This window comes from Neopsephotus bourkii, unplaced genomic scaffold (assembly GCF_033783945.1).
Source record: "Neopsephotus bourkii isolate Nb327-2 ecotype Australia unplaced genomic scaffold, CSIRO-AGI_Nbou_v1 NB_780, whole genome shotgun sequence".
NCBI classification, from domain to species: domain Eukaryota; kingdom Metazoa; phylum Chordata; class Aves; order Psittaciformes; family Psittacidae; genus Neopsephotus; species Neopsephotus bourkii.
The window spans coordinates 2,673,888-2,734,835 of NW_026901276.1; the positions used below are offsets into that span (position 1 = coordinate 2,673,888).

Sequence of the window (60,948 nt, forward strand, 5' to 3'; positions counted from 1 at the left end):
AATCAGAATAAAACATTTCAATTTTATCAAAGTAAGAGAAATTTTCTTTCAAAGCAGCCTCAATTTGACAATTTGTGAAAAATACCCAATTTGGAGACATTTATTCCCTTCTGGAATAAAAAGAAACTGAAATCTCTATTATTAGGTTTTCTGAAGTACAAATTTCTTCTCCCACACACCACTGCTACTAGAGAATGGGTTCTTGGAAGATAATGGGATTAGCTGCGGAGTTATCACAGTGCTCAGCATCACTGTGAGTGGGAACACTGCACTGGGTTAAATTGAGAGAGCTCATCCTCTCGACTCTTATGCAAAATCCTTCAATATAAGACTGGAATAAATTACTGGTGATGTACAGCCCCAAAGTGATGGCACTGTTTAAAAGATCCAGCTTGCCACTGACTTTCAGGAAGCAGGGAGGCCCTTGCTGTAAGCGTGGCCTTGCCAAGTGGGCCGAATTCCAGCAGCCGTTTTCCAGCTGGGAAATCTTAAAGGGCAACTCACCTAGTGATGCGCACCCGAGGGAGGCAAAGGCAGCAGCAGCAGCAGGGACCGGTGCTGATCCTGAAGTGACCATTTTCAAACCGCTTGAGGAGCACCTTTTGACCTCCACAATCTTTAATCATCATCATCAGGAACTTGTGGATAACTATGGCAAAAAATCTAGGACAGGAAGAAAATACCAGCTTCAGTTTGCCTGTGTCTCTCTCATATGTCTGTGCAGGCCAGCACTGCCTTCTGTCCATGCTTTTTACAGCCTGTGCTTTGCAATCAACAGAAGTTCCACTGCTATCTTTGAAAAGCCTTCCACTTTCCATCACCTCAGAGTTAGGAGCTGACCTAACCTAACGAAAATCGAAAGATGAATAAATGGAGGTAGGGAGCAGGTATGGAATTACCCAAAGCCACACTGGTGGCTGATGCAGTCAGTACTAAAGTAGAGGGTTTTCTGGCCCAAGCCACTATGGCCATGTTTTTCTATCAGTTATCTAGTCCTTGCTCATCCAAACCTTTTAGAAGAAGTCCTCAAAAAAAAAAAACACAACCAAAACCACCACCCAACAACAAACACGTACCTATATATACATATATATATACATATATATATATAAAATTGAATATGCTGTCCCAGTCAGGGTGTGGTTCCTCTCCAGCCAAAGCTGATCCAAGCACTGACTGCCACAGCCCTACCTCTCCCGCCTTCACCAGCTACATACACATTCTCAACCCTTCCCAGGAACTACAGACTGTGCAACCGCCCTTTCCTCCCTGTCTCAGGCTGGTTTAGGGATTTGATCCACTGAAATCCAAATTCCCCAAACAAAAGAGGTCCTCTTCAGCTGCACTGCCTCCCTAAAGGAGCTTCCTGTGCAGCTGAAGTCTATGGGGTAGTGGATGTGAGGGGACAGTAACCTGCAGCTTGGGCAGGGGAAGAGGAGAGTGGATTCAAACAAACTTGGGGTGCCATAGGATTGGATCCTTGGAAGTTCCTGGCAGTCTGCGCTACCTGCACAAATTGCTGCAGGGTAACAGTGTTCCCTGATGCTATTTTCCCTTCTTTTTTACTCTACTCTTAGTAAATGCAGTGTGACATGGAGTGTGAGGTGAGATTATTTGTGACAGTCTGAGACACTGTCCTGTAGTAGGTTCCAACATCATCCCAAAATAAACTGTGGAGTGTCCAAGGCCACAGCATCCTCCCCACCCTGCTCCGCCTGCAAGGACCCCACTTCTCCCTTCTCCTTTGTGTGTGTCAGAGCTGTCATGCTTGTACATAGAGTGCTTTTATCAGGACAACCGTGGAACATTTTTACATCGATATACTCATCAGAGGTTCACTTGCCACCACTAATAATAGACCTCCATGGCTCCTCATCATTAGTGAAAGTGCAGAGAAGTCATCACAGGTCAGAATCTCATTCCACATGACACACAGAGAAAGAAAGAAAGAGTACTGCTTCGAAGCTCCTGTCACTCTGAGGGATCAATTACATGTGAGTCACAGATCTTTCATACTGAGGTTCCCACACTAGGGGACTGTAGCAACTGGGAACTGCTTCAGCATTTTCCACCTCCCAGAAAGAGCTGCCAAGAGATGTCAACTTGAACCAAAAATTACTAAATTGTTAAATACACAAAATGACTGTGTTTACCAAGAGCAGAGGATGCTTAAAGGGAAGAAATTCAGGGTTTGGACAACATCTAGAAACAAGGAGAATACTCACACTCCTGCTGTGAAATCTGTAAACATTGTTGAGCGAGGAATCCACATGCCAGTGCATGAAGTAGTAGCGATCACCTACAAGGAAAGGGAGGAGGGTTGTACGAAGGGCAGAGATAAAGCAGGTTCATGTGGATTTTCAGGAAAACCCCATTTTCAACATTCGATTTTATCTCTATTCCATGATAACTCACTGGAGCTGCAGCATTAACCCAAATGATGATTGATCTTTTGGAGGAGGGGATTTTCCTGTAGATGTAGACCGCTTCCTCTATAAACACCACATTGGCAATTAGCGTCATCAGAGTCAAGATTGCAAAGAGAAATCTCCCTGGTAGGTCAAGGCCTGCAGAGAGATTAAATAAACTAGTTCTGATTTATTTCATAAGCATTCCAAACATTTAATATAAAGATAACATCTCTGAGGGGCTTGTTAGCCCCATTCCTGCAAGGAGATGCACTCACTGTTAGATAGATAGATAGATAGATAGATAGACAGACAGACAGACAGACAGACAGACCATTGGCTTCACAGGACGATTAAAATACTTAAATTCATGACTACATCTTCCCAGGATCCACAGACAATATATGGGAAGAGTATGCCTCCATGGCCCCAAAGCATTACACAAAAGTCCCATGCAGGAAAACGAAGCTCCAGGACAAATGTCTTTAGATTAATGTAAACATATACCAGAATATAAATAAGCAGATAATGCATAAATAAATAGAGTAAATACATATTCTGGGAACTTTTCCAATCAGACAACAAATACATTTTTTTACAACAAAAAATATATTTACTCAATATTAGTTCTTTGTTTCCATTGCATGTTCATAGGCATTTTTGGGCATAGCTTCATTTGGCATGCAAACTCTTTTAGAGGCTCAATGGAAGTTTGTGGGGAGCAAACAATGGAAGGATAAGCCTCTGATGTATCTAGCCTGAGATAAAACTTGATGCCTTCACCAAATTCTTTTTCACTTCTCCCTTAAAGCTGTGTATGGGTATCAACATTTACTTGGGGCTGATGGCTGAGGTGTATTTTCTTGCAGGAAATGTGCTTCTGGAGGCAGAAGAAAGCACTGCAGCGGAGTCGTGTTTAATTCAGAAGGTGATGCTCATCCCTAGTACCAACTCCCACTGTGGCTGTAGCCTATCTAAAGACACACCGAGAGTGCTTGCACAGGTGATCCTCTGCCCTAGCCTCTTTAACCTCACCTGCTGCAAAAAGCACTTCTGGACCTGTCCGCAGGTGGAGCAATTCACACCTCACATCACACCCCTCGGGGGAGCCTGAGATCAGGCACCGGTGTTTTGGCTGGGGCAGCGCTCGGTTCGGCAGGTACCGGGATCCCCGCCGCCCGCCACCCTGCTCGCACACCCGCACCAGCGGGCTGGGGGCCGTGTTGGCCTCTTTCCCGCACCCAGCTGCAGCTCTGCCCGCTGCCAGGCAGCAGCGGCCGCCGGCCTCCGCCCGGGGATTTCCTCGCCGGGGAAGAACGGCGGCGGCGGGGCAGGGGCAGGGGCAGGACCGGGGCCGGGGCCGGGCATCCACCCGCCGCGGGTTGCTCGGCTTGTTAGCGGCTGTCCGGGCAGCGGGCACCCCCCCGTTTCCCTTACGCTGCCCCTGCCCGGCGGCCCACTTACTCTGGAGAAGCTCCTGCGAGTAGGGCGGCTCGCTGGCGCCGCAGGACGGGTGCAGGGTCCCGTTCGCCTCACCCTCCATGGCGGCGCCGGTGGGACGAGGTTCGGTGCCCGCCTTCTGGTCCACGGCGACGGCGGGAGCGGCGATGCGCTGCCCGGCTGCTCGTGGCCGCCGAGGGGCGGTTAATGATTACCCCGGGGCACGGCGGGCTGGGCCCGGTCTCCGCTCTGCCGCCTGGCGCCCAGCGGCCCCGTGCACTGACGGGTGGGAGCCGCAGAGCGATGGGGACCGAGCAGAGGAGCGGGCTGGGTTACCCTGTGCACCCAGTCCGCCTGCACCCAGCCCGGCCAGGGCAGCCACTGCGGTCTCTGCCTGCGGAGGCAGATGGTTGCTTGGTCCATGCTCCAGACGTTCAAAGGGATTCCCATGGGGCCTTCATCAAAGACTTGCCGATAATCTTGCCTTCGGTGGAGTGAAAAACTGCACCACCTTCTGCTGAAGGAGAGCACCTTGAGGGTAGGAACAAACTGCGAGATTCTCCACTCCCTACGTGTTTCACGTGCTGGAAGGACCCCTGCTGCCTGAGCCTTTTCGGGCTGTAACAAAGTAATGGAGTTTGGTGACCTGTTGAATCGTTCTGGATGGTCAGACTGAAAGCTGCCCGCAAGAAGCAGCGGACAGATGGTTACAGCACGGGGTTGCAAAGCAGCAGGTAACACACTGTATCGGTAAATACAGTGGGGAGGACAGCCCTAACTACCCATGCAATGATGAGCTGTTGGCACTCAGGGAAAACATCTTGGAGCCACAGTGGATTGTTTTCAGAAATGACAGCTGAAGAATCCCGACGACTAGGAAAAGGGAAATATAACCCCCATTTTCAAGAAGGGGAAAATGGATGACCCAGGGAACTACAGACCAGTCAGTCTCACCTCTGTGCCTAGTGAAATCTTGGAGCAGATTCTCCTGGAGGGCATGCTAAGGCACATGAAAAACAACAAGGTGCTTGGTGACAGCCAGCATGGCTTCACTAAGGGGAAATCCTGCCTCACCAATTTGGTGGCCTTCTATGATGGGGCTACAGAACTGATGGACAGGGGTAGAGCAGTTGCTGTCATCTATCTGGACTTGTATAAAGTGTTCGACACTGTCCCACACGACATCCTTGTCTCTAAATTGGAGAGGCATCAATTTGATGGATGGACCACTCGGTGGATAAAGAACTGGCTGGATGGCCGCACACAAAGAGTTGTGGTCAATGGCTCAATGTCCAGCTGGAGACCAGTAACGAGTGGTGTCCCTCAGGGATCGGTGTTGGGACCGGTCTTGTTCAACATCTTCGTCGCTGACATGGACAGTGGGATTGAGTGCGCCCTCAGCAAGTTTGCCGATGACACCAAGCTGTGTGGTTCGGTTGATACGCTGGAGGGAAGGAATGCCATCCAGAGGGACCTTGACACGCTTGTGAGGTGGGCTGATGCCAACCTCATGAAGTTTAACCATGCCAAGTGCAAGGTCCTACACCTGGGTCAGAGCAATCCCAAGCACAGCTACAGGTTGGGCAGAGAAGAGATTCAGAGCAGCCCTGTGGAGAAGGACTTGGGGGTGCTGGTCGATGAGAAAATGGACATGAGCTGGCTTCAGTGTGTGCTCACAGCCCAGAAAGCCAACTGTATCCTGGGCTGCATCAGAAGGAGTGTGACCAGCAGGTGGAAGGAGGTGATCCTGCCCCTCTACTCTGCTCTCGTGAGACCTCACTTGGAGTATTGTGTGCAGTTCTGGTGTCCTCAACATAAAAAGGACATGGAACTGTTGGAACAAGTCCAGAGGAGGGCCACGAGGATGATCAGGGGACTGGAGCACCTCCCTTATGAAGATCGGCTGAGAAAGTTGGGGCTGTTCAGCCTGGAGAAGAGAAGGCTGCGTGGAGACCTCCTAGCAGCCTTCCAGTATCTGAAGGGGGCATATAGGGATGCTGGAGAGGAACTCTTCACTAGGGACTGTAGTGATAGGACAAGGGGTAACAGGTTAAAACATAAACAGAGGAAGTTTAGATTGGATATAAGGAGGAAATTCTTTCCTGTTAGGGTGGTGAGGCACTGGAATGGGCTGCCCAGGGAAGTTGTGAGTGCTCCATCCCTGACAGTGCTCAAGGCCAGGTTGGACAGAGCCTTGGGTGGCATGGTTTAGTGTGAGGTGTCCCCGCCCATGGCAGGGGGGGTTGGAACTGGGTGATCTTAAGGTCCTTTCCAACTCTAACTATTCTATGAGTCAGCATGAAAGAAAATGGAAAGGAAGGCCATGAATTAGTGGATAAAGAAGGGAAGACATAAACCAGCTAAAATACATGTGGAGGCCTCTGTTCATCAAGGTGCTGTTCCAAGAACTTGAACAAATTTAGGGAAGATGGAGAATTTAGGGACCGTGGGACATTTGGGGGCACCATGGCCCCTTGTGGTAGAAGCTGCCATCTTGCAGTTTTCACAGGATTCCCAGAGGTTTTGTGGGAAGGACAGGCTGGACACTGCAATGCTGCCAGCAAGAACACAGGGGTGCAGAGGAGAACCGAACTGGTCAGTGGCTAACATCAGCAGGTACTCAATTAAGAAAAGGCAGATCCCTTCCAGTGCGACAGGATTTGGGAGCAGCACAAATGAAGCTACTGGCAGCTGTTTTGTTACTGGCAGAAGAGCTCAGTCGCAGACCAAAGCCATTTATCTTGAGTCTTCTTTGGCATTGTTGTCCTTGCTTTTACTGCACTGAAAGACAAAGAGGAGAGCTTTACAGTTTCACTGGGAGTGATGTGGCAGTAACTGGCTGTTAGAATATGGTATCTGCCCAGTCTTCACAGGCTGCTGGGAGCATCCTGCATCCAGCACATCTTCTGCTGCCCAGCTGCAGAAAGATGCAGGCAAAATTCCTGAAATACTGTTCTAGTTTCTTTCCTATTTGGAAGTGTGTTTACTCACCCTGAAGAAACAGTTGCCACATTTTCTACCAGTTTGCTTGATTTTTTTATCCAGGTTTTTGAGGGCGATCACATATTCCAAAATGTGACCAAAAGCTCAAATTAGGGTTTGATAAAACGGAAAGATGGCCCAAGGCCCTTGAACATTCTTCCTGAACAGAGGTGACAGGATTCACATCTGCTGCTATTTTGGTCTCCAGGTCCTTGTATTCCCTGAAAGCTAAAAATAAAAATCCCCTTCCTGTGAATCCTTTTTTCGAATGAGGCACATTTGGCAATGCTTTTGTTAAAGAAATTCACACATCAAGTATAGGAGTGATAAAACTCATGGCTATTTTACCATATTTCAAAGAAAACCAGAGTCTGCTTTGACTAAAGAATCCCTTGAAGAATCTATGCTGTAACAATTTTGGACCTGACAGTTGTACTTTAGTCATTCAACAGTGCCAGTTTGGAGCAAATACTGCCGCATAGACTGGACGTGGTGTTGGAAAACTTCCTGTCTCAAACCTATGGAAAATACACAGCTTGAAGTTTAGAAGTTAAGGATTAATTCTCAGGTGCTGTTGTAGAGATTCGTCCTATTCTGTTTCCTACTGGAGTCTCTTGCACAGAATAAAGTCTAAAAACAAATCCACAAACTTACTGTGATTCCTGTTTGTTAGAAACACCATTTGCCATTTTTGGTTCAAACATTAGATCCATTTCCTTAAATGCTGCTGTACATCCAGTGGGAGCATGCATCACCTCTTCCTCACATTCTGGCTATTTCTTGGCAGCAGTATTTGCCCAGCAGTCCTTAAATTTAATGAATAAAATTGAAGAACATGCCACGACCCCTGTGCTACCACAGTTGGAGATCTGCTGCTCTCTGCATACTTTCTTAACACAGGCTCTTCATCAGTGCCCTCTTCACACTGGCCTCTAACACCAACAACAAACCATTTGAATCCACAAGAGCCTGAGTACATTTTCCTCCCAGCTTCACTATTCCAGTTTTTTGTTTAACTTTTTAGTTTAAAACATAATATTTGCCTCAAAACTCCCACCTTCAGCAGCAGAAGCTATTTATAAATGGATCACCTTTCTGTTTAGATGCATCAAGAGATTTTCACAGTTCCTCAGAATAAAACCCACCTGTGAATGCAGTTCCCTACCTCTCTTTGCCAGAGGCTTTTGAGTGCTGTGTGTTCAGCTCCCTTCCAGACAGTGCACTGCTCAGATTTGTTCCTTCACAAGGAACATAACTCTTTGGTTCTACTCTTTTTTTAAAGAGCACTCCAGATGTTTCATCTTCCTTCCACTTTTCGGATGATTTCCGTTTTCCCATGCCTTTCAGCTCTGTTGAGCAGGATGCCTGTTGTGATCATTGCCCCCACAGCATGCAGTCTGGAGGCACTGATGCCATCTGTGGTTCCCCCCTGAAGGAGGTATGCTGGCCTTCAGAAGGTGACACAGCCGCTCTGCTCTACCCCATGCTGGTGTGCCAAGCCTATGGACAGAAATCCTGATGTCAGCCCTGGCTCAGCAGCTGAACAGCAGGAGATCCTGCAGGCTATCACACAGGACAAGGTCCATCGCAGAGGATATATAGGAGAGGCTATCCATATTTTGGTTGTAGGGAAGTCCAGCAGACATTCTCATCATCAGTGCAGATGGAAATACAGATGGGAAATACAGTTCCCTTTCTTGGGGGGTGGGGGAAAATTATGTTCAGCTGAATTCAAACTAACAAGAAAATATTGTATTAGAAAAACAAATAACATAGAACTGTACCTCAGATTTCTCACAAGGTTGGATACCCAACCCTAAAATTAGCCAGCTTCCAAAGGCATGTACAGGTTTAATAATGAAATTAAATCCCGTTTCCCAGCTTTAGGATATTATACCGTGAACTTAAATGCAACTTGGCCGTTTCCACTATAAAGCCACTGACTTTTCACCTATTGCCAGTAATAAGCTACCTGTTTCCGAAAAGATGGCTCACTAATGTGAGAGGAATATCTGCTTCACTGTTAAAAGAAATTAGCAATGGGATTTGCTTGTTACCTGGATCCTGGCAGCAACTGTAAAAATAAAGAAACACAGTGACTACAATGAAATAAGCTAAGATAAAAAAGCTAAGTTGTAATTTTTATGCCTTTTCAGATGGACAAATTTCTACAAGAAAAAGAATATCAGGTGTGCCAGAACCTTTATATCTGTGCTTTTAAGAGGAAAATTTAGACAAAGACTATTATCTTTGCAATAAGAGATAAAAGAAAGAGGCTTTCATTAAGTCTGAAGCTAACAAGTTTGATTTTTATCTCACTTCCAAAGTGGCAAATCAGTTTCTGGCAGTCAATATAGGGGAGAAATATAAAGAAGCAGAATCAAACTATTATTTCTGTAATATATTGTTACACTTTCATCCAGATGTGCGTGATGATTTGTCTTGCCTTACCTTTTAAAGTAATTTATGAGCAACTGGATTTGGCAGTCGAACAACAGAAAGGAAGCTCACAGTACTTCATAGTAGAACAAAGAGCTGAAAGAGCCTTATAAAATTAGAACCCTCAAATTTGTGGTAAGGGGGGTAGCCAATAATCAACATCCTGATGGAGAATAGAGTTAGGTAGTGCATTTTCTCTACCATTGCTGCGATAAAGTAAACCTATTTGATTGCAGAGCTTTTCAGCAATGGAAGAAGTATTTTCCCCAAAGGAGAGTTGATGAGCAGTAAGACAAATATATCTTAAGGACCAACTAAATGCCACTTTGTGAGCATCTCATAGGTGTCCAAGGACACTGATGGGCAAAGACAAACCTTACAGATCTTCAGCTTTGAAAAGAATAGATTAGGATTAAGGAGTTCTTTCACTAGGGTGAATTTTGGTAGATTTTGTCCTTCCCAGTCTTGACTCATAAACTGCAACTTCTAGAGGAGGGCTGTCAAGAACTTTGAGCAGTTTTTGTGTGAAAAATGCCAAGTTCATCTGTACCAAAGCTTTTGATAAGAGGGATGATTTTATAAATATTTATTGACAGGATGCTATTTTTTAACTTTGGTTTATGTGGAAACATTTCAATTTGACATTTTGTACATGAACTGTTCTGCGTCTGCTGCTCAAAGCAAATGTTGAAACCTGAAACATTTTGAAACACGTTAAAATAAAAAAATGAAAGGGATGGGAATTAAAGTCAATGTTTCAAAACGAGGAAATTGTACGCAAATTGATTCATTTATTTTTTGTTTAAAGAATTTGCTGCTTTTCAGCTGAATTCAGGATACAAGACCTTAAGAAAAGCTAAGGACCTATTCATGGGATAGGATTAAAAAAAAAGCTAAGGACCTCTTTATGGAGTAGGGTATGGAGAGTCAAGACTACTGTGTCTGGGATCATGTTTTACAGCTGTTTCCTGGAGGGGAAAGTGGGAGTCTCTTTAGGAGCTACTGGTGTTGTTCTGACTGGAAGATGGCATCCCAGGCACACCGCCATTGATGACTAAGTCTGCTTTTTCCCCAGCAGTCAGGTGCTGGGCGAGACAGACCTTGCATTTCTTCCCACAGGTCACAGCATGTCAGAAACAGTTTTTGCTCCTTCTACGTTGTTGGAAAGGAAAAGAAAACCCAACACAAAACACCAACTAAAGCCAGAACATACCCACACGACAGTAAAACTGTAACATAATAATATAGTAGAAAGAAACCAAACCAGAGCAGCTTTCAAAACTAGAGGTGTGTTGTTTTGTGTAGCAAGCAGCCCACCCGCTAGCAAGCAAGAAGAAAAAAGCACATATGTATGAATGCAAAATGTTGTCAGCTTGGGTTTTAGTCACCATAGCAGTGAGACTGCCTGTGCCAGTAGCCCGGGTACGGGCGAAATCCTGGACTGTCTGCCTACAAAATCAGGGCTATGGCCTGAAACTGAACTTCTCACCTTTATATGAACACAGCTTGTGAAATTCTGAAGCTTAGCTTGCAAGTAATGCTACAAGTAAAGGTTGGGGAGCTTAGATTGTGTGTTCATACTACCTGTTTATCCTTCCTCCAAAATGAACCTTATTTCTATCTGGATGTGCACTCCTAAGGTTTTATTGCTGTAAGTAATGAACAGAAATTAGATTAAGAAAGTTACAGTCAGGGGGTGTGGGAGGGTGGGAAAGTTGTTTTTAGTTTGCTGTTATTTGAAAGCTGCCTCAATACTGTAACTTTTCCTACATGTATGGGAAATTCATGGGTTTAAAAACACATTGAAAAGCCATAGGCAATGTCTGAGTTTGCACTGAGTTGTGAAGGTGAAAGAAGAGCACCACCATCATGCAAAAGGCATTGAATTATGATTTTTTGGTCCTGCAGTTCATACACAACCAACAAGAGCAGTGAAGAGGTTTTGGTAGCGAAGAAAGACCACCAGTGTGGCTGGAAAGGAAAAGCAACCACCTTCAAATAAACATCGGGCATGTGTTTGTAATAGCTGAAAGACACACTGTCTGCAAATGAAAACTGGAAGTTAGGCTTCAGACAAATACCACAACTGGGCAGGAGCAGCTGGATAGTCCGACCGGTTATGAAATAATATACAGATCACAGTAAAGCACAAAAAACCCCTCTAAGACAAGAGTGAGAGTCTGCACGGCTGTCTCTAGCACATCCCCCTTTCTTTGTGCAAGTGGTGTCCATACCTCTGATCTGTACATGTTGGACAGATGTACTCCAAGCAAAGAACTGCTAAACCCAGGCAGCTCTTCTCCTGAGTCTGGGGGTGTCCATCCCCTCCAGGTCTTACCAACCTGGTTAAAATGTTTGTGCTGCTGCAAAACAGAAAAAGTATCTGAAGCACAAACTTGCACAAGACCCTGCAGCTTTCTTCTGTGCACCCCTGGGCATGTGTTTTTACATCTGACAGCTTCCTGCAACCCACAAGGGTTTTCCCCTTAGCGAGGAGGTGTGCTTGCTCTGCTGGCACAGTCACCCCCAGGGGGTTCCACTGGCTTCCCCCAGTTCACAGAGAAGGGCAGTGGAAGCTCAGTCTGCCAGAGGGAAGGGGAGCGTTGGGAGAAAGCCACAAGGTCCTTCTCAAGGGGGTGTCCATTTCCTGTGTCTTCCTATATCTAATGCCTAAATATTCACACCATGTTAGTATTGCCTTGACAACGAATAACCTGTACTGTTCTTGCAGTTTATGATATTGTTCTCTTGAAATTCAAAATGCTTTGTTTCCTTTGTATCTGCATTTGGACGGAAATAGGGGTCTTGTGAGTACAGTGAAGTGGATTCACAATAATCATGGTATCTTTTTGGTATTAGCAAGGATTTGTTTCATGCCATTGTAGGAGTCGAGCAACCTGTCCGAGTCTCAGCTCTTCTGTCTGTGCAGTGGCAAAACTGTGGTAGCCTGCAGAGCAGAAGGGTGGAAGGGTCCCTCTGGTGATGGTTGCAGAAGTACAAGAAACAGGGGAGTGGTTTTTGATCACCATACAAGGAGACAAGTGATTTTTTTCTGATACTTTTCATATTTGGAAATGTAATTTCCATGATTCCTTAAAAAGTAGTCACCAAATTCAGATGTTCAGCTTTGCTGGGCAGAACTGTTATGAATTATTCCAAAGTACAGGGTTAAAGACATCATTTGCAGACAGAGGGAGACACTGCATAATTATACTAGCTGGTATTTGTATTAGCCAAAAGACGGGCTTGGATCAGCTTGCTTCTTGAGCATAATAAGCCACAAATGACTATAAATATTCACATCCTATCAGCAGCTGTCACATCATCTTAGCCGCTGTCAGGGGGTACCGCAAGAAATCTGTGACTGTCCGAAGAGCAGAATGGAGTCTGAGGTCATATAAAACCTCATCACCATATAATTGAGAGAATAGGTTCATACCAGCCTTAAAAGGTAAACAAACAGCACCACTGTAGTGAGTGTATATTTCTATTTAGAAGTTTCATTTTCTGTGTGCTTCAGCCCTTGCAAACCTCTGAATGGAATCTGACAGCCATGATTTCGTTTCTGATGCTTTAAACAAATATGCTACAAAAATGCCACTTCCTCCTAAAGCAACTCTGCCTAAGCAGCGCTGACACACTCCTGACAGCGTTAACTCTCGTGATCCATTGATACGGAAGATTACACATTAAAAACATTGCCAGAAAATTTGCAGACCTGCCAGAAATGACAAGCAATTTGAACTGGAATAGGAGTAATGAGTATTGTCACCTACTACCTGTGCATCTGGATTTTACCTGAATGCAGTTTTATTCCACTCTTTACACATTCAGCTTACTTAGCCCAAAGTGTTGCCATCCTCTTCCATCTGGAGTAAATGCACACATAAGACATAGTCATCTGAACTGAGACACAAGCTCCTGAGTGGTTGTGAGCTGGGGCTCTGATATGCAGAGCCAAAAGGCTACAAAGCAGGACTTTCAGGACATACCTGGCTTAACTCAGGAGGGATTTCTTTGGCCAAGGCTCAATACCTGTTTCTTTAGGTGGAACTCAGAGCCTGTCTTGCCATAAGGAAGCAAAAGCAGTATCTGCCACTAGAAAAGTAGACAGCTTCGAAGTTTCTGATTGTCTTTTAAGCTAAGATGGAAATTCCTGCTCCAAAATGTCAAGAGTTTTGGTACTCCTGCATTTCCAGAATGTCCAAATCTGACCTGTTGGGAGACTGGGGAAAAAACTCATTCATGCAAGCAACTCATTTTTGGGTAGAGTACCCTTTGCACATTCCACTTAGGCAGGATGCATAAGGGTAGGATCATCCACCCTGGGCACGACCTGGCAGGCAATCCTGGTCCAATTGCTGGTGCCACAGGTAGCACACATGGCAGCCAAGTGGTATCAGCTGGCCACAGGAAGGCTTGTACTTTAAGAGGAGGATGTCACCCCCACACAACACAAAACCTAGTGCTTGTAATTGTATGAACAGTTATTCTGGCCCCTTCACAGCAAAGTGAAGAGGGACAGGAAGGCTGAGGCTGAAGAGTAGGAGAGATGCATGTGATGATTCTGGTGAGGGCTGGGACCTCGAGGGTGCAGGACTTGCCTTGGGCTCTCACCCAACAGCCAGCAGCTGAGATTTAGTAGGAGACCAGCCATGTCTCTCCAAAGTTTCTCCACTGTCAGGGTACTCTGAAGTTAGCAAGATGATTCCTGCATGACTGAGGATAGCTGCAGCAGCATATCCCCAGTGTCCACCTCAGGTTAGTATCAACCAAGCCTCTTTTAATCTCTGTGCCAGGACGTTATTCTACAAACCTGTCAATGTAAGTGCACACACTTCCTAAAGGAGAATTTCATCAGGATTTGTTTTAGGAAGAAAGGAGCTGCTCTAGAGCAACCAGAAGTGGTACCACTGGCCACTTGCTTTTATTTCTTGAGCCATGTTTAAAACAGTTGTTACATCAAATTCCTCTTACATTTCATCATCTCATCTCACAACATGCAATAAATATATTCCATAGATCCTGAAGGGACAAAGAACACTGTGAAGAGATTGTTAAAAAAAGAGAAAAACATAGGAAAGAGAAGAAAAACCAGATGTTTTCCATGCTAGTGAAGCAAATGTGTAGGAAGAGAATTTTATTAGCCTGGCTAGACTAAGCTGGGAAAAAACAGGAAAGATTTCAGATGTGAGGAACTATCAAAACCAGCAGTGTGGCAGTGACGTTTTAACAGATATATTTGCTTCCCCAAAACAATGTGTGGCTCAAATACAGTAATGTTAGGTCACTTTTTAACTGCAACTAGGCTCAAAAGGCAGCAGCAGTTTTAGCATACTATGAACTAGCCCCTGGAGAGACCTTTTCTGCACATCTTTCTCTGGGTTTGATGAGTTCACTGAATGTTTTCAGATAGTGCTTACATTCCTGATGGCCTCTTTCCCTCTTCCCCTCATATTTTTATTGTTTCATTAGAATAACTTTTTGGTTTACAGGATGAATTGTTCATGTTAACACGTAAGTTGAAGGGCATGTGGTCTATCTGAGACCCAAGCAAGCTTTCCTACTGTTGCTTGGCAGTTCCCATGGCAGCATCTGTTAGCGCTCACTTATCCTAACATCTTTCTGATTTACCTCCACTTGCCTCTTCTATTATCACCTCTCGCCACCAATTTCCTCTTTCCTAGCATCTGACAAGTTGACTAGCACCTTCATACAGCAACAATCACAGCTCCCCCCAGCATCTTTCAGGCCTTGCTGACAGCTGAATAATACAGTATCTGTCCTGTTTCAGAACTGTCATCGCCACATAATAATTTTCAGAGAATAATTTTCCTGGTGCCCTTTGTTTCTCTTTGCTCTGTCTCCCAGTTCTACGCAGTCAGTTTACAGTTTCTCCAATATTTACTCCCCAGCAATTCATTCTGACTTTGTAAGCGGAGCAAGAAGCTGAGTAAGTTCCACCCAGATGCTGAGCTGTGTATTTGGGGAGGTAGGTACGCAAGTCTCACGATAGAAAACCATTATCTTGTCTGACTGTCAGGTAATACTTAGGGTCCAATTTCTGCAGTGCAAACATTTGCATGGCTTGAAAGTAATTTACCCAAACATTTGACAACAACTGCTTAGAATTTACTGCGGCTGAAAACGCTCACATCAGTAAAAATAATCGGGTGAAATACTTGCAAAAAGCAGCACTCTTATCTCTCTAGGAAGACTGGGAGCTTCATAATACTTCGTATTTTTCTTGAAATCTCCTTTTTTCTGCAAGAATCTCAGGTTTTGCTCAAAGTAAAAATCCATTTTTTCGATTTGGATATTTTTGGATATTTTTATCATAAAAATACTGAAAATACCTTAAAGATTAAAAAAAAAACCAAAACAACAACAAACCCCCCCAAATACAATAAAATGTATATATCTCTTTAAAACTCATCATTCTGGCTTGTAACAGCTTAGCCTAATAAGCTAGAATTACTGAAGAAAATGTATTCAACCCAAAAGCAGGCTTTTAATGATTCCCAGGCTATTTTTGCAACTCTTGATGAACCTGTTCCCTTTTTAGGAACAGCATTGTTATATACTCAGTATGGTTCCCAAATGCATTCATGTGCTTCTGGTTCTTGCAATTCTGGAAGAAGGCTTGTTCCCTTGCCTTTACTTGCTCTCTGCCTGCGGTTCCCACTGCCTTTAGTGGCCTTTGTGGAACCTGTTTCTATCTCACTGGAAAGTTGTTGACCTGTATAAAACTGTGTGGAGCTGAGGGTGTCCCTGGGAAGCCGTGAGGTAGCAAAATCAGTACCCATTTCAGGAGGGTAAAGATATGCCTGTGCCCAAGCAAATCACTGCTTTCATGTGACAGCAGAGAGCATCTGTCTCAGCTGTGTTTCAGCACCAGTTCTCCATCCACCCTTATCACCCAAGTGCAGGACACCTAGGAAACAGCAAGTGATGCTGTCTTAGAGAAACACCATGCTGTCATGCTGGATTATGCAGAGCTGCAGACCAGCTGAGGAGTGATGGCGACCTCAGATATCACCTATTCTGACCCTCTGCTCAGGGGAGGGACAGTGAGAAAAGGCTGCGTCCAGCTGGGGTTTTAATATCTCCATGCATACAGACTCCACAGCCCCTCTGGGCAACCTGTGCCAGGGATTGATCAGCCTCACAGTAAAGAAGTGTTTTATTATGTTCAGTGGAACCTCCTGTGTTTTGTTTTGCACCCATTGCCTCTTGTCCCATGCCTCTGAGAAGAGTCTGGCTCCACAATCTTTACTCCTTCTTTACTCCTCTATAGGTATCATCAGGTATTTATACATATACATTTTTATATATATACACATTACCACCACCATATAGAAACACCAGCAGGTATTTTTAGACACAAAGATTCCACTGACTGTTCTCCAGGCTGAGCAGTCCCAGGTCTCTCAGGCTCTCCTTGTATGTGTGCTATAGCGTGCACTCATCAACCACTTCATGTGCTCAGCTGCATCCCTGGAATATTCTGGTTTCTGGATGCTTGTTTATAGAACATGGGTACTTCTCTGACTGATGGATGTACCTGTGTATGTTCTGTATGCCCAAATAATTTAAAAATGCCATTCTGTTCTTACCTCTGCACCTGCAGCAGATACTTACAACAAGTAAACCACACCGGCAGGGTCTTACCCTATACCCAAAAACGTAACGAAAAACTACTCACATCGTATATTTGATGCAACCTCAGTGGCAAAGATTTGAAGCAAAAGTGAACCCCAACCCCTCCCCATTCCCTGTAAGGATTTCAGAGGGGAAGAGAAGCCTGAAAAAGGAGGGAAACCCTATTGATATCTCATGGGAAAGAGGGGGGGAAAGCAGGCCTGAAACTTGTGAGTGTGGTGATGCTGCTTCATTAGATCTGAGAAGGGCTTCTATTAAGAATCATCCCTTAAGTGAAGCAAAGCTTTTGATGGCAACAGAGCCCAGGAGCCAGGGCCAGCTGGCCTGCTGGAATGTCTGGCGATAAATGGACAGGGAGAAGAGCCCCAGCACTGAGCACAGGAGGACAGCCTCCCCCAAGGAAGGGGTTGATGAGGAAGCCTGGGCTGTCCCTGCCACCTGCAGGAAAGCACCTGCTTGAGCTGCTGCTTCTGTTCTGAGAAATGAGAGTAGAGACAAAGGCTTTCCTGTCTGTTGGAGTGAGCAGGAGCAAAGTGTGACTGATGGCACAAGAGCCAAGAGAAGGTCCCTTCACACAGCTGGGGTGCCAGCCTAAGCCACAGCACCTAATGGTCCCAAACACCCAGGGGAGGGGTGCTCTGGAGGGGAGACAGTTGCCCCACCAGACGACATAAGAGGGTAAAAAAGCATTCCATAAACTGAGATAACTTATGTTGTCCTTTATCGAACTTGCAAATGTTTTCTTCTTTATCCTCAGCTAAAATAATGTGAATGCAATTGATTTATATCCTAGAATGAGTTGGGAGAATTTGCTCCCTGAGCACAAGGATAGTTAGGTGTAATTTTCTAACGGAGGATGAGAAATGGAGGAATGGACTCAAACGATCCCATCTAGATATAGCCCTTTATTCTCCCAGCCAAGCCCTGGCAAAAGGGCTAAGTGGGAAAAACAAGCTCCTTTCAGTTGCCTGTCTGCAGCTATTGACTTGGTGTAATTTTGGCAGGTTCCTTGGGTATTACAGGACAGAACCACTCCCTGCAGTCAGGGCTGTTCCAGCAAAATCATTGTAAAACCTTCGATTGTACAATCCTGTCCAGCTGCTTCTCCTGAGCGCTATTTCACTGCGGTAAGAGCCCGGGAACAAATACTTCCTATTGGTTGTGTAACCTAGGCAGAGCCCCAAAATGAAAGGTGCTTTGTAAAGGGTGGAGAGGCTCAAACCCAGAGAGAGATCCTTTCCAGCCACATGTGAACGTCTGCCTGCTCCAGTGGGATTAAACCTAGGTGAAGGGGAATTCCTTCCCCATGAGGCTGGCTGAGCCAGGATGGAGCTAAGCACATACATATGACTGTGGCCAGGCTATAGGGCTCTGCCATAACCTCACCACTGAAGGTAACATTACACAAGAATGTGCCATAGGTACATTTCTGCCATAGCAAAGGCAGCACAGTGACACCTCCATGCCCTTACAACATGGTGGCCACCACATCCACGCAGGCAAGGCTGGACAGCCTCCCACAAAAGGCATCCGTTGTATCATCACCTTCATCACAGTGATGATCATGTGTCATGGAGATCCATCATAGAATCATAGAATAGTTAGGGGTGGAAAGGACCTTAAGATCATCAAGTTCCAACCCCCCTGCCATGGGCAGGGGCACCTCACACTAAACCATGCCACCCAAGGCTCTGTCCAACCTGGCCTTGAACACTGCCAGGGATGGAGCATCATCATCGTGGTGATTATCATCCACTGGCAGCAGGAGTGGGGTGGGGAGGGATGGAGCCAGGGAATTTGGCACCCTGTTATTCCTGGCTAGTTCCACATGTGTGTACATACACAGACTGCCAGGAAGCCCCTTCTCCTCCTCTCCTTTCTCTCAGCCTCTAACATCCAGCTCTGAGGGCCCAGCACCATGGGCCTCACTCGTCACTAACAGAAAGACCCTGGGGGCTCTTCTGGGGAGTAGAAATGTGGAGAGAAGAAGAGCTCGCTCCACCAAACCACAGTGAAACCAAGAAACAACTACACAAAGCTGGTCACTAGAAGATCTCCTTGGGAAACCCAGGTCCAGTTTTCTTATTTACTACCTGTGAAAATGGGAGCACCCTTCAACCTGCTCAAGGCTCGGGTGAAGCTGTGCTCCCAGTAAAGGGGTAATGCCTGGTGCCATCAATGTTGCAATCAAAGGTAGCACCCTGCTTTACCACACTGTGTTATCCCATTCTGCCTTCAAGCTTCAGGCCCATGTGAGACATCTGCAGAATGAGGAGGGTAGCTTATTCTGGGGGGAAATGTCTTCCATTTTCTCTCACCTGCTTGGCTAATACTGGAGCGTGTTGGCATTTCACATTCCCACAGCCATCCTGCATATGCTGCTTGCCCTTACAGGGTCCTTCTGTCTGATCACATTTCCCAGATCCCTTTCTTGTCTAATCCAAAATTACACCTGGAGGGTAAATTATTTCTTGTGCCACAAAAAAATATTTTTTTTTAATTTAAAAAAGAAGGGGACTTTTTTATGTTTTGGAAAATTGAGGCTTTTGGAAGTAAAGATGGAGACAAAAGAACAGCTAGAAAACAAATGGGGGGGAGGCACAGAGAGCAGGCTTTGCACAGAGAGCTCCACTGAAACTGGAAAATGGGGTGGTTCTCATGAAAAGTTTTAATTTTAACAAATATGACACTTTTATAATCACAAAATCATTAAGTAAAATGTGCTAGCCATGTGTACCCTCGATTCCCTTCTTCTATAACTATCCAGTACCTTTCCTCCGTTCCTCCTTGGAATACCAGTATATTCTTATTCTTGTTCTCCCTTTCTTAAAAAGAAATTAAGCAGAACAATATTCATAATTCTGTTAAAAAACATATGTTTGGTTTTGATCCTATTTATGCATAGTAATAAATTGCATAGTAATAAATCATCCATAAATCAATCTCTCTTGCTGCATTTCTTCTTTGCAGTGAAGTGGTAAAATGTGGAGTGCTCTGTAACTAGAAATGTAATTGTGTAGACATAAAAATCATACCCATAACCATCCTACAGATACTTATCTCAAGATGTGCCTCTATGTTCTTCAGCACAGTAAGTGCAGCAGCAGAGACAGGGGGAGCGTCAATGTTGTGACTCATTTATTTCCAGCAGATGTAATACACTTCAGAGAAACCACGGTGGTCATAACACAAAGGACACTCTCATGCACTGGAGAAGCTTTAAAGCCATTCAAATCAAATATGAACCGTATTTTTAAAGCTGTTCAGGCATTTCTCAACTTCTTATGGAAGGCACGGACACCAAAGGTTGCAGTGGTGTTATTCCGGCTGATGTCCAGCAACTCTTCTGAAACAATAAAAAGCCCGTGCTGTCAGGCTGCGTCCTTCATAGCAGTAAGAAAAATCAACCCAAGCTGGACAAACATATTTTTGTGATGCTGTGGTTGTAATATTGATGCTAGGTAATTCAGTTGGGATGTTAAACACTTTTTGCATGTGGAACAGTAGCACCTTCTTCCCTGTTGCAGCAAAAGGGTTTTATGTGATAGCAAAATATAAACAGCATAGTGTGCAGGGTAGAGTTGAACATCAGGAGTAAAGAGGTGTTTGCTAAAGGAGGACCAGCCTGTGCCAGAGCAGAAGGAAAGAGCCAGACCTAGAGGGAAGGTCATGGTGAGGCAGAGCAGGTGGGGAAAGAGGAGCTTGCAGCGCTTGCAATGAAGTGTTGTGTTTTGGGGTTTTTCAGCCAGTTGAGAAACTGGGTGTGATTTTTACAGGTGGGCTACAACACAGATGGAGTCTCCTTTCCCACAGAACTGTACGGTTTATAAATTACTTCAAAGCCACAGATAAAAGATGCATGAGACATGCAAAGTGTGTCATACACCGTATATTTCTGAAAGATAGATGGTGTACCTAGAGACAAAGGATCAGATAGATGCCAAGTAAAGGAACTTGTTCTTACAAACTGTCTGGAGGAAGGTAAGACTGTGAATGAGAGTAATAGAATCATAGAATCATAGAATGGTTAGGGTTGGAAAGGACCTTAAGATCATCAAGTTCCAACCCCCCTGCCATGGGCAGGGACACCTCACTCTAAACCATATTACCCAAGGCTTTGTCCAACTTGGCCTTGAACACCGCCAGGGACGGAGCATTCACAACCTCCCTGGGCAGCCTATTCCAGTGCCTCACCACCCTCACAGTAAATAATTTCTTCCTTATAATTAAAAAAATATAAAGGTCTTCATCCATTAGGAGCACAGTGAGTGTCTTTTCATGGGTATCTGTTAAGAAATGACAGCTTTTGCTTATACAGCACTGTCTGTGTTGGTCATGAGCAAAAGAGATTTTCAAAGGCTGCTGGACTCCTTTGGCACATCACTCCTTTAAGTGTCCTACAATAACAATGGAAACTGTCACACAGCATGGAAAAAAATCCCTGGATTAGGTATTATTCTTCACTAGAAAGCTATACTGTAGTTTAAATTAGCAAGGTGCTTCATAACCCGTATTTAAAATGTGTTTGCACTGACATCCTGAGAAAAGAGTTTATTTAATTGCACTGTCAGTGCCGATGCTTTCAGCTAAAACTATTTGGAGTTAGACCTTTTAATTGAAAGTGACAATTTAAATTGCTGCAATAGCTGCATAAATGGTGCTTAAAGTCCTTATTAACCTGATGCTACAGTTGGCTCCCGACCAGTTTATTAGAGCGAAGGAAAGGTGGAGGGAGTAGGGGAAGAGGAAATTAAGTGGTGAATCATTAATTCCTTTGGTACTCGCTGTAACAACAATAGCTATGATGAACATATTTGCCTGTATGGTGGAGACAACGTATAATCCCATCCTTGCTTTGCATTAATGAATATTCCTTGCTCAGGAATCAGCAGCACTGATGTGAGCTTGCTTTCCCATGGGATGGTGTTCTGGTCTCCTTCCTCACTGCCATGGCCCACAGGATGGGCATCTTGGGTTTGTCCTGCTCTTGGGGGCTCAGCAGGGCACCAGGTACACTGAGGCTGAGCAAGAGCTCTGGGATAAGGCTCCCTTCATTGAAATTTGCAGACAACAGCAAGTTGGGAGGGAGTGTTGGTCTGCTGTAGGGTAGGAAGGCTCTGCAGAGAGATACGGACAGACCTTTAAGATCATCAAGTCCAACTGTTACCCCAGCACTGCCAAGGCCACCGCTAAACCATGTCACTAAGGGCCACATCTGCATGGCTTGTGAACACTTCCAGAGATGGTGATTCCACCACTGCCCTGGGCAGCCTGTTCCAATGCCTGAACACCTTCCCTGTGAAGAAATATTTCCTAATACTCAGTCTAAACCTCCCCTGGTGCAGCTTGAGGCCATTTCCTCTTGTCCTATCGCTTGTTACTGGGGAATAGAGATCAGCCACCTCCTCACTCCATCCTCCTTTCAGGCAGTTGTAGACAGTGATAAGGTCACCCTTGAGCCTTCTCTAGTCTAAACAAGCCCAGTTCCCTCAACTGTTCCTCATAAGAGTTGTGCTCCAGACCCTTCCATGGCCCCAAACAGAAATGCTCCCAGCAGTGGGAGCCTGGCAGGTCAGGAGCATCACAAGCTTCCTGAAGACACATCAGCCAGGAGAGCTGTCCCAAGAGGTAACAGGACTCCTACAGGTTCCTACTGTTGATCCCACAAACAGAATCACTGATTTAAGGCTTGCAAGCCTCTCAGCGCTAAGGAGCTATGCACCAACAGGGCTGATAGGGCTTTGGATACAAGAATTTACTAATCCTGTGGTGGGAAGCAACACCTGCCTGCAGGGAAGCAACAGGCTTGGCCTGGCAAAGGGCGCACCATGCAGCTCAGGGGTTGAAATGGTGTCCCCAGTAGTGCAGGGGTGAGCCCAAGGGCAGTCATGAGTATCCAAACCATACAAAACCCACCGAGATGACTGAAGGATGGACATGGTGCCCTCAGCATTGACCCTTTTCCTCTACAGATCCTCTTCTAGTGATCCAGACTGCTGGTTAATGTAGGCAGAGGCTTCAGGACTTAGTTGTATGTTACCTACCATTTGCAATACAGCTTGCTGTTGTGTGATCTTCCAACAAATATAAATAGGTAGTTTAGATTTAAGTAAGACCTGTGATGTACTGAACAGACATCACTTGCCAAATACTTTTTCCTCTCAAGCACTGATGCATTTCAGGGGTAGGTGTATGTTCTGAGGCACATCTCTTACTTCCTCCCACCTGGATTTATTTGAACAGCGATGGTAAATCAAGTCTTCCTCCCTGAGAAGCCAGGGATGGTCCTTCAAGTACAGTATCACCACCCTGGCTTGCTGGTGTGGTTTTGCAAAGTGTATGCAGTACTGTAGGAAGTTCTGTCATATGGCAATATAGGGATATTTCAGGGTTTGTTTTTTCCTGCACCTGTGTTAGGTTTATTGTGATACTGGTCAACTGCCCAGTGAAGTGACAGCTTTGGATGCCACTGCAAAGGAACTCAGTGGGTCTGGTCAAGTGTTGGAATTGCTCCAACTGCCCATGGGGAGTTCACATGGCTCCTTGGCAGAGGCTTCCTAGCAAAAAGCACGTGTTGAAAGCCTAACAAGTAAGGAAACTATTCTCTTAGTAGGTCCACGACAGATAGGTAAAATGGTATTAATGATGCCAAAACTACATTAAAAAATATAGTGTATAAGTATACTATAAAGTGTACATTAATTTTCTTAAGTTTCAAGTACATAGAGCTCTCTGCTTCTGCAAGTCATATGACCTGCTGTAACATCCCAGCTCCTGTACCTGTGTGTGCTTGTTAGTTATGATTCATCCTTTCAAATGGATACAATGCTGAGATTCCTTGTTTTCCTGGGCTGTGTCAGACAAAACACGTCCCAGTCTCTTAAAGCTAACTTTACAGCACCATCCTTAACAAATTCCTTGATTCATGCCAACGTAAGGGAAAAATCAGGTCTGTATGATCACCTTTTTTGCCCGTCACAGAAGTGTCTTTTCAAATGTATTTGTTTCAAAGAGCTCACCTTGTCCATGGGATGCAAGCAGGAAACACTTGGTTCCCCAAAACAGACTCCAGGATGTTGGGTCAGGTCCCTCAGCCCCTGGCCAGCACATGTGCACTGGCATGGCAGAATGGCATCCCCCAGCCAGGAGGCAAGCAGGAGATAAGCACCACAACGGGAATCACCTGAAGCTGGTGACAGCCCCCCTTGGCTCCACGGTGGAGCTGGCTGAAGTCAGCCTCAATCAAGGCAGAAAGTAAGGCAAGAAGCAGAGCAGGGGCAAGCAGGTGTGGTGGATACACGAGGCTTGGGTGCTGGGGTTGTGCTTTCACACCAGCAATAACTCAGCATATGGGCTCTGCACTAGCAAGGTGTGCAATGAGCTTGATTAACATTAGGACACATATATATGCCCTGTATCTGTAACAGGATGAATTTGTTGTGTTCATCTTTCTCTGTTCCCTTCAGGTTCTTTATTTAGCCCTAATTGCAGCAATTCTTTATCCCACCGTTTTGCCTGCGCTTGTGCCGAGATGACCCGCTAAGTCTTTCCCTTCCACAGAACAGTAACATTCTTCCAGATGTGTGGAGTTTGTGTGGGGCTCCAGTACATATTACAGAAGTTTGTATACTACAAGGGCTCTGAACCACCTGTGCTTGCAGCTTTTAATGTGCTCATTGCCTACAGAAATTAACAGCGTTCTCAATTGCCACAGGTCTGGAAAAAAACACCCCCAGCCTCATTTGATACTTTTGGTACTTTCTGAAAAGAATATATATATATAAACAAAAACTAAATCAAGACCTTCCTTTTCTGCATCAGTGTATCAAGGAAACCAAAACAACACTCTCCCTTCAAACTTCTCCACCTAATGAAAGGCTTTTGGCATGCCTGCCTTTTATGCGCATTAACAACTTCTTTGCTCCCGACCACTCTGCCGACCGCCCTATAGGTTCCAGCCAGCCACTTGTTGGTCAGTTTTCTACCTGTCATAATTCTTAACATATCGTGTTTCCTATTAATGATGTATTATGTGATTTTAATTACTACCTTTAATAAATCAGAGAACTGCAGCCAGCTGCTGTTTCTCCAAAGTAGTGACACAGCCTTTGTATCCCATCAAGGGGAACATTACCCGTGTGGGCTACAGGCACCTGGGCAAGCCAAAGGGTGTTCAACAGACCCCGGCAGCGAAGCAGTGAGGTTTCCACAGCTAAGAAAATTCAAGAGGAAGTGGGGGCAGAGCAAAGGGGAGGGTGGGATTTGCCACTCTGCTGAACCGGTAACTGCTCCTGGCTCTTCCTCACAGCAGCCAGGAATGGGCGTATTTACTCTCCAGCATCCCAAATGTCTCTGGTACTCAGTATAGTTTCATGATGCTGAGGAACATCAGGTAGATGGAGAAAACAAGAAAACACATCAAATCAAAAGCAGATGCTGGCAATGTGGCCTGACAGCTTCTTGCTATCAAGCATGGCACAGTGCCAGCCTGGCTGGAGGATGAACCAAGATGAGGCATGAAAGAGTCAGCATTTCCTGAAGGTATCCAGTGAGAGTGAACTGGATTAAATACTCTGAAGGCACCTGGGCCAGCAGCCAGCCACCTGCTTCCACTGCCTCCCTTCTCCAGCAGGTACAGAGGGCAGCAGCACCCAACAGTGCTTCTACCACCAGTTTAGGTGGGGGCCATGGGTTGATGTCAGATCACACACAGGCTGTGCTGAATGAACCAACATGGCTCCTACACACGCAGTTTCATTCAGCTAGTTCGAGTGGAAAATAGAGCAGTGGAAAACCAGCCTCAAGCCCACTCCATCCCCACTTCTTGCCAGTGCCAGCCCTCCAGCACATGGAGGAGTTGGTGCGGGGTGTGAGGATGGGCAGAGGCCCATCCCGGTAGGAGCTGAGCCCAAGAGCAATGGCAGCACCAGCCAGGGCTCACACACCAGAAACGGCACCAAGAAACACATTTTATTCAGTTACAAGGACAGCAGTATACCTGCTCTGACTCGAGGTCAGGTGGGGACATTTGGGGACAGCACAGTAGCTCTTAACAGGTAACCACCTTGCTGAAAATCATTAAAGGTATTATACTGACATGAATCCTTTAGTACAAAAACAGGCATTAAAACAGATTCTGAAGACCTTCTGCAGGCTCTTTTGTACGGGTACATTTCAACCAAATGAGGGACTGAATCACCTGCACCCCAGTACCACACAAAACAAGCTGGGAAAAGGGGAGCAGGAAAACAAGCTGAGGTGCACTAGAGCTGCAGCTGGCTGTCCCCCTCAGAACAATGCTTGGTCTCGGGACTGGCATCAAATAGACTGAACGTCCATTAAAAGGAAAATACTTTGAATTTTATTTTTTCACGTTATTATCAAGTACACAATTACAATAATGTCACACATCCCTATATGATTCTATGTATTTTGTTTTTTCCTTTTGTCTTTTTTACAAAGTGTACAGAGGGCAGGACGTATACAATATTTAACAGGGTATTTTCTACAGAACAATAATTTATATTATGTCCTTGTAAAAATCTGTACCTTTTTTAAACATTAAACTGAAACATCCATTTTATAGCATTTGCTAAGCAAATTTTTTAGGAATTAAAACTAACCTGTAACTAATGTCAGTACATTAACAATAACTATAGTTCATTTTCTCTTTATACAGACAAATACATTGTACAAAAACCACTTGACCAAACCCTTAATTAAAAAAAAAATAATAATGTTCCAACATTGTGCTTTAAGAAACAAAAAAAAAAAAGTGTGTATGATTCCAGGCTATGCAAGAGAAAGCAAATGTGTAAAATTGTGTTCTTTGTCTTTCAGCTTATTTAAAAAAATAAAGTTCAAAATGGCTAAAATCCTCGGTGACCTATGGGAATTTAAACAGATTTTGCACACTTTTCAGGTTTCCAGTTAGAAAAACTCTTGAACTTAAGAGGTTGGAGAGGAGGAAGGAGTCACAGAAGGGTGCTTTGCAAAGAGGCGAATGGAAAATCTCTACTGGGTTTTACAGCATCTAGTTTGGCATCAGTAGGAAGAGAGAGCTACAGCCATGTGTGAAACCCACTGACTCCACCGGGATTTCAAGGAAGGCACAGTGCAGCACACCCAGGTACTACACACGGAAGACTCACAGCCCGCTAGTAGCAGTGTTACACAGGAGCACGTTGGACAAGGCTGGGGGCATTGCCAAGCAGGCATCAGAATTAAAAAAACCACATTACACAGTAAAGGTAGAAACATGGCATTCGACTCTCCTGACTGCAAACTGAACACAAGTATTTCGGCTTACAATGAAACAGAAGGGGGCTGCGCTGTAGGAGCAGGGCTTGGTACCAAAACAAAGTACGAGAGGCTGACAAGACACACATAGGAAAAGAAAGCCTTGTCCCTTTATCACCCTAAACCTAGAATGGTCATTAAAATTCATTTGATTTCTATAGATTTACCTGCCTAGGAACAAGAGTCAGCACTGGGCTGGGCTTTGAACCCTCTCAATTACTGAATTGGCTACAAATTTACCCTAACCTGGCAGGCAGCAGGGTCCAAATTCTGCCATCCACACTCAGCCAGTGGCTTCAGCGGGAATCTGATCGAGAGGAGCAGGGCTGGGTCCTAACACCTGGCATGTAAGTAAATTGGGCTTTTCGCTCCGCTGTTGTTTTTAAGGTACATGACTTCATGCCTGGTACACTTATGCTGCAATTAACAAATGATATGGCACTACTTTATAATTAGTCTTCAGGTGGTAAAATTGCATATAATAATCGTAATGTTCTCCAAGCTGTTTATAAACAGATTAAAAGAACTGGGTTAATTCTGGATACTGTAGCAATTAATAAACATCAGCTTAACACTGCTGCTAATGGCTCAGGAAAACCATTCAATTTGCAAACAGTTCTATTACTATTGTAAGTTACTTATTAAGGATATCTACGTTAAAACATCTCTACTCCTTCTGAACATATCTGCTCCACTCCATCCCTCTCTGAAGCTCAAACTGTAAGTATCTCATTTCCAAAACTGAGGCATCAGTTTTATTCTAAACCAATTCACAACAAAAATGTGACTTGAACCACAAACAGATCTTTCAAAGAAATACGAGAATACATAAAAGCATTAAGTTTGAGGTACGTTTACCGGCACGTACAGACAGTTGTGATCTATTAACTCTGCAAACGGAACAAGGGTATTTTTCCTTTCCAACATCAAGACAGCAGTAAAGTGAAAGAAACGCAACTCATTTGTTAACACATAAAACCTTCCAAAGACAGAAGCACAGAACAATAATGTAATATTTGAGCACACTTTTAAATTCGGCAAAAACAGGTAACAAATGCCCCAAATAATTTTTTTAAAAGTTTTCTCTCTGAAACCTGAAATAAAACGCAGAGTGGTTTTCTGCAGTAAAGTGAGATGTGTAACTCCTCAAATGGAAAACAGTTAACCTGCCACAGAGTCTGTATAGTCGAGACAGAACAATCAGGTTGGACCCTAGTGACTCTGACATCACAATTCCCCATTTTATACACACCTCTGACAATTTCATCTTTTTAAAATTCATGACAAAACTGCATTAACATGGACACTGTGAGTATCAACGAGGTCAGTAAGATAAATAGACTTAAATAAACTATTATGGTTGAAAAATTCAGTAAGAGACAGGGTTTACTTTATTAAATGCAACTTTTATTGTTGCCATCTTTTCTCCATTTATTAAACAAACTGAATAGAATTCAGAACACGCTATTGAACAAAAGGTATAAAAGTCAACTAGAAGCAATAATCCTATTTTTATACAGCAACAAATCAAATGCACAGTATGTTTTTTTTTATTGTTTTTTTTTTTTGTGTGTGATCATAGGTGATTGGCTTTAAAATAAGCTAAACTGCCTGAAAGGCAAAAATTCCTTTATAATTCCAGCCAGAAGTCTATGGAAGAGACTTTAAGGCAGCCCAACATCTTTATGATGCCGCATAATGTGCTGGTTCTTCTCTGAAGGCCTTCGGAAACCTTTCTTGCAATACTCACACCGGTGAGGGTAGTCTTTTGTGTGAATGGAAATAACATGCCGTTTGAAGCCTGAGGCGTCTGTAGTGCTATACTCACAGTACTCACATTGATAAACTTTCCTACCACTGTGTGTTTTCATGTGTTTTTTAAGCTCATTTTGTTGCCTAAAGCCCTTCCTACATCTCTTGCACCTGAATGGAAGATCTTTTGTGTGAACTGAGAGTATGTGGCGACTCAGAATGAACGGATCTGCAATCTTAAAGTCACAATGTCTGCATTGGTGCAATTTTTTACCCTTGTGAGCCGCCACATGTTTTTTCAGTTCCGAAGGCCTATGAAAGCCTTTGTCACACATATCACACTTGTGAGGATAGTCTTTCGTGTGGACTGAAATGATGTGTCGTTTCAGATCACTTGAGTTTGAGCTCTTATGGTCACAATGCAAACACTGATGTGTTTTGCTTTCTTGATGCATAAGCGTATGTTGCTGTAGCTCTTTGGTATCTGAAAAAGTCTGGAAACAAATATCACACTTTAACGGCGTTTCCTTACTGTGTTTAGTCTTTACGTGAGTTTTCAAGTTAGAAGAGTCGGCAGATCGGTATTCACAATATTGGCACTGGTACGGCTTCTCACCAGTGTGGATCCGCATGTGCTTCTTGAGCTCCGACGGGTGGCGAAATCCTTTGCCACACTCCACGCAAATGTGAGGAAAGTTCTTGCTGTGGACAGCTAAAAGGTGGTGACTCAGCAACCCTTGTTCTGCTGTCTCGTAATCGCAGAATTTGCACTTGTGCATTTTATTAACTCCTTTGTCCCTGTGCACCATCTTGTGAGTAAATAAAGTTCCTGCATGGGAGAAGCTTTTCCCACATTCATCGCACTCAATAAGCTTCTCTGTTTTGTTGGTCAGCTTATGGCTCTCCAAGTGGTTATGTAAACTTATTTTTTTATTCGTAGTGTAATCACAGTCTGTGCATCTGTATTTCTTCTTAGTAAGAAGGTGCTCTGGGTGGTTTTTCATGTGCCTTTTCAAGAAACCTCTCGATTTAAATTTCTTGCCACAAATCATGCAGGGGTAGACTGTCAGTGGGTGACCATCAGGGCCAATGATTATTGCTGAAAAACAACAAAAAACCTTTGAGTAATATTATACAACAATATCACACTTCAATACATATTGTATTTCAACCTTTACCAACAAGCTGAACTGTTAAGTAAGGCCAGACATATACACTTTACTATATAATAAACCAGCTTGTTACTGGGTTAGGTGTAAGAAATTGAGGGAATTACTACTTTAATTTGTTTTTATTATTGGGAGAAAAGAAATAATGTTTTTTGATTGAGACAACTGAAGCATCACCCAGCTGTCCTTCACCTCAAGGAATTCAACTTTGAAGAATTCTGACCCAGTTCACACAGTAAACACACGCAGAAACCGATGCTGGTGCAAAGAACAGAGGCCAACTCGTTAAACTATTACATAGTAGGCACAGCACACGATCTTCTTTGACTTTCCACGAATCTGTAGATAAAGTTTAATCTGGCAGCTTAATCACCTACCACTGACTACAGCTCACATGTCCCCACAATGACACCTCCTTGTGCCATCTGTCACAGTTACAATCTGAAGTGGTATCAAGTAGCAATCAATGAGAACACATTTCACATATGGATGCCTCAGAGCTTTGGAACTTATCTGCACTCATCCATCAGCCTGATTTGTTTACCCTGAATTTGTCTAGGCACGCTATAAAGCTCTCTTTTCCAAAAATGTTTCAGAAGAACTGACTAGGTAGCTGGAAATAGAAAAAGCAAACTTTTAAGATTAAAATTTGCTCGGTTTATTGATTCAGTGCTAAACAAAACAGAACTCCTACAGTTAAGTCACACTCTGGAAAGAAACTTTTAGCATCATTTAAGGCAAGGCTACTAAAGAAAACAGTTGTGTGCTTTTTCAACTTTATCAACCAAATAAATCATTCAGACAGTAACACAGTAACAGCAGACACAAAATAATGCCAAAGCAGTGCATCTGTTCTTACAGATGAAAATAAGAACACTGGCATGAACACCAAGACAAGTTATTTCACAACTAAAAGAGGAAACTGTACGGAAGTATACTACCAAATTTAATATATAATGTTGAGATCTTCTAATTACTTATTTAGCTGATATAAAGAAATGCATTGTTCAATGTGCTTTCAATAAAGACAAAAAGGGTTTTTAAAAAGCACTACTACAAAATGCCATTTACCTAACATGATCTTTGAAAAAGTTACATTAAACATTAAAACTGGTGTGGCAAGTTAAGTATACAGGTTTTTAACCTTTTGCTATGATACTGATGCTTTCCTATGTCAGAGACTGTTTTCTTTAAAGCACCCCCACAATCCAAACCAACCATGTATTTAAAACCTTCAAGGTAAAATATATGCTCCTTTATGACGCAGAGGTGATGTCAGTAAAATAATTCATAGAATCACAGAATCATGGAATTCCCCAAATAAACACTGGTTTTTACAAGATACTGCACAAACCATCAGTAAAGTACATCTGTTTATGGATAAGTGCCTAGAGGAATGAGAGTTCAGCCATCCACCAGCTACTCACCTGTTTGATACTGCCTAGACTCAGGTCTCCTTTTTTTCTTTGGTTTTTGCTTAGCCAGTCTCCCAAGTCCAGCGGACTCATCTATGTGCAAAAGAGCACTTGCAGTGCCATTCCGACTTTCAATGCCATCATTATTATTGCCTAATGAGATAAGTTAAAAAGTTACCTATCATCATCACTCTACAAATTTTATAAGCAACAAACTCTACAGTGGTAATAAAAGAAATTACAAACTATTATCTGGACATTTAAACAAACCGTAATAACGTACAGGATGAGCTGCAAAACTTCTCAGTATGTAACTTGCAAATTACCTTCGGTATTGTGAACCTGGAAACACTGGCTTTGTTAACCTGATTTTACAGGAGTACAAAACTTACAGGAATTCATGGGTTTCCATTTCACAAGAAATCCTCCTTTAAATGAAACATTTTTGCATTTCTCTGGTTGCTAATTATGCCCCAAATGTTTAACACCAGTGAATAATATCATGTCACAATATTTACTGTGCCAAATTTTCCTCTCGGTCCTGAAATATGTTCACATGTGAGCTCCCATTCACTTCTGGAATTTAAATCTGAATTTACCTGACTGAAGTTTCTCACACACTAAGTTCCATAACTGGAACAGAGATCAAAGAGCTGTTCTGAACAGTCCATAAACTTGCCCACAAAACACACTACTTACGATTTGCACACCCGAAGCTCTAACACAATTTTTTTCTACTGAGAACAAAGAGCATGCTCAGTTTTGTGTAACAGAAAGAAGGAAACAATTTTTGCCTCACAGAGCTTTCTGTTTAATCCACATATGGTATCACTGGATGTAAAACAAACATGAAAATCACAAGTAAATAAATCTATATATTCAGGAAAGTATTTATTGGTTATCAGTTTAACACTGGTGATTTAAGGGCATAAGTAATTTTAACAAATTTTGTGGTTAAGTATTTACTTCATCAACAGAAGGCAACAGTTCCTAGCGAAAGTAAAGCACACAAATGAGACAGGAAGACTGAAGTGGAAGACAGTGCAAAATGTTTAACAGCTGTTCCCTCTGCAGAGTACTGAAATTAATATTCATTATTAATGTAAGAAGACTCACAGCCAGGAAAAGGCACATGCAGGCCCTAAGGATTCTGATCTATATGCTAGCTCAAGTGCTGGAACAGCAAATGCAGCAAGTGACAAACATTGAAAAGCAAATACCCATTTCATATGTAGAAAGTACAGTTTGTAACAGGTGCATGAAAAGTCCTTCTAGAGCGCAATATAAAACAGGCCCCAAACATTTTCTAATACGAGAATAAAATCACAAAAACTTGATGGAATATAAAGCACAGTGGTACTGGGCTTTGCTACAAGACAGGGATAGAACAAATTTAACGCTTTAAGATGCCACTGTTACCAGCTCTTAAACACTCTTAAACTGAAGAAGAGTTCTGAGAACTCTTCATGCTTCATTGTTTCTCCCTTTCCCACCACTTCTCACCTTGCTTACTGCTGAAAATTCACTCTTTCCTACATTCTTAAATTGTTCTTTCCATTCTATCTCTCTGTTCTTAATACACTCTGCTCGGTCTACCACTGTTGTTTCAAATTCAGTTAATTTTTAATTCCCACCCTACCTGGCTTCTGTCCTTTCCTCTCCACTGAAATTGTGCTCACCAGTGTATGGCCAAAGATAAGGCTCTCGGTGCACTACCATGCATCTCCTAAACAACTTTTAACATACACTGCTCCCTGGAATCTTGCCCTCCCTTCCCTTGTCCCTGTTTCCAGCCCCCATCACATTCTCAGCACTTCCCTGTCATGTGGCAGCTGGCACCATCACCACAATACACATTGTGCACACGTACAACCCAAGTTTTGTCCTCTACTCCACTATTTCTTCTACTTTGTTTAGAAGGAGAAAGGGGCACAATGAAAACATTTCTAGCATGAGATTTCAGTCTACCAGCTTATGTAAGTTTTGGAAATCAGGTTTGTGCACCACTTCGTGCTCAGATCTAAACAGTCAAAAGAAAAAGTAGCTCTGCAGGCTGGAAATATTATCAAGGTTCCGTTATAATTTTAACATGTCGCTCTCCAGTTTCTTTATTTTTTAATCAATTAATTATTTCTATTAGTGAAGTCACATATTTGTATGTTCCTTCTAGAAAACACTTAAATCAAGCTAGAGGTCAGTGTTGCTTTTCACTGTTACACTGGTTCTTACATATTTCCATCTGTGCTTTGTTTTCCCCAAATAAAAATATTCAGATCTATTCCCAAGCCAGCTCTTACTCTGTCTTAAAACTGTGAAAGACAGATGTACTTGAGATGCAATTTTTTCAGCTGAAAGCTTGTGTACTTCCCCCCAGTGAAAAGATGAAGGGAAATGCCTGTTAAAATAGGAGTAAAAAGAAGCCTGCCTTGTAACTTCTTTCTCCTTGTCTTAAGGCTCATTATGCCAAGAAACCATTCTTAAACTAAAATTTTAAAAACAATACAAAAGCACAAATACTCCACTACCCGCCAAAAAACCAATTCCTAACATTTTGCCATATACAGTGTCACCAGGAAGAATTCTTTGAATGTTACCTACCATAAGCTGCTGCCCAAGCTATAGGCATGAAAGTTTTAATTTCAGTGTCATCAATTTGCTGTTCATGGGCCACTGCTGCATCCTCCTCTCCTACAATCACTTCCATATAAACCTCATCAGCTATTTCTGCAACATCTAAGAGAAAAAGAAGTCAAGAAAAAATTAACACTGCACTGCTGAAAGTGAAAACCCCTGCTCCCAGATGAAAGCCACCTACTTACTTAGGTCTTCATCTTCATGCTGAGAATCATTTACAGTCATGTAAACCATTTTCTCCCTTGGAATTCGAATACTGCTATTTTGATCAAGTAATCCAACTGCGTGGTCATTCTCTGGCTCACTCTCCACAATGTCTACTGTGCCCCCTAATTAGGAAGACCAGAGCAAAATATTTTAAAGACACTCTGCTCAAATTCTATACTAAAACCACAGAAAAATTAAAGTTTGCCACTCTTTAACATTAGATCTACAGCTCTTTACAAATTACTTGAGAGAAACCACAGCCTCTAATTATGCAAAATTTAAAATGTCAGTTGGAGTATTCCAAAATGAGCGTATTTTACCTAAATCATCTTCTCCAGGATCTGCCTTGAATATATAGACCTTGATGACTTCTGGACAAATGCCATCCACTTTACAAGAGCCACTTTCTGACTCTGCTTCCATGGTAATTTCACCAGAACCTTCGTGTTCTATCTTACCAGCATCATCCACTAAAAAAACAAGTTATTACAATTATCTAGTCATATACAGACAGAGATATACTTTATCACTTTGTTAGTCAAATTTGGAAGCACTTTAAGATTAAAAGGTTGCGATAAAGAACCTACCCATAAATATTTTTTCATATCCTTGAAAACAATGACAATAAATACAAAAATAAATGCAATCCGTATCTTCTAGTTGAGGGGGAAGTACAAGAGTGCTGCAGTGATATGACTAGGAGCATGAACACCACATCAGGCAAAGCTAATAGGGAAACAGTTATCTGTAGCAAGGTGACGGTAGGAAGAAACTGTATGTTTGTACTTACTCTGTGGCATAATTTTACTTAATTTTCAGTTTTAACTCCTTTCTCCTTCACAACTAATAAGCTATTAACTGATTAGGGTTTTTTTTTTTTTCCAAAAGCATTAACTGTTGCTCAGCCCTGTCTAATGCCAGCAGTACTACTGCTGCCAGTCAGACCTGGTTCCTTGCAAAGTGGCGTTACTGATGTTTCTTCAGCTAACTAGAGAAGACACCTAAATGAATACTAAAGGAAGAAACTCCTCCATTTTCTCACCTGCTCAACACAGAGGGGTCAAGCACAGTGTCGAAGTGCTGCCCTAATGCTATAACTCCGGTGAACCTACTCAACTGATTGCTCATGATGCCCTCAATGGAAGGGGCTGCACTGGATTTTATTCTGTAGCCCCATATACTCTGGTTACTATCATCTCCCACTTTATTCTCTTTGCTTTCAGAAATGCCCTGACACCACACTTCAGTTTGAATTGCAGTAACTTGCCCAGGCCTTCCACATAAACATGGCTAACAGCCAGCTTTATGAGAACCCACTTCTGCTTTTTAAGACAGATCCTACATAGACACGTGCACACACTCTCCACCTTACTTTACCAAGCACGGGTTTTAAAGAAAAGAATACTAAATACGCATTCACAAAAATAAAATCCAGCATCTAAAGACCTTCAGAGAGTCTCCCAATTTCAGAAGCCCCAGAAGTTTCTCAAGTGTTGAGATTATTTAAGAATTTTAACATGATGACATACTTCTGTAATCTGTGACTTTTTTTGTGCATAAAGTCACTTTTGAAGGCTGTCATGGCTCCCTCAGAGACATGCATAACTTCAATTCATGGCAAGACATGACATTTATACTAAAGGAAGTGTAAGATCTATCCCATAAATACTGCAGAATTTTTAAGTACTATATTTAGAACATACAAAATAAGTTATTGTAAGCATGCTCATTTTACTGGCACTCATTAGCCTTGAAACTATATCACAGCTTTACTACTCAGTAACTGCACCACTTCCATTCACTTTAAGATCTAGTTAAAACAAAGAAGCTCAAAATGTTATTACTCTTCTTTTCCTGCCATTAAATCAATAAATTAGCCTTTAAATTAGATCAACTAGCATGTGTTCTGTCTCATGTACCAAATACAACAGTATTTACATACAATTTCTTAACTGGGCATCATTACCCACAAAAAAAATATGAATAATGTTATATTATGAAGTACTGAAATGAATTAAGTCTCTCTTTCTCTCCCCACCAAAAGAGCAGCAGAAAAAACACCAAAATCTCTTATGCCAAGTTCATTACCAATGGCCAGTGTACAGAACATTTAAAGCAGTAAGATGTCTAAAAAATTACTTTGTGTCATGTGACAGCATAGTATCTTGTAGCTGAAACTTCAACCTTAAGATGTTCTTTTGAATCATGTTAATGTCACTCCGCTCCACAGTAAGTATATTCAGTTATGGAGTAGACTCTCAAATTCTCAGGCATATGCATGAAAAAAACAAATGTCACTAGAACACCAACAAAAAGAAAGCCTGCTTTTGTTCCTACACTACATTTATGCAGTTGTTCTCCTTTAACTTGGCTGTTGCCAGTGTCACACACATGTACTTGCAAGGCTTTCAAATCAGTGTAGGCTGATTTTATACTGCTGAAGCCAAAGGGGAAGTCTGCCGCCAAGCTCAATTGATGCTGGAACATACTCTAGGAAGGAAAATTATAGCTGAAGCAGCCAGAGAGAAAACAAACCTACATGCACCACGTGAAGCAGGCTGGGTTCTTTTACCCAAAACAGAGGTTTTTACTTTCACACATATATCGAAGTATCCACTGATAACATTCACACAACATAATTCTAATCTTAAAAACATGCTCCATTTACTCTTTGAAATAATTTCTCCAAGATTCAAAGGCACCTTTTAAACAATATTACAAAAAAAAAAAAAAATCATTACACAGTTTAGAGTTTATTTATCCCCAATCTCCCTATTCAATAGTAGTTTAAAAATGTAGTGACTGGTTTAAATAGTCTTTAACAGCACCATTAAATTGTAAGGAAAATGATGTACAGGAATATTAGGTTAACATTTTTTTTTTTCCTTTTCCAAAAGGAAAAAAAAATAACTTGAAAAATTAAAGTCTCTGAAGTGTTTGAAAAGTAATAGTATTTTCAGTATAGTAGTAAACAGGTAATAGGAAGAAAGACAGGGTGAAAAGAAAAAGGTGGGAAAAAAGGTAAACATCAGAAGAAACAAACAAGGTGAAAGAGAATGGGTATCTATTGCACAAAGTACCATTTCTGTGGTATTTTGTCCTATGGCTACATGAGTTTTCATCTATACTGATTCACTGCTGATGCTCTGGCAGCATTTATGAAATCTGATTTCTATTTAACACTTTCCCCATGTTTCTGCATTCTCCACATATCTCAGTCTCACAATCAATGATATTCATGAATACTTGACTCTTCAATGTTTGAAGTTGGAACTCTGATGATGTTTGAATTTTTTATTTGCATTCACAGCCCATCAAGGGATCCCACAAATACCATGCATGACTGATCTTCTCTCACATCATTCCTCTCCAGAATTACAAAAGCAAATACAAAAATACTTAAATGTATTAGTTAAGCTTACTTAACACTATTAGTTAAGCTTGTAAGAGACCATTTCCTTTCAAGTAGACATGCTGGGCAGGTACTAAACTAATCACAAGTCACATGCTAGAAAAAAGTTCAAGCTAGCATTATTCCAGTGCTGTCATACCTTGTGCCTCCATTTAATTAGACACAAACTGAACACTCAGAGCTTTAAGTGTATGGTATTTTTCCCACCTACTAGCTGGCAGCTTTACTGCACTAAACTAGTGCATTCAGACTAATTCTCCAAGTTATAGCAAAAAGAGAAAGAAATTATTAGACACAATGTTATTTTATGTAAATTCCAAGAATGCATTCTATGCTTAGTTTGCTACCGTTCTGCAGAGACTTCATTGATTAGTGCAGCTTCCTCTTTACATACTATGAGCTGCAATAAACAACTAAAAACAGTATGTGCTTTCCCAACATTGCAGTAATTGCTTCCATATAAAGATAATGCTTGAATTTTATTAAAAGCACAAACAGGTGAGAAAGGTGTCACACAACATGAAAGACATGGCATACTTAAAGCCTGTCATCATTTATATTACAAGGAAATCAATAAAAATAGGCCAACTGATAAAAAAAAGACAAAGAGTAAAGCAAAGACATGAAAGATGCTGGCAACATTAGCAACAGAGTAAGATGGGTTCTATCATGATGACAGCATTGTCTTCTAGAAAACATTACACATAATTAAAAAAATTGTATAATTTCATAAACTATAATGCCCAATGAATCTCCTGCATCTTTACCCTCCTATTAAAGTAAGTCTAATGGCATTTCTGGGACAAAAACAAGTGCCTGTGCACTGATACTCAAAACCATGTTTAAAACCCAGGTGAGGCCAGTTTCCCCATACAGATGCACAAAGGCCAGCCCAAGATCCTGCATACTGCATTTGCTTAAATGGTAAATCTTTTGTTTAATCACAATACATTCACTTGAGCAGAAAACTTGAGAGAAACTTCCAACCTTTTTCACGTAGAGGCTGTTCACTGCAAAATAACACACTGAAACAGTTCTTACAAATATTCTAAGAAAAAGTCTGTCTCTCCATCAGTTTAACAGTTCTTAAAATCTGTCTATGGAGCAATCAGATGGGAATCATTTATTTTGCCAGCCTTTACATTCCCAAGTGATTCTCTCTGCTGCTAAAAAATTGCATGCCATGGGATTCTTGCCTGCTTACAAAATAAACAACCTTATTTAACCATTCTTAATAAAAACTTCACTGCTAACTATTCTGTTTCCTCCAAAATAGATTAAAAGCATGCTGTATTCCCCAGACAGACTTTGGTCAGTCATATGTGACAGAAACATTTTACTTGTACTTCACTTGATAGCAAGAATTCCTAGTCTACTAAAGAAGTTTTACCATCCAGTTATTTCTTAAACAGCGAAGCAGATTTCCTAACCTGTGTGAAAAAAAGAAACCTGTTCTGTTTTGATTTCAATACCATTGCCATTACACATGAGCAACAGTATACCCTATGCCTCTGAAGCTCCCCTCAGGGCAGAAATCTAGGAGAGGTGAACTTCCTGAGTACCTAATGCTTGTCCTTCTCTTCCTGCACACAAATCAGACTAAGCTGTGAGGCAGCACTCAGCCCAAGGGCACTCTCATCTCCATCACTTCTGACAGTGACCTTCTGAGCAGTCTCCCCTACGACAACTGTTGGTACCATTCTAGTGGCCAGGCAGAAGCCTGGCAGCAAGTTCTACCTCACGAAAATGTGATTTCCTCATCTTTAAGAACCTCCAGGGAAAAAGAGGGAGGTACTCATTTAAGCTTAAAAGAAGCAAATAAAAGCATTTTGCTTTATTGACTAGAAACCCTAATGAAGGCATGAACTTCACAGCTTTACTGATCAGATCCACTGCTTTCAAACTAAACATCCAACAATGATGAGATGCCATGGGTTTCACCTAGACCTACGAAGAGGGCAATTATTGTTCTCTCAGTACCCTGGGTTCCAATTCCTGTAATCAGAAGTGTTAATTCAGATACAACAAACAAAAGACACTTCTAAGTCAGAGCAAAGTACGGATATATGGATGGACCTTTGCAAGCGTCATATAATATCCAAAACTGCAGCTTAGACTTTGTTAGGCTACCCTTCCTTCTCTCCAGACTCCCCTTGTCCAACTGCCTTTGTGCCTCATTATTTTTACTTTACTTGAGGACATCAGAGTACAACCTTCAGTCTTACAGAAGAAGTTTTTGCCACATTGAATAAAATCAGAAAAGCAATAATCTTCATTTCCATCTTATGGCCAGGTTTCATGTACAACTCTTGTTGATTCGTAAATGCAGGTTTGGGTGTTTCTCCTATTGTTCTGACAAACACTAGCTTACTTCGTTGTCTCAGAGAAAGGATTTTCCAAGCCTTACAATTTTCTGCCAAGTAATCAGTACCAGTGTGAGCCAGAGCAAAATCTGCTCTTTTCAAACTCATGATCTGGCTTGTTACAGCGTATGTGGAAGAAAACTTAATTTATCAAATTTATCAAACCTCCTCATATTCTTTTCAAGCTACTAAGTAGTGGCAGTTTGCATTCTTTGTTGAATGACTGATTCTACCCTGCAGGAGTGCCTCAAGTCTACTATGGACCACAAAGATTGAGTGCAAAGACTAAGTATCTAAGAAAAACTGTGAGTATATCAAAAGGCAAGTGATAATACAAGCTGTGCCAAAAAAAATCATCTTGGAAATGAAAAAAAAAAAAACCCAACAAAAGCATATCAATGCAGAAGCTAAATTAAATCTCAACTGGAAAAGAAATATTAAAATACTGAGCTTAATAAGCCAAGTCGCAGAATGAAACCCACAGCGACTGTACTCTTTGAAAAGATAAACAGTCTGAATCAAGAAAGAAGGTAGAAACAGAACATTAAAAAAGTACATACATATTTGTCATTTCAAAACAGCTATTTTCAGGATAAAGCTAAGAAAATTATTTTAAGAAAATCTATGTAGACTCAGTTCCTCAGGAACAAAAATGGAAATGCATGAACAGAGCCACAAGATAAGATAGCAAAAAGATTCTGCCAGTAACTTTCATTGAAAAATATAGACTGTGAAACCTATGAGACAGAGCACAAAATGTCATTCCCTGCTTTGCAAGTGACTAGGCTAAAAGAAGACAGGCAAAAGCATCCTGAAGAACAAAGTCTAGGTCCCTGATCTGGAAAGCAACTACATTTGGCTACTGTAATGGTAGACAAGATTACATTCCAACATCTGCCCCAGCAGTACTGGGAGGTTTGCCAGAATCAAGAATTTACAGGTTAGGATAAAAAAAATCAAAAACTTGGCTGATGTTATTACCTTTTAAAAACCACCTACTACTAAGTTCAACTGAAGAACTGAGACAGTCAACAGATCAATAAACACATCTACTATGGATGCAAAAAACCCCATGGAAATTAATTCAAATAATGTTTTCCATACATATTTGGCAAGATAGTCTTTACTTGAAGGAAAAGCACTACTCTGACTTCACAACCAGAAGAACTTGTTATGTAGGCTTTAAACACAGTAGGTGGTAATAGGGAACTTTCCTTTAAAACAAATTGTAGAACATAGTATTTTAAACACAAATAGAAGAGATGCATGTTTTGTAGCTTAACTGCTTTAAATGCTCCCTTATTTGAGGTTCTGGATCTAAACAAAGTACACTGCAGGACTATCAAGAACCATTTAATATTAAAGTATGAAACTGAAAATACATGACTGAAAACAGAGAATATCCCAGCACAACTGCACAATCAAATTTCTGTGTTTTCTGCCAGTTACCACCTGTTGACAACTACTACTTCTAAGAAGACTTCCCGACTGGGAATTTTAAGGCTCATGCAAGATGGCATCTACCAAGACATCCTGCCCTCATTCAGCCACTGGCAATGGCTGAATGGGACACGTATCTACCCAGCCCTCTCACTTGAATTTATACAGACAGTATTTGCAAGGTCTTCCTAAGACAGCAGCCCTAGAAGGCTGCCCATGCTGCAGGATGACAGCCTGCAGGGAGAGGGTGAGCAGAGAGACAGGAGCAACAGCACACCTTTCAGAGCTACGGTCAGGGATAAGACACAGATGGGTAAGGATCACCACCAGAGCCTTTACATAGTCGGGCCTCAATTATGCATAGGTGGATTATCCACTTTGTTGCCTAACTATGATGCAGAAGAATTTGAGCTGCTTTTATCTGATCTAACTCGAATCCAGAATGAGAAAGCTGTATCTGAAATATACTGTACAGAGTACACTTACTAGTTTGGATAAATACTATCTCAGAGAGCAGCATCCCTAACCTATTTCACCTCAGTATGATCTCGCAGCTTAATTTTACAATATTTTGTGTTATCCATATTTTGCATTATCCCATTTAATTGTTTTCCCAGATAATAGAGAATTAACTGTACCTCATATAAACTCAAAACATGGCTGCACAAGGTTACTCAAGGAACTCAAGAGATGATAAATTAAGAAATGCAGTGATCCTAGGTAAGGAGAAGCAACGTTAAAATCCATAAGTACAGAATATAAAATTAAAACAAGTTATTATACATTTCAAAAAAGTGTCCAAAGGTAAAAAAAAAAAGGGGGGGGGGGGGGAACAACCAGAAACAAAAAAGTAACTGAAGCAGAGCATGAAGTATACCTCATCAATGGAGTCACTCAACACTAGACAAAACTGAAGTGCCTGAAATCACAAATTAAACAAACCAGCCTAAGAAATTTTTTCTACTTCTATGACAAACAAATGTTCAGCAGTGACAGTGACACTCTCATGTTCCTAAGTACTACACTGAGCAATCATTGTAAGTAATAAAGTAAGCTCTAGTTCACACAAATGGATATCCTCAGTACAAAAAGGACGGATGATATGCTCTATTTTTCTCCACCCTCTAGTCTAACTCTTTTGAAATATGATTCAAATGGACTGTGCCACTGTTCCTAAGGGAGATTAAAATATTCACTGTTGCTTTACAGCTATGAGCAGCAATAGCTACTCTTTTTGTTAGCGGTGTGCCTCCCTCCTTTGTTTAATCAAGAGAACAAAACACATCCTAACAGCAAAGAAAACCATACTGTTGCCTGTATATAACTATAAACAGGGTGAAAAGGGTGGGGGCTTAGAAAAAACAAGACAAAGATAAGAAATTATCACTTGGACTTCCAAAACATAGGGGGTTTTACTTTCCCTTTTCCATGATTTTTCTCTTTTGTTTCCTCAATGTTTTGGAAGCAATCTTAATAACCTGTACTCCCATGAGTTTTCAAACATTGCCACATTTATTCTCTTTCAGTACTTACTAAGTATATGGCATTTAGTTTACTGAAATTCTTACTTTTTTGTTCATACACTATAAAACGCTACAGGAACAACTTACAATCAGACACACATTTGCCTGTATTCCTCTCCATTAGCTTCACCGCATTTCTAGTTGGTATATGTTCCTAAAAATACCCTCATCTGAGATCTGCATTTCATTAATTAATACAGAGAATCTGTTGTAAGCCCTCCCTCAGATATTTCAAGGGCTACCCAATGCCCACATCATAAGAATTTTGATGGCTTTACACAGACACTTACAGGAAATCATAAGGTAATCTTCACAGTTGCCCTTCTCATCTTGATGTTCCACAGGGATTCCATTGGCATCAATCACTGCCTCTGATGCACAGTCTGCCACCAAAACTTCCTCAGAAACAACATCTGTTCCCAGAGTATCAGTGACAATATCTGCTTCTTCAACATTATCATGAACGACATGTTCTACATGTCCAACTTCAGGTACATGCATTGACTCACTTGTCAGTACATGTTCTGGTATAGACATTGTTTCTGCTGTTATGTCAGAAGCTAAAACATCATCTGGGACAGTGCAATGAGCCAAAGAAACCTCTTCAGCTACGTCTGTGTCCAGCACTTGTTCCGGAATAATGACAGTTTCAGATACGTCTGGTTCTTCCATAATATCTGGGCACTGAACATCCTCAATAACAACATCCTCAATGACATCCTGGATTACTACAGAATCTGGATCATCAGGAACAAAATTATGCACAGTTATATCTGAGTCGACTACATCTGAAACAAATACTGTTTCCTGTACTTCCACAACAATCTGATCTCCATCCATATGTGCTGCATCAGCTCCTGAAAAACATAATTAAAACAGCAGTTAAATTGTAAAACTAACTCAGATGAGGTGGTTAATAATTGAAATCCCTTCTATTTCACACTATGTTGTCATTTAGTAAAACTGGCGTAATAGCCGTTGCACAGTTAAGGTAAGCAGATATATGGGGAGCGGATAAAGTCAGTTCTCAGTAGATGCTAACATAACTAAGGTCAACATTTTTTCTCCTGGTAAAGATTACAATTTTTAGACTCTTCCCCAACACCCAAACAACTATTACTTGACAGAATAGCAGCTCATTCACATTGCTCTGAGTAATAAAAGCAACCAAAAAATCTAAAGCAACTACTCTATACAAAAGCATTGATGCAGTACAGCACTCCAAGCAAAGACAAAATAAATGACAGACAACTGCATCTAATGTCAGCACTTATCTACATATTATCTCCTGACAGACCTGTTGGATCAAAAAATGCATTTGGCTCATGTGGCTGCAATTCAAGCCCATCTTCATCCATGGCCTTTAACTCTCATCAGTCACAGTTTCTGTAGAAGGCAAAGAAGAAAGGTTATTTAACTTGCACTATGCTTTGAAGGTTGCTTTTCCCTGTGCACTGAAAAGCAGAAATTTTGGGCTCACGGAAGTGAACAGATAACAGCTCTTGACTTTAGAATACTTCTGCTCGGGATTCCAGAAATAATAACTCTAGAACACCATAGGTCGACTTCTCAAAACCCCACAAACAGAGAAGCAGTTGATAAAGGGGTATGAAAATATTATTTCCTTACAATCTTAGAAGGAAAAAAATTAACCAAAACCTAGACAAGTGCACACACAACTCTTTTGGATGGTGAGGAATACAGTGCTGTCAAATCAATAAGGCTTAATGAGGTAAGTTAAAAGCAGACAGCTAATAATCTGAAATGCAAGGTGCTTTTGATGTCCACTGTGCTCATACTTGGGTGGTCAGGAGGAGGTTACTCTTATGTCACTTCAAAAATTGAAATAACCAATGTAAACTGCTTCCAGAACAAAACATCATATGTTTTCAACCCCCTAATGTGTGAATACTTTAAAAACTCCTGCCCCAAGACAAAGCACCTACTTGGTTTTGTATTAAAAAGTATCACCAGTTCTCAAAAATTATTGAATGTCATATTCTACCAAATGTCGACATTTCTGCAATACATAATAACAACTTAGTATTTCCATCTTCTTAACAAAAGAAACAAATACAACCACAAAGTTAAAATACTTACAAAAATCTTAAAGTGCAATCTAAATTTTGCCATTCACATATGTGCATTATAATTAGGACCAGGCAAACCTAAGGGGGTAAAATGTGATCTAACTCCAACTTGTACTACTGTCTTGCACTTAGTGCAACTAGTTTCCTAGGTGCAGAACCAGCAAGAGGTAACAGAAGATGTACAAGTGGAAGATGCGATTTTCTTTCCTCCAAACATTTTTGACAGTGATAGGCACAAATCTCCCGTTCTTGTGATACTTATACAAAAGACATGGAAACCTTGGGCAGAATCTGAAAAATTTCTCTACAAGAGTCTTAACTTTTCCAAATGATCTCAACTAACATTTACATAATTAAGCCTTCAAACTACCATACAAAAGGAAAAAAAAAAAAGCAACTACTCAAAGCCACAAACGTACAACCACAATCTGTACCAAGTATTTTTTAGACTTTACCATTTTTCTAGCTCAAACTCTGTGCACCTAATCACATAATTTATGTATCAGAAAACTCAATTTTATAGGTTGAGGGAGAAATACAGCCAGAAATTGAACTGGAAGAAAAGCAGTGTCAATGTAATAACTAAGGGATCGTGTTATTTGTGTGATGCTCAGTTGGATGGCCTGTTTTAAAGACAGCTGTGTCAACAGATCACTGTTGTGTCCAGATGGACATAAATCACCTCACAATTATTCTGACTGTCAAGCATTTCTATCAGAAGCACCCACTATTAACGGGAGCAGCTCTTCACCCAGATGCCCTTTCAGAATCAAGAGCAGAAGAAAATTATTTCTCAGCCTCAGATACAAGATGCAGCTTGACTGATCGATCAACTGCCATGCCACAGAAACAAGAACAGAGTAACAAGGTTTCCTACAAAGTCATTTAAGCAAGAATTATTCATACCCAAATTGGTTTATTTCCATCTGTTCAGTTTATACCTAGCCAGTCTATTACAAACGTCTTTCCTATTTATCTTCCTATCTTGTTGGCATTGTCTTCCATGCTTAGTTTCTTCTTTTCTGTTGCTTCTTTTACAGCTTCTTGTGTGCTTATACCTACATTATATACATTACCTCCTGACCCACTCATTTCAGCTCTCCAACTTGTAACTCCAACACACTCTCATCATTCATACAAAACCTTGCTACTCCTCAATTTGTAGCAAAGATTGTATCAGCAATCCTGAGATTTTTTTGGGAGGAGGCAGGGAGGATCAATGGTTGGCAGAAATAAATTGCCTTTTTCCTCGAGCAACACACATGTAAGAAGATGGCACTCGCTGTCCAGCTTGTTGGGAAAAGTCAGGATGCTCTTTCTGCCTATGCTTTTGAGGACTGTATTATCACACACAATAGCCTCTGATCAGCTGGCACCCAACTAGCTTGAAGTGTTAGTTTACCACTAGCTACCACAGGAACTGGCATTTGTTTTCTCCACTTCCTGCTTTCATCACTCACCTGACCATCACTCCACCACAAATTCCTACTTCTTATGATTCATGCATACACTTTCTCTATCTTCTCCCTGGATTACTCACTGTCTGTCTCTCTGACTGAGGCTCTTTCCTTCACCATCCTTCTGTCTATCCTCTTCACCCCTGAGACCCAAAGGCTGCAATCACTACTCCCCAGCTTCCATGCACACTGACACCATCTCATTGCTGCCCAGACTCCAGGCAACAGATGCTAAAACCAAGAAGACTCTGCAGTGTTCACAGCAGTACAGTTTCATAAAGATACTGCCACCAGCAGTGACAGCCCAGGAGACCTTTAACCACCTTCTCTGTGCGTGGCCTCTCCTAAACTGGCAAGGTCTTTACACCTACAGGGACATAATATGACACAAAACAAGACCTCAGGTTCTCCACAAACTGAAAAAGTTTCCTGGGCACATGGGGTTTCAAGACAAGAGTCTTAAAAAAGCCACATATTTAAACGTTGGCACTTCTTCCAAAGAAAAAAAAAACACCAACCCTTTCACTGAATGGGTTTCTTCCTAAATAAGGTTTCCCACAATGCGCTCTTGCACCCAGACCCAGCCAACAAATTCATGCGCAAAAATTCTTACCCCTGTGCAGGACCATAAAAACTTTCAAAGTGCTCCACTAGGGCACAGACCCCACTCTCCGCAGAAGTTTGCTGCAGAAAGAGGGCCAGAAGAGGATGCAGACATTTAAAATGGGATTTAACTATCTATAGTAAATAAGGGTGTCTAAATCAAAATCTGCAGTCCAAAAAGACATCAAGGCATTCACCATGGATAGGGAAAAAAAAAATAAATCCCTAAAAACATCCTGAAATCACTTCAGGGTTCGAGCATTCTACGCAGTACATGAGAAACCACTGTTTCTTCCTGCTTGCTCTTCTGAGCAGTGGGCCAGCACTGGGGCCAAGATTCAGCCACACAAAGGGAGGTACAACCACATGGTTCTGTACCAGCCGGCAGTTCCATGATGAGGACACTGTTCTGCAACACAAGAAATACCAGAGCTTCTCATTGCAAGCATCACACTAAACACCTTCAAATCCCTTAGCAAGCACCCTGAGCTCTGTGGTACCGCAAGGCTAAGAAGCAATTCCAGCAGTTCATTTTCCTCCAAGATTCCAAGAAAGGCTCGTCTGTTCTTCCAGAATATTTCAGCTGAGACTTCAGGAACAGGTTCTGGCACTGAAGTGGACAGAATCAAATCAGTTTTCACTTGTAGTCTGGGAACCTAACTTTAAACAGAGAGGTAGCGCCCAGAGAAGAAGCAGGTGCCCAGCCATGTCCCTACTCTTAGTTCTTCTCAGTGCTCAAATCTACATGGCTCATTGTCTGAATCTCAGTAATTTGGGAACTGTTTTTTTACCACTACATCAGAAAAAGACCAAGCACCTAAATCCAGGTTTTATACCTCAAAAAAAACTAAGTATCTACATCTCTTCTCTGGTTGGGTCTAAGCCAGCTCGACCTGGATCAAGAGTTAACACAAGCCTGAAATACACCCAATTCCATCTGTAAAGTTAGTTCTTACAAATAGATTTTTACCTATTTCTCCAGAGACTTCACTGGGTTTGGTTTTATGAAAGTCAAGGCAGTATTTTCAAGTGAAAGGACATATAAAAAATGAAATGGAAGAAACAGTATTAAGCTATTAGTAATAAAACAACCTTCAAAAATAAAAATGGGTATTTTCTGTAAATCTTGAGTACAATCAGTCAAGAGAAGAAACAGATGCAGTGCACTAGTTTTGCCATGTTACAGATCCTGGACTCAATAGGCCTAGCAAGGTAGTAGAGATGAAACAAGAAGAAATACAGGACCTGTCACGTGTTACAGAGAGAGTAACTTTAAAAATAGACTTCTTTAGAAGAAAGAGCTTTATTATGCTACAGAAACTGACAGTTTCTCTGCTCTCGCTCTCTCTCACACACACACACACAGAGGAGATAAAAAAGGGAGAACTTCAGAAAAACCACCTTTATGAAAAAGAGATAGATAAAATAGACCTTTGCCTACTTTGCTTACTCTTAAAGAACAGTACATCTCTTTAGTTGTGGTATGGGCACAAACCAAATCTTCCCAGAAAAATCAAGGCAAAACCAGCAAAAATTGCTCATGTCCAAACCCCAGTCCCTACGTACACTGGGATGACTTAGTGTACAATCATAACCAAATTCCCATCCTGCCTTGCTACATCCCATTAAAAATTGCAGCACGCCTTGCATGTCCCAATTGGGTTAGAGCCCCGAGCTACCTGAAGCTTCGCTGTGGTTATGAGACAACTGTGGGTTCAGGCTACACTACTGCTGCAGTGTCACAACTCTCCCTACATGACCCACTTACATAGAATGCAATGAACACACACGCTTTCAATCACACACACATGAACGAATGATATCGCTGTATTACCTAATTCTTGTCTTGGAAATACCCCCCCTTATTATTAGGTGAATAAATGGAAGAATAAAAACGATGTTACAAATGTGACAATGTAATCATTTCGCTGTTTATTTCTTGATGCACCTCCCTCGGTTTTGGCAGAAGAATCAATACTGCTTTCACTGCGATCTTGTAATAAAAATCTCAAGTCTCTTCCTCTTTGTTGCAGTTCAGTGGTGTGGGTATTTGCACAAGCTGGTTAAAGAAATACGTTTTCTCCAAATTTCATAGGGATGTCATGCGTCAGATGACACCTAAACTAATTCTTAACGAAATCCAGATTAGGAAAATAACCAGTCTCGGGCGTCCCTTTGAAACTACTTTCCACTCAGCTGGGGGCCTCTGCAGGAGAGGGGACAAACAGGAGAAGAAACCAGCACCGAAGAGAAACCCAAGGGGGGCCCGCGCCTCCACACCCGCCTCCCCGCGGAGGCTGACGACGAACCTCCGACCGATGCCCAGCCGAACTCCCGTGCGGCCGGGACGAGATCAAGGGGATGGCGTGCCAGGCGCTGCGGCAGGAGGGGGTACGGCTGTCAGGCCGTCGCGGCCGTACAGGAAGCCGCCGCGGGCCGGAAAACGCCAAGCTCCCCTGCGACTCGCTGGCTGGCAGGCGCCGAGGCGGGGAGGAGGGAGAGGAGGGAGAAGCGGGGGTGGAGAGGCTACGGGCTCTCCCTCTCCAGAGCCTGCGCCCGGCGCTGCGATGAGCGGGACCAGGGGCTCCCCCCTCCGGCCCGGCCCGGCCTGCGCCGAGACACGGGCTATGGAGAGCGATTAATTCAAGATGGCGCCCGGCGCTTCCCCCCCCACCCCCCCCCGCGCGCCGCCATTTTGTCTCCTCCTCCAGACACTCTCCGAACCCCCCTCGGCCGGGCCCGGGGCCTGGCACCGACCTCGCCCGCCTCCCCCTGGGCCCGCCACCACCCCCCTCTGCTTCCGCTCCCCTCACGCCGCCCTTCCCGCTGCCCGGGGCCGCGCTAGGAGCGCGGAACCCGCCGGCCCGGGTGCTGCGGCCCGCTCTTTTGCCGGAGCCCTGGCGCGGCCTAGCTGCGGCCTCCTCGGGGCCTGCGCTGCGGCCTGGTGCGGGCAGGGGAAGGCCCGAGCCGGGCCGGGCGACAGGGCCCAGCCCCGAGGCAGCTTACCGTGCGGGTGGCGGGCGGCGGTGCTCGCTTCGGCGCGGCCTCTCTCAGCGCGACTGGGCCGAGAGCGGCGGCGGCGGCGGCGGCTGCGGCGGGGCGGGCGGGCGGGAGGGGAGGGAGGGGCCGAGCTCGGAGCTGAGTGGAAGCGGCCAAGCTCCCCGGGCCGGGCCCGCCGTCAGCACGTCACGTCACTGCCCGAGAGAGACCCAGGAAAAGGCGGAAGGGAGCGTGCTGCCGCCGCTGCCGCTGCCCGCTCCCTCGGGCCAGCCGCCCGCCGGGGCCTGGGCCGTCGGACGGGCCGGGGGCCGCTGCCGGCCGAGGCGAGCCGGCGCGGGTAGGGGGGGTGGCGGCGGCGAGGGGGGGGTGGGGAGGCGCGGTGGCGCTCGGCTCCCTGCGGCTCCTCCTGCCGCCGCCTCCGCCGCAGCTCGGCCGCGAAGCGCAGCTCGGGGCTCAGCGTGCGCCCCCGAAGCGGAGAGGCTGCCCCGGGGACCCCCCTCCCCTCCCGGCCCCTCCATGCTGGCGCCGCCCGGGCGAGGCTCCCCCGCCCTCCACCTCTTGTGGCCGCCATTCTGCGGCGCCGGCCGCCAGGCCTGCGGCCCAGCCGGGCCCTGGCGCGGGGATTTGGGCCGGCGGGCTCTGCGGTTCCCCCGGCTGGTGTGTTTAACGTGTGTCTGCGCTCCGCGGGGCGACGGGTGGATTCTTAGGGTGCGGAAACGCCGCACTGTGGCGGACTCGGCCCTTGGGCCGGGGTTTGCGTGGCCTCAGGTCACCCTTGCGTGGGGCGCGGCTACCGGTGGGAATTACTGGGAACAACGAGAACGGCGGTGGAGCGGTCGGGCTCGGTGCTGGGTGGCGGCGGGCGCAGCCCCGGATTTCCATGCAGGAGGCAGCCCCTCCACGCGTCACCGAGCGGCGCTCCCCACGCCATCTGGCACTCGTGTAGCCCCCGGGAACAGCAGTAGCGGGGCGGGCGGGGATCGCCTTCTGTGGACAGTAGAAAACTGGAAATAATGTACTGTCAAAACCAAAGTCCTGGCTAACGGTTTGCTCTCGTCCTTGTCGTGAAAGTTATATTTTTTTACTTATTTTAAGAAAAGAATTGCTATTCGTCCATGAAAGGTGCATCCTAAAGTTTCTGAGGCATCAGAAATTATGTACCATGAGTAACCTCACGGATGAGGAGGTACACTCGTTTGGTTGGAGGTCTTGTGTAATTGTGGGGTCAGGGCTTGAGGAGGCTGTGTCACCTCCTGTTATTGCTATTTAAGCAAACTGGAAGGAAATTGGCTGTTGCACTTATCAAAGGATGCAAATGTGACTTATCTGGACCAGAACAGCATACATGCGGTGTTTATGTTGCGAATGAGTCTTTGGATTCAGCCTTGACTCAGCTTTAATTTTAGGCACTAGACTTTTCTATCTTAACACACAGGCTTAAAATGTAATTTGGGCAGTGCTTGTTGTTTATTTCAGTATCGCATGTGGTAAACATACACCCTGCCTGCACTATGCAGATTTTAACCATGGTATGAGAATGGAAGAAAACCCGTGCTGCTTGAAAAATTAATTCCTTTTATTTAATTCCATTAATTTTTACTTAAACTTTCGTAGGCTCAACCCAGATGTGTATTGCAGAAGGGTGTCCTAAAACATTTACCTTAAAAAGAATTGCTGATCTTGACCCTACATGTGATATTAATGTAAAATAAGCTTAAGTAAATGTTCTTGTCAGGATGGAAGAAGCCAAAGGAACAAAAGCAGAGAAAGATGATGATTCATTTCTAATCAACAGCAAGGTAGTTATAATACAGAGAAGTAAAAATATGGTTAGACTGTTCATTGATTTTATTCATACATTGATGATACCTTTGGTTGGAACCTGTCTCTGATAGCCTGTATTATGCAATGCTTTTGTAGAGGCTAGGTCATTAAAATCATTAAGGGGCTGGAGCATCTGATGTACAGGGAGAGGCTGGGAGAGCTGGGACTGCTTAGTCCAGCTGGAGAAGAAAACACTCGGGGGGATTTATCCATGTGCATAGATATGGGATGAGGGACGTAAAGATAGCAGGGATAGGCTCTTCTTGGTGTTGAGTGAAAAAACAGGATTTGATGGCACAAACATGGGAAGTGCAGTTTAAATGTAAGGAGGACAAGAAGACTGCATTTGTTCAAACAATGGAACAAGTTTCGCAGAGAGATTCTGAAGTGTCTGTCTTTGTAAACACTCAGAACCCAACTGGACAGAGCCTTGAGCAACCTGCTGTAGATGACCCTGCTCTTAGCAGGAAGGTTGGTCTGCAGAGGTGCTTCCCAATGTAAGTGATTCTATGATTTATTAAGCCAGTTTTTCCAGCAAATGTGCCCAGAAGATTATAATGAACAGTGGGATATCCTGTAAGGCCTTACATTCAAAGGACACCTTAACCAGTCTGTCATTCGTGTAGGGAGTGGAAGTCCAGAATACAGGGCACATTACCCTCAGAGATTCAGCAATTATTTTGTCATTGCAGGGGAAGACCTCAAAAAAGCTGTAATGCCTTTGAAAGGCAGATGGCTAGATAGTTTGTGAAAATGTGAATCTCAGTTTCTTGACTGTTTGGCCGCTTACCCTGTCTTCATATAATCATTTCACATTTATCCCCTTGTTCTTTACTACTCAGGAGCCAGATGCCAGCAGCTTGTGAATCATTAGGGAGACATTTTTGTCTTGCTGTAGCCATCACCTAAATTTTGTCCCCAGCCTCTACCATTTCCAGTAAGTCACAAACGACCTGGTATGATCAGGAACAGGGTAACTCCCATTGGTGGAGCTGCCAGAAGGGAACCCATAGTTACAACTGATAGAGCCCTTTCTGCTCGCTTGAAGACTGCAGTTACAATAGGTATGCTTGCACCACTTTGTAGCAGGATAGCATAACTTATTTGCACAAATGTTTTTGTAGTTTGTACTTTCTGGAGTGGTGTAGGCACATAGTAAAAATACCCTGTAAGCAATAGTGACTGGGTTCACAGTATCACAATATGTTAGAGATTGGAAGGGACCTCAAAACATCATCTAGTCCAATCCCCCTGCCGGAGCAGGAACACCTAGATAAGGTTACACAGGAACCTGTCCAGGCGGGTTTTGAATGTCTCCAGAGAAGGAGACTCCACAACCTCCCTGGGCAGCCTGTTCCAGTGTTCCGTCACCCTCACTGAGAAGTTTCTTCTCAAGTTTAAGTGGAACCTCTTGTGTTCCAGTTTGTACCCATTGCCCCTTGTCCTATCATTGTTTGCCACTGAGAAGAGCCTGGCTCCATCCTCGTGACACTCCCCCTTTATATATTTATATACACTAATAAGGTCACCCCTCAATCTCCAAACTATAGAGACCCAGCTCCCTCAGTCTTTCCTCATAAGGGAGATGCTCCACTCCCTTAATCATCTTAGTTGCCCTGCGCTGGACTCTCTCCAGCAGGTCCCTGTCCTTCTTAAACTGAGGGGCCCAGAACTGGACACAATATTCCAGATGAGGTCTCACCAGGGCAGAGTAGAGGGGAAGGAGAACCTCTCTCGACCTACTAACCACCCCCCTTCTAATACACCCCAGGATGCCATTGGCCTTCTTGGCCACAAGGGCACAGTGTCGGCTCATGGTCACCCTGTCGTCCACCAGGACCCCCAGGTCCCTCTCCCCTACACTGCTCTCTAACAGGTCGTTCCCCAGTCTATACTGGAACCTGGGGTTGTTCCTGCCCAGATGCAGATATAGATTTCCCTTGTTATATTTCATCAAGTTATTCCCCGCCCAACCCTCCAGCCTGTCCAGGTCTCGCTGGATGGCAGCACAGCCTTCTGGCGTGTCGGCCACTCCTCCCAGCTTAGTGTCATCAGCAAACTTGCTGATAGTACACTCAATTCCCTCATCTAAATCATTGGTTGAGTCAGAGACGGAATATATTTGTGTATACAAGTTTATAGCTCAGTTGTTCACAGTCCTGGGAACAGAGCCCCTATTTTCTGATTCTAATTTTACCTGTGATCCAGTGTTTCTTTGCATTTTTCCTTAGAACTTGTTTTAGTGTCACGCAGCAGTAAGTACTACGCCCTCACACAAGCAAATGAAGTTGGTGGCTTTTGCTGAATATAGTCTTAAAATTATAATTAGCATTAAGTTAGTTCTGAAGATACGTGCTGTTCATTTCTTACTTGGACACTTAACTATCACATTGGCTATTGCAGTGTTATGATCAGGTTCCATGTAGGTAATCTTAAAAACAGCTTGTCCTTCCAAATCATTAAAAATTGGTATGGCTGTAAGTTTGCTGATAATGTTTGCATCCATCTCACTAATAATTTACATGTGAATAAATTGTAAAAAATTCGTAAAGAACTATATTCCTTCCTATTTATGTCTTATTTATATCCTTTTCCAGGTGTTGGCAACATGCTTAGCAAACACCAGTGTGCCAAGTAACCCTGCCAAATTTCTCAGGCTTCTGGTCCTCTGTTGCTAACAGCCCTGGGTTGTAAAATGCTGAGTTGATGGTTGTCAACTTTGTGTTGACTGGTTTGAAGGCATTTAGGTAAAAATGTGTTTGCTTCATCTACAAGGAAATTGAGTTACCATCCAGTTCATTATCATGTTGCCTGTAACAGTAGCAATTTTTCAACCTTGACAAACCCACTGAGTAGTGATGAGTGGTCATTTTGAGTTGAATCAAGGTTACTTCACTGTACAGTAGGAATACTGAGCCTGCTGAAGAGATCTGTTCATGTTTTTGCTATGCAGCCACAGTGACAGAGGGGAATTAGAAGCTGGGTAGGCAAGGAAGTGGCAGGGTTGTGCTTATTTCTTGCAGAATAGTCTTCTGTTAATGTATTTTCATGAAAATTCTATGAATAATTTTTCTGTCTTCTAGCTTCTATTTGAAATTTGTCTATAAAAAGAAAGTACTGTCATCTTACCCAAGGAACCAAAGCCTTATGTAACTTCTATTTCAGTTGTTCCTAATATTGCCCATACACCAATACTTACCTGCAATCAGTTCATTAAAAAGGAATAGCGAAATGCTTGTACCAGTAGTAAAAAGGTTTATTTCATAACTGTAGTAGCTGCTGACTAAGCTAAAGAAGAGTTGGGACAAAACATCTTTTAATTTTAGCTGGCTGTGGTCCACCCTTGAAACACAAGAAACAGGAGTTTGGCGTAAGGGCAAAAACTTGCATATGTGATTCTGAGGCAGTGCTTTTAATACTGCTGTGCGCTAAACTGCTTGTGATATGCAAGAAAAATAAATCACCATTACTAGTAACTTCTCAGCTATGCACTGAAGCAACCCGTGATACGAATCAAAGACTACATGCATTAAACAAAAAGGAAGTTAATTTCTAAAGAACCCAAACACTCGAGTATTTACTGTTCTTGTTTTCATACTGCTTGTATCACCATCAAAACTGCCCTGAGAAGGATTATAGCAGACAAAGAGCTTTGTAGGATGTTAGCAGCAACAAGTTCTAGCCAATGTATATTTCCATCAGATGAAAAACAGAGGGCGGAATGAGTATTTCTGGTTTTCATGTGACAAAACCAGCAAAATGTTTGTAGTTCATGAAGACTGAATAAAGCTGTTTTCAGTCTACAAGCAAGTCTGCAAGGTCATGTCCCAAGGTGAAGGAAGTATGAGGGATGAACAGTCAATTTATTGATAAAATTTAGTCTGCAGGTCTAGAGTCGTAACCCTGGAGTCAAATGTAACAAAGGAAAGGCTGTTAGACCTCATGAGCTGTTTCTGAACAGTGATCAGTAGAAAATACCTAGTGAGAATTACAAGTGGGGGGGAAATGTAGAGTTATATATGCCTCAAAATGCACTTCTGCCTGTATTTATCAGCAGAGAAGGTGGCTGGTCCATTCACAGTAATACATGTAGATCTCAAAAGGCTGGAGCCATTTCAGAAAGGGTGATATCAGGAACAGTGCCTGTTTGTCTGAGCAGGATGAGTCAGGTACTAGTTAAGCCAGTCTGTCATGTTAAAGTCAGTCCTCATCAAAATAAGGGTAAAGGAAACATGGGATTTCTTTGATAAAAAATAAAAAGGCAGGAATATAATTAATACCAGTATGTGTGGCTTAAGGAAAAGAGATCTTGGCAAACACACTAAGCTTCATAACTTGACTAGGTGAGAATCTTCAGCACAAAATTGTGTTGATGGAGTAGACTTTGGTAAGGTGCTTCATACTACGCACACCAAGTCTCACTTGGTTTCAGTACAGTATGTTAAATAGCTTAAAGTATGTTAAATATCTTAAAAGCTGATGGTCTGAGAGATCCAAAGAAATAAGTAACATTATGAAAATAAACAGTTGTATTGTTCACAGAGGTGCAGCCTTAGTTACAGCCCAACATTTCCATCGTAGTTCGGAAGTCATCGTAATATTGCCACTGATTTTATTTGTGGCTGTGAGAAAGACACTGGAGTGAGTACATGTGAATGATGAGAAGACAGTAATGCAGAACACTCACACAGACTGGATTACTTTGTAAATGCAATCATTTTATTACTTTATAAATTGAACCACCTTGAGTCCTATCTTTATGTGTCCAAATGCAAAATTGTGCATCTAGGATTAATGAATGCAAATTGTGTACCTAGAAGGTATTAATGACTCCTGGAAAGCAGATCTGTGATCTGAGGGTGTTTTCAGTGTTGCTTGGGGACTGAACAATGAATTCAGATTTAGACCTTCCAATGCTTCCCACTTACAAAGAAATGAAAAAATGTGTGCAGACATATAATGCTGACAACCAGCTGACGTGGCTCTTATGCAAATATCACTCGTCTTTGAGAACTGGGTCCAGTGTAAAGAACCCTCTGGCTGTTTGGACCTAAAAGAGTAGTGGGAAGGTCTTGTATTTGTTCTGCCTGTGCTATGCTATGCAAGATCGTTGTAGATGAAGATGAGAAGAGAGTCCGGATATGGTGATGTTATAAGAAGTCAAGAGGTTTGTACTGACCCAGTAAGTTTAAATGGGTGAAAATGCCGTAAGACCAATATAATAAAATCTCTACAGCTGTGATCTCTCTCTGATAACCTCTCTATTTAAAAATACGAGCAATGTGCAGTGTAGTGTCACTTATTTTGAAGCTGACATTTCACATTATACAGGTTTTTAGTTGCTCATAAAACTTTGCCAACTTTCCCAAGTCTGAAATTTTCCATAATGGGTGTTGGCCTCAAACTGATGTTTTTTTGGGAAGATTCCAGTTTTATCAGCTGCCTGAGATCAAAATGCAGATTATTTACCCTTCTTAAAATAAACCCCCAAAATTTTGGTTTGGTTTGGTGGTTTTTTTTAATTGAAAAGTTTAAAATGAAAAAAGGTCTTATATTTAAACAGCAGCGTGGTCCTTGTGTTGAGCAAGGTCGCTGGCATCCTGTGGAGACTGGAGAACTGACAAGTTGTATGGCTGCGTTAAACTCCTTTAAATACTCTGGCTTACAAATACTCATTAGACTTCTTCATACTTAGGTGTTAAAAGTAGGGTTTCACAGGCCATTTTATTTCTAGTGCTTCCTTATTAACTGCAAGCTTAAAGGAATTTTTAATGGGGCATGGAGGTTAATTATTCTATGAATTCAAATAACATTTTAGTTTAAACTCATTGGGTGGTTTTTTTTGGGGGGGGGGGGAGAGAGACAAAAAAAAGAAATGTAAGCTTCACCCTGTAACTCTGTAAGCTCACATTTCATTTGCCTTAGTTGTCGATGAATCAAACATACTGCCTCCAGAGTTGTTGGTGATTACATGTAATAAAGGTAAAAGGGCTAGTAAATATTCAGCTTGATACAGTGCTGGAAGTCAGCACTGACAGATCTTGCAAAAGAAAGGCTAGAGAAAATTCAAATCATTGAAAGATATTTCTATTTTCTCCTCTTGGTTAACAAAGTTGTAGATGGCCCTGAGGGCCATCTGCTTCAGTGACTATATAAGCATTGTATTTTGAAATAGGACTGTGCCAGCCCCTTCCTGCTTCTCTCATACGTAACAAGACAGCAGGGCATTACAAAACCAACCATTACACTGAAGGACAAACTCTGCAATAAGACTTTAACAGGAACAAAATTTGCTGCTAGAGTAGCAGTAAAGACAACACTGAGTTTTGTATTTTTAATTGTATATTACAGAATTCTAGAATGGTTTGGATTGGAAGGGACCTTAAAGTTCCAACCCCCTGCTATAGGCAGGGACACCTTCCATTAGACCAGGTTGCACCAAGCCCCATTCAACCCTGCCTCGAACACTGCCAGGGATGGGACAACCACAGCTCTGGACAGCCTGTGCCAGGGACTTACCATCCTCACAGGGAAGAATTGTTTCCTAATATCTAATCTAAATCTACCTTATTTCAGTTTAAAGCCATTACCCCTTATCCTGTCACTGTGTGCCCTTGTAAAAAGTCCGCCTCCAGATTTCTTGTAGGCTTCCTTCAGATACTGGAAGGTTGCTGTAAGGCCGCCCTGTAGGCTTCTCCAGGCTGAACAAGCCCAATTCTCTCAGCCTGTCTCCATAGAAGAGGTGCTCAAGCCCTCGGAGCATCTTCACGGCCCTCCTCTGGGCTCACTTCAACAGCTCCATGTCTTTCTTGTGTTGGTGGTCCCAGAGCTGGATGTAGTACTGCAGGTGGAGTCTCACAAGGGCAGAGGGGCAGGATCACCTCCTTCAACCTGGTCACGCTCCTTTTGATGCAGCCCAGGATACGGTTGGCTTTCTGGGCTGCGAGGGCACACCAACAGCTCATATTGAGCTTCTCATTGACCAACACCCCCAAGTCCCTGTCCTGAAGGCTGCTCTCTATTCATTCTTCACCCAGCCTGTATTTGTGCTTCGCATTGCACTTGGCATTGTTGAACTTCATGAGGTTGGCATTGGTCCACCTTACAAGCCTGTCAGGGTCCCTCTGAATGCCATCCGTTCCCTTCAGCATGCAGACTGCACCACACAGCTTGGTGTCATCAGCAAACATGGTGAGGACATACTCAATCCCACTGTCCATGTCACCGACAAAGATCTTAAACAGTGATGGTCCCAATACCAACCCTTAGTTGTTGGTTCTAAGCTGTGTTACTTCCTTTCTTTCCAGCAAAACTATTTCATAAGTGCATTAACTGCAGTCTGGGTGAGCCTCAAACCTACTTTGAAACTCTCAGGTGAAAGATCCTACATAAAACTGAAAATTTAGTTCATCTGGCTCAGAATCAAGCAATCTCTTATCTTTACATGAAAATGCATATCATATAGGGTTGGCCCAATGGGACTCAAGAATGCAGCAAAAGAAGCAGAGAACAGATTAAACTTCTGAAAGGAAAGGGTTCTCTGAAGAAGCTCCTCATCTCTCCCTGTCCTCACCTGACTTGAGGTATGGTGTCTTTGCTCTACTTAAATTGATAGGCGTTTGTGATCTGCTTGTACATGGAGCCACTTTTCAACAGTCCATAAGCTTCCAGATGCAGTGGCAAGAGTCCGATCTGTGATGTTACGTGTCAAAACAGACACCTTCCCGTTAAGCTCAAAATCCTTTCAGAGACAAACGTGAAGTTTTAACTGCAAAAAAATATCCCAGTGTGAACATACAGATTGGTGGAATAAGGAACATCGTGATGTAGCAAATAATGTAAAGGAAGAATTGGACCTTCAGGGAAATGGGAGTCAATTAAGAACACAGTTTCTAAAACACTTAGAGCACAAACTCACCTTTAAGTGCGTAGTGGTCCCGCTGATGTTCATGGGACAATTTGTGTGCCTGAAGTGTACAGGTACATGGTTGCAGGGCTGTGCGGGCGTTTGCTGGCTCAGCATGTTTAACTCCTGTATTGTCAGACAACTAGGCAAGAGGCAAGAAGCCAAAACCATACAGAGAACACGTGAATGCTTGACGTTGCTGTGGAAGGACTGTTCACTCTCTCATACTGACTTCTGGGGAGAAGTATGACTCTGTGTTAGGTTTATAAAGGATTAAGTTGTATACAATTAATGCCAAAGGAATAAATGGGATACAAAGAAAAATAGTTGTTGCTAAACTCTGTCATCAACAGCATTTTGGCTGTAGCCAGGAAAAAGTATAAAAGAATGCCCAATGCTAGTCAGTAACAAAAAAAAACAAACCAACTTTAAAGGAAACTTGCAAAAGTTGTGACTTAATTCTGTATGTGTAGTACTTAGGACTACATTGCAAATGAAGTATTTTGGGATCCATAATAGACTACATAGTCAAATAAATAATTAAGCAAAACCAGGGAGAAGAACCAATCAGAGAACCTTAAGGCACACTTGCAGGAGGAAATGCTTTTCAGGTTTTCATCATAAGCTATATAAATGGAAACGATTAAACATAGACTTGTGTAATGTTTGGCAGAGGAAGGGGCTTTCTAAATAACCTAAGAAATCCTGTCTAGTATGTTCGATTTCTGTACAATTGTCCACAGAGAGGCAATAAGGATAAATAAGAGGTGGTACCCCAATTCATTTGAATCCTAAGGATTGTGGAACTTGAGACTTAATTTGTGAATCTCATTTTTTTCAAATGTACTATTAAAAAAAAAAAAAAGTGTACTAGGCTTTAGAAAACAACCGCTTGAACTGAAAAGCTGGTGTTTTATAAATGC

At 42.8% G+C, this 60,948-nt stretch overlaps 2 protein-coding genes across 5 annotated transcripts in view; both read right to left on the reverse strand.

Annotated features, from left to right (window-relative positions):
* The window catches only part of LOC133213126 (organic solute transporter subunit alpha-like), a 10,706-nt gene extending 6,753 nt beyond the window's left edge, over window positions 1-3,953 (reverse strand). Inside the window, exons 1-4 of the mRNA XM_061355127.1 lie at window positions 3,873-3,953; window positions 2,416-2,567; window positions 2,226-2,299; window positions 505-663 (exon numbers count right to left, since the gene is read on the reverse strand). Of these exons, the coding sequence (XP_061211111.1) occupies window positions 505-663; window positions 2,226-2,299; window positions 2,416-2,567; window positions 3,873-3,951 (464 nt within the window). The 5' untranslated portion in view covers window positions 3,952-3,953. The remainder of the gene's footprint in view (window positions 1-504; window positions 664-2,225; window positions 2,300-2,415; window positions 2,568-3,872) is intronic.
* Window positions 3,954-26,269: 22,316 nt separating this feature from the next.
* ZFX (zinc finger protein X-linked) lies at window positions 26,270-50,447 on the reverse strand. Of its 4 annotated transcripts, XM_061355139.1 has the most exons (8): window positions 50,302-50,447; window positions 44,443-44,531; window positions 43,436-44,002; window positions 34,728-34,877; window positions 34,386-34,529; window positions 34,165-34,299; window positions 31,579-31,719; window positions 26,270-30,081 (listed from the first exon to the last, which is right to left on the reverse strand). In XM_061355139.1, the coding sequence occupies exons 2-8, from the start codon at window positions 44,501-44,503 to the stop codon at window positions 28,895-28,897; spliced, it is 2,385 nt and encodes a 794-aa protein (XP_061211123.1). In that variant the 5' UTR covers window positions 44,504-44,531; window positions 50,302-50,447; the 3' UTR covers window positions 26,270-28,894. The 4 variants fall into 4 exon arrangements, with proteins under 4 accessions (XP_061211123.1, XP_061211126.1, XP_061211125.1 ...); XM_061355142.1 differs by lacking the exons at window positions 44,443-44,531; window positions 50,302-50,447 and adding an exon at window positions 42,261-42,338 and having other exon boundaries at window positions 43,436-43,574; XM_061355141.1 differs by lacking the exons at window positions 43,436-44,002; window positions 44,443-44,531; window positions 50,302-50,447 and adding an exon at window positions 37,654-37,774.
* Window positions 50,448-60,948: the final 10,501 nt, after the last annotated feature.

Excerpts from the sequence above, each read along its gene's own strand:
- ZFX (XM_061355139.1), bottom strand. The coding sequence starts at position 44,503 with ATGGATGAAGATGGGCTTGAATTGCAGCCACATGAGCCAAATGCATTT. Across the intron at positions 34,878-43,435 it reads AGATTACCTTATGATTTCCT|TGGATGATGCTGGTAAGATA; the intron begins GTAAGTGTCTGT and ends TTGTTTTTTTAG. Across the intron at positions 34,530-34,727 it reads TCCTGGAGAAGATGATTTAG|GGGGCACAGTAGACATTGTG; the intron begins GTAAAATACGCT and ends CTTCCTAATTAG.